Source organism: Zingiber officinale, unplaced genomic scaffold (genome assembly GCF_018446385.1).
Source record: "Zingiber officinale cultivar Zhangliang unplaced genomic scaffold, Zo_v1.1 ctg134, whole genome shotgun sequence".
NCBI lineage: Eukaryota > Viridiplantae > Streptophyta > Magnoliopsida > Zingiberales > Zingiberaceae > Zingiber > Zingiber officinale.
The window spans coordinates 82022-149320 of record NW_024589830.1 but is presented as its reverse complement, the minus strand read 5'-3'; the positions used below and the strand labels follow the sequence as shown (position 1 = coordinate 149320).

The 67299-nt window shown below is 39.2% G+C and overlaps 12 protein-coding genes, 1 non-coding gene and 1 pseudogene across 22 annotated transcripts; 8 read left to right on the top strand and 6 right to left on the bottom strand.

Moving 5' to 3' along the window:
• Window positions 1-1610: 1610 nt before the first annotated feature.
• Window positions 1611-2988, bottom strand: LOC122036181 (U-box domain-containing protein 8-like). Its single transcript, XM_042595432.1, has one exon. The coding sequence runs from the start codon at window positions 2903-2905 to the stop codon at window positions 1775-1777; it is 1131 nt and encodes a 376-aa protein (XP_042451366.1). The 5' UTR covers window positions 2906-2988; the 3' UTR covers window positions 1611-1774.
• LOC122036180 (pentatricopeptide repeat-containing protein At1g03540-like) lies at window positions 2987-5481 on the top strand. Its single transcript, XM_042595431.1, has 2 exons — window positions 2987-5252; window positions 5347-5481. Exon 1 carries the CDS (start codon window positions 3506-3508, stop codon window positions 5243-5245), a length of 1740 nt encoding a protein of 579 aa, XP_042451365.1. The 5' UTR covers window positions 2987-3505; the 3' UTR covers window positions 5246-5252; window positions 5347-5481.
• Window positions 5482-16183: 10702 nt separating this feature from the next.
• Window positions 16184-21649, top strand: LOC122036152 (R3H domain-containing protein 2-like). 2 transcript variants are annotated; one of them, XM_042595378.1, is made up of 5 exons: window positions 16184-16655; window positions 17049-17760; window positions 20096-20453; window positions 20831-21161; window positions 21278-21649. In XM_042595378.1, exons 1-4 carry the CDS (start codon window positions 16379-16381, stop codon window positions 20879-20881), a joined length of 1398 nt encoding a protein of 465 aa, XP_042451312.1. In that variant the 5' UTR covers window positions 16184-16378; the 3' UTR covers window positions 20882-21161; window positions 21278-21649. The 2 variants fall into 2 exon arrangements, with proteins under 2 accessions (XP_042451312.1, XP_042451313.1); XM_042595379.1 differs by having other exon boundaries at window positions 20831-21191.
• A 1391-nt stretch (window positions 21650-23040) lies between these two features.
• Window positions 23041-24289, top strand: LOC122036185 (NAC domain-containing protein 90-like). The gene is made up of 3 exons (XM_042595435.1): window positions 23041-23227; window positions 23502-23797; window positions 23907-24289. Exons 1-3 carry the CDS (start codon window positions 23071-23073, stop codon window positions 24198-24200), a joined length of 747 nt encoding a protein of 248 aa, XP_042451369.1. The 5' UTR covers window positions 23041-23070; the 3' UTR covers window positions 24201-24289.
• Window positions 24290-25421: 1132 nt separating this feature from the next.
• Window positions 25422-32508, top strand: LOC122036165 (mRNA-decapping enzyme-like protein). Of its 3 annotated transcripts, none has more exons than XM_042595409.1 (8): window positions 25422-25719; window positions 25829-25869; window positions 26250-26299; window positions 27030-27177; window positions 28427-28480; window positions 29674-29791; window positions 30011-30466; window positions 32062-32508. In XM_042595409.1, exons 1-8 carry the CDS (start codon window positions 25561-25563, stop codon window positions 32107-32109), a joined length of 1074 nt encoding a protein of 357 aa, XP_042451343.1. In that variant the 5' UTR covers window positions 25422-25560; the 3' UTR covers window positions 32110-32508. The 3 variants fall into 3 exon arrangements, with proteins under 3 accessions (XP_042451343.1, XP_042451341.1, XP_042451342.1); XM_042595407.1 differs by lacking the exon at window positions 32062-32508 and adding an exon at window positions 30885-31166 and having other exon boundaries at window positions 25423-25719; XM_042595408.1 differs by lacking the exon at window positions 32062-32508 and adding an exon at window positions 30885-31166 and having other exon boundaries at window positions 25424-25719; window positions 27033-27177.
• LOC122036169 (protein GL2-INTERACTING REPRESSOR 1-like) lies at window positions 31207-34404 on the top strand. Of its 2 annotated transcripts, none has more exons than XM_042595414.1 (2): window positions 31207-31289; window positions 33753-34404. In XM_042595414.1, the coding sequence occupies exon 2, from the start codon at window positions 33770-33772 to the stop codon at window positions 34097-34099; it is 330 nt and encodes a 109-aa protein (XP_042451348.1). In that variant the 5' UTR covers window positions 31207-31289; window positions 33753-33769; the 3' UTR covers window positions 34100-34404. The 2 variants fall into 2 exon arrangements, with proteins under 2 accessions (XP_042451348.1, XP_042451346.1); XM_042595412.1 differs by lacking the exon at window positions 31207-31289 and adding an exon at window positions 33312-33672.
• A 162-nt stretch (window positions 34405-34566) lies between these two features.
• LOC122036168 (myb-related protein 330-like) lies at window positions 34567-44342 on the top strand. The gene is made up of 4 exons (XM_042595411.1): window positions 34567-34895; window positions 43266-43517; window positions 43604-43733; window positions 43825-44342. The coding sequence occupies exons 2-4, from the start codon at window positions 43385-43387 to the stop codon at window positions 44138-44140; spliced, it is 579 nt and encodes a 192-aa protein (XP_042451345.1). The 5' UTR covers window positions 34567-34895; window positions 43266-43384; the 3' UTR covers window positions 44141-44342.
• A 1636-nt stretch (window positions 44343-45978) lies between these two features.
• On the top strand, window positions 45979-47415 carry LOC122036164. Its single transcript, XM_042595406.1, has 2 exons — window positions 45979-46497; window positions 46579-47415. The coding sequence occupies exons 1-2, from the start codon at window positions 45979-45981 to the stop codon at window positions 47191-47193; spliced, it is 1134 nt and encodes a 377-aa protein (XP_042451340.1). The 3' UTR covers window positions 47194-47415.
• A 2-nt stretch (window positions 47416-47417) lies between these two features.
• On the bottom strand, window positions 47418-48557 carry LOC122036167. Its single transcript, XM_042595410.1, has one exon. The coding sequence runs from the start codon at window positions 48499-48501 to the stop codon at window positions 47488-47490; it is 1014 nt and encodes a 337-aa protein (XP_042451344.1). The 5' UTR covers window positions 48502-48557; the 3' UTR covers window positions 47418-47487.
• Window positions 48558-49443: 886 nt separating this feature from the next.
• LOC122036217 lies at window positions 49444-51429 on the top strand (annotated as a pseudogene).
• Window positions 51031-58006, bottom strand: LOC122036163 (GDP-mannose transporter GONST1-like). Of its 2 annotated transcripts, XR_006127326.1 has the most exons (11): window positions 57824-58006; window positions 56489-56665; window positions 55495-55699; window positions 55233-55372; window positions 54595-54724; window positions 53345-53443; window positions 52631-52785; window positions 52334-52450; window positions 52111-52208; window positions 51742-52023; window positions 51031-51132 (listed from the first exon to the last, which is right to left on the bottom strand). XR_006127326.1 is itself a non-coding variant. In XM_042595405.1 (10 exons), exons 1-10 carry the CDS (start codon window positions 57832-57834, stop codon window positions 51980-51982), a joined length of 1176 nt encoding a protein of 391 aa, XP_042451339.1. In that variant the 5' UTR covers window positions 57835-58006; the 3' UTR covers window positions 51537-51979. The 2 variants fall into 2 exon arrangements, 1 of the variants encoding a protein (XP_042451339.1); XM_042595405.1 differs by lacking the exon at window positions 51031-51132 and having other exon boundaries at window positions 51537-52023.
• A 328-nt stretch (window positions 58007-58334) lies between these two features.
• Window positions 58335-60572, bottom strand: LOC122036161 (putative clathrin assembly protein At1g03050). The gene has a single exon (XM_042595398.1). It carries the CDS (start codon window positions 60310-60312, stop codon window positions 58501-58503), a length of 1812 nt encoding a protein of 603 aa, XP_042451332.1. The 5' UTR covers window positions 60313-60572; the 3' UTR covers window positions 58335-58500.
• A 139-nt stretch (window positions 60573-60711) lies between these two features.
• On the bottom strand, window positions 60712-65023 carry LOC122036162 (NAC domain-containing protein 82-like). Of its 5 annotated transcripts, XM_042595399.1 has the most exons (7): window positions 64951-65023; window positions 63757-64223; window positions 63322-63599; window positions 62025-62333; window positions 61552-61944; window positions 61336-61439; window positions 60712-61244 (listed from the first exon to the last, which is right to left on the bottom strand). In XM_042595399.1, exons 2-6 carry the CDS (start codon window positions 63911-63913, stop codon window positions 61347-61349), a joined length of 1230 nt encoding a protein of 409 aa, XP_042451333.1. In that variant the 5' UTR covers window positions 63914-64223; window positions 64951-65023; the 3' UTR covers window positions 60712-61244; window positions 61336-61346. The 5 variants fall into 5 exon arrangements, with proteins under 5 accessions (XP_042451333.1, XP_042451335.1, XP_042451336.1 ...); XM_042595401.1 differs by lacking the exon at window positions 64951-65023 and having other exon boundaries at window positions 60712-61240; XM_042595402.1 differs by lacking the exon at window positions 64951-65023 and having other exon boundaries at window positions 61336-61433.
• Window positions 65024-65691: 668 nt separating this feature from the next.
• Window positions 65692-65773, bottom strand: TRNAS-CGA. Its single transcript has one exon. It is a non-coding gene; the product is annotated as a tRNA-Ser (tRNA).
• Window positions 65774-67299: the final 1526 nt, after the last annotated feature.

The window sequence follows — 67299 nt, the reverse complement described above, 5'->3', positions numbered from 1 at the left end:
AAATTATTTAAAAAAATAAAAATAAATAAAATTTATATAAAATTGAAAAATAAAGTATTGATAAAAAATAATAAATTAAATTAATTAAAAAAATAAAAACTAAATAAAATTTATATAAAATTGAAAAATAAAGTATTGATAAAAAATAATAAATTAAATTAATTAAAAAAGTAAAATTAAATAAAATTAAAAATATAATTATATGAGAGTTATTTTTAAATAAAATTAATTAAAAAATTAAAACAAAATGAGAATTAAATGAAATTAAAAAAAAACAAAAAAACAAAAAGGGGAGATGGAGGGGGTACATGCGTCTTTTGGCAGGGAGAGAGGGGGAGGTGGAGGAGGTGTGGGTTGACCGGGGGAGGGGGGAAAAACAGCCCTCTTTTTTTTTACTCATAAGACTAATCCATTAATTCGGTAATCCAGTGGATTAATCAATATTTTATAAGTTCAATTTACTCAATTTTAATAATACTGTTCGGTCGGTTCCAATTGTAAAAAAACTAATTTAATCGATTTTGATTTGTTTTTTCAATTTGGTTTTGAATTAATTACTCATTTCTAAGGGGAATAAAAGTTTAGTTAAATTGAATTAAAACTATATGAACTGATATTTATCAGTTCTTCCCTGTTTTTTTTTTTTAAGTTCCATCTAGTTATATAATTTGCATTAGATTTTGGCACTTGATAATGATTTATCATCTTAATTTTAAATAGTTTTATGTTATTAAAAAACTAAGTCATGATCGAAATAAGTGGCTGATCTTTAAAATTATGCTTTTCTGTCTTTTTTTTTTCATAGCCCAAAAAATAAACATACCAGGCCAAATGGATTGGCTCTCGGATCAGACGTTGAGCTTAATTGGGCGCGGAGCTCTCTCGAATGGCTGCGGCCGCACGCTGTTTAAAATTTTACCTCCCTTTCCTTTCAAATAGTGAGGACTACTTTTATCTTTTTGCTGCCAACAAATGGCGACAATCATGACAGTCATGCTAGGACTGTAATCGAGTCGAGCTGAATTCGAGAAAATTATATAACTTGACTTGTGCTCGAACTCGATTGAATTTTTGAGTTTGAGCCCGAGTCAAACTCAAGTTTAACTTGAAAAAATAAATTAAAAGCTTGTTCGAGTAGGGATTCAAACTATATCTCAAATACATCAAATGACATGTTTTAATCATAAACTTCCCTTTAACTTAGTTTTCATTTTAAAAGTAATAATAATTTTAATTATTAAAATATTAAATTAACCTGTCTTGATAAGTCTCGACGAACCCTCGAGTCAGCGTTAAATGAGCTCGAGCTCGGCTCAAATGTTAAATGAGTTGGTTTGAATTCGAGTCGCTCAAGAGCGACTCAAAAAGGTTCGACTCATTTGCACCCTTAAATGATGTTACTCTAACTTTGGCCAATCTTTATTAAGCTATGCAGTTCTTTTGTCAAGTTACTATGGATCTGCGGCTTCTTTTGAAATCCTCTTGACTAAGTTTTTAGTAGGGTTGTTTTCACAATTGGGAATTGATTTTTTTTTTTTTTTAATTGAAGATACTTTGCAGATACTTTGAATTTAATATCAAAACAACAACAACAACAACACTTTAATAATTCAATTTATTCAGCTGAATTGAAATTAGTTCTATATAATTAGAAATTATAATAACATGGATGGCCCTAATTCTGCTTAATGATCTCTTTACCATTTGTGGTTCATTCCATAAATCTTCCAGATTTTAAAGACACGATGGGATCAAGCAAGCAGCTTTGCCTTCTTTACCGATCTCTTCTGTTGGGCGTCATGCAAGGAGAAGAGAGAACTTCCAGTCTCAGAAGCAACTCCGTCGCGTTTCTCCCGATCTTTGGATTCATGTCGCCGGCTAAAACAGAGCAGAGGCCCGAGACCCCTTCTCCGATGGCTTCCAAAGCCATTTCTTGGCAATCGGAGCAGACCAGGTTAAGGACCGACAGGCCGTGCTCCACGCCCCGGGGGCTCCCAGTTCTAACGACGTCGGTCAGTGCCCTAACGAATCCAACCGTCTTCCTCATCTCGTCCTTTCCCTCTCGGCACTTGGCGAGGAGTGCCAGGACCTGCACGGCTCTCTCCGACCCCTCGCCGGCAAAATGGAGCAGCGGCGCCACGGTTCCAGCGCGAACGGCACGGGGTCTGTTCCCGGCGAACTTGCACAGCTCGTAGAGCGCCGTGGCCGCCTCCCTCCGCTGCCGGCCGTCGTGGCCGCGGAGTAGCGTCGCTAGGCGGGGGATCGCGGCGGGGTGGGCGCCGATGGTGGCCTTGTTGACGTCGACGACGGCGAGGCTGGTGAGGAGCGTGGCGGCGAGTGCGGCGGCAGGGCCGCCGCGGAGGGCCGAGACGACGGGATCGAGGGCGCCCTCCGCGAGGAGGCCGAGCCGCGCGTCGTCCCCGTCGAGGGAGACGTGAATCAGGGCGCGGAGCGCGAGGTCCTGTAGATCGGGGCGGTCGGCGGCGGGCGCGTGGCGGAGGAGAACGGAGACGGCGCCGGAGTCGGCGACGAGGCGGCGAAACCCGGCGCCGCCTCCGTCTTGGGCGAGGCGGAGGACGGCGGCGAGGGTGGCGGCGTCGGAAGGGAAGGAGAGACGAGCTAGGAGGAGGGAGTCGAGGTGGTGGCCGGAGGTGGAGGCGGCCGGGAGGCCGCCGGAGAGGAAGGAGGAGATGAGGCTGCGGAGAGCGTGGTTGGAGATGAGCGATGGGGAAGCTGGGAGCGGAAGGTTGGTGACCGGACAGGTGCGGTTACCGGCGTCGAGCCACCGCTGGATGGAGGCGCGGTCGAAAGTGTGGCCAGAGGATAAAATGACCGGATCAGTCATCACCTCGAGCGAGATCGGGCACCGGAAGTCATCCGGTAACTTCACCTCCGTCTCTTTCATAAATTCCGCTGTTTCTCCACCGGAAACCCGAGTAACTCCAACTACACCGAGAAGAGACGGCAAAAAAACGGCACGATCAAAATAGGCACAAAATAAATAAATAAATTAAATGCTATAATAATTTGATAATGTGCTAAATTTACTAGTCAATTAAAAAATAAAAAATTGGCATAGTTTTATAAATCCGTAAATGCAGGGGTGAAAGGATAAATTGTATGATACGCTTTTTAAATGATACGCGCTTTGCCAACTGGCTTGATAGTGAGAGATGAATGGTCTTCGGATCCACTGTTCAGCGATGTGCACAGGTACTGTACTAAAATCCATTCGCAAGCTTCCACGTGGCTATGAGTAGGTCAGCAGATGAAATGATGTCGCAAAGTAAGCGCGTGGTACGCTGAACTGTGTCCGGTAAACGATTGATTATTTGATTCCCTCGTAAACAGGCAACGCAACGCAGCGGCAGAAAAAGTTAAAAACATTATTTAAAAATAGGTAGATTTTGATTATTATTTATATAAAATGGTATGGAAGTGGGTTTTTTGAGGATTTTGAATTTGTTAAAATACTTTTAGAAAATCACGAAATTTGTGCATGTAGATGAGGCAGTTCTTCAAGCCCCACCACAGCGCCGCCCGCCTCAAGGCCGCCGCAGACTCCGGCTCCCTCTCCCACGGCCTCCAGCTCCACGCCCATGTCATCAAGTACGGACTCGACTCCCACCGATTAGTGGGCGACAGCCTCCTCTCCCTCTACTTCAAGCTCTGCCCCGACGTTTCCGCCACCCGCCGCGTGTTCGACAGTTTGCCCGTGAAAGACGTTGTCTCCTGGACCTCGATGGTCTCCGGTTACTCCCGCGCCGGTCGTCCCCTAGATTCCCTTCGGATGTTCGTCAAAATGTCAACTTTCGGCGGCGTCGAGCCTAACGATTTCACCCTTTCCGCCGCAGTCAAGGCAAGTTCCGACCTTGAGGACGTCAGGCTCGGTAGGTGCCTCCACGCCATGGCCTTTCCCCGCGGGTTCGAGACGAACCATGTGATCGCGAGCGCTCTTGTTTACATGTATGGCAGGAGCTATGCAATCGAAGAAGCACGACGGGTGTTCGACGAATTGCTCGAGCCAGACTCCGTGTGTTGGACCTCGATCGTCTCGGTGTTGACATGGAATGATGAGTTCGCCGAAGCTTTGAGATTCTTCCGCTTAATGATGAGTAACTCACTCAGAGTTCTTCCAGATGAATTCACTTTCGGCACAATCATGAAGGCGTTGGGCAATTTAGGTCGACGGAAACAGGGCAAGGAAGTCCACGCCAAGATTTTGACAAACGGTCTCAGGGGCAACGTGGTGGTCGAGAGCAGCACACTCGACATGTATGCGAAATGCGGGCTAATGGGTGACGCACGCAAGGTGTTCGATCAAATGCCGAAGAGAAACGCAGTGTCCTGGTGCGCCTTGCTTGGAGGGTACTGCGAAGCCAAGAACTACGAAGCTGTTCTCAGTCTCTTCCGGGTGATGGATAAGGAAGACGACGAGCAGTACAGTTATGGCACAGTACTTCGTGCTTGTGCCGGCCTTGCAGCTGTGAGACACGGTAAGGAGGTTCACTGCAGGTATCTAAGGATCAGCCGTTGGAGATATGTCATTGTGGAATCTGCATTGATTGATCTTTATGCAAAATGCGGCCTTGTGGACTATGCCTACCGTCTTTTTGCTAAGATCTCAGCCAGAAACTTGATCACATGGAACACGATGATCTCTGGCTTTGCGCAAAATGGAAGAGGCAGTCATGCCATCGAGCTGTTCGAAGAAATGTTGAAGCAAGGGACGTGGCCAGATTATATCAGTTTTGTTGGGTTACTCTTTGCTTGCAGCCACTCAGGTTTGGTGGATGAAGGCAGGAGGCACTTCAGATCAATGAGCCAAGACTACAACATTGTGCCAGGGACTGAGCATTACACTTGCATGGTTGATCTCTTGAGCCGAGTTGGGCTACTCGAAGAAGCCGAAGAGTTGATAAATGACTCGAAGTGCAGAGGTGAGTCGTCCTTACGGGCGACGCTTCTAGGTGCCTGTGCTACCCACGCGAGAGTTGACGTGGCAGAGCGCGTGGCAAGGAGGATGATGAAATTGGAGCCGGAGCAGCATCTGAGCTATGTTCTTCTTGCCAATGTGTACAAGACGGTTGGTCGATGGAATGAGGCTTTGCAGATAAGGAAGATGATGAGAAAAAGGGGTGTGAGAAAAGCTCCTGGTAGAAGCTGGATTGAGGCCAACCCTATAACTTGCAGGGATACTGAAGAATCTGAAGACCAAATTCCACATGCTGTAAATATTTCATAGCGACATGGTTTGTTTCTGACAAATTCTTCAGTCAGAGCTCAAAATTGCATAGATTTGTTTAGTTCAAAAGTGGTGATTTATTTATTGGTCAATTTCTGCAGAGTTTTGTTGATTCTTGTGGAGTTATGTTGGGAAAAGTGTGATTTCGCACTGAAGGAGTTCAATTTTATTTTTCAGATTGTTTGATATGTAAATGGTGCGGCAGAATATATATATGGAACACTGTTTCTTCAAAATGCCTTGATCAAACTGCCTTGCCTTTGGTGATGTTGCATGTTAAAATTAATCATCTAAAAAGACATGCAAATTCTCTTATTGGATGGTCCAAATAAAACATAATGCAATTCCATTCTCCAATTATAGTACACTAGAGATAATTGTATTCCTGAATGGCAAAGGGACAAACTACCTGCCATTGTTGTTTCATTTCCAATCCAAAAATAAAGAAGACCACACATGTAGTTGATGGTAACTCACTATTCCTTTTCAAGATGATAAGAAATAATACTAGTAACAATACATATTAGATGCTATCAGCTACTTTAGGTGAAAGCTTGATTACTGGAGTATTAGTGGAAAACCTGGATAAAGCATCCTGCAAGAACTTTCCATCCAAGCTCCCACGGTCAACAAGATCATTGAAGATGGGAGCTAACTCACATGATCACTGAAGTAAGAGCAAAAAAATAGCTTCATTTATTAAAGATATAATTGCCAATTTTTAATTTTAAACCATAACCAAAAAAAGCAGAAGAAAAAAAATATCAATTCTCCTTTTAGCTTTTAAATAAAAGTTATAGAAGTTAAAAGTAGAATTTAACATTTACAAATATTCAAAAATGTTTCAATATAACTAGAATCTAAGAAATGAGAAAGCTCTACTAAATGCTACCTAAAACTGTTGTGAATCACTTTTCGCACATATAATGTATAACAACGATATAAATGTTAAATGGTATCAAATCTTTGATTGGCAGTAGAAAGTGTAGGAGCATCATCCCGGAGAATAAGGAGAAAGGAGAAGGAATGATGACAGCGGTTTAAAATTCATTTACATGATATCCCAATATAATATAGACAATAATACTAAATAACTAGAATGAAATTTTTTATATTTATTTTTTGATTGACATGTATTAATTAATATTGCATGTAATAATGAAATATTTTATATTCAGATTTTGACTGACCAGATTCTGACCATTGAAATTTACCAATATAATATTCACGTTTTCAAAACCGATTGGAATTCTATCATGTGAAAGGCAACAAAATGGAATTTTGTAGTAGTTTGTTGGATTTCGATTTAAACGGTTCGATTACTTCGGTTATTAATTGAATGATCACTCCTATTCTCAATGACATCGATAACATATCAGCTCGGAGAGATCAGTGAGGTCGCTTGTTGGTTTGCTCAGCCATACCTCAATTGCAAGTCAGAATATTGCATTGTGGAATTTGAATCTCGTATGAATTAACTGGGCAACAAATCTGTTGAGATTCAATTAAAGTTCCACATTATAAACATATAGAAAAGATCATGAGTTTAAAAAGATGTAAGATATCTCTATTGGTATAAGACATTTTCAAGAACAAAACAATGAGGGCTTAGGCCCAAAGTGAGTAGGTCAAGGTGACCGGATGCTTACGGGAAGGCCTGGAGCAGGTCAAGAGTGACCTGATACGGATATTCTTGAGGAGGCCCGGAGCAAGTCAAGAGTGACCAAATGCTTGCGGGTAGGCTTGGAGCAGGTCAAGAGTGACCGGATATGGATGCTTGTAAGGAGGTCCGGACCATGAAAGTAATTCTGGTTCTTCGTTTAAGGGGAGGATTGTTAGGATTCAATCAAAGTCCTATATTGAAAACATATGGAAAATATCATAGATTTTAAAAGGATGTAAGATATCTCTATTAACACGAGATCTTTTGAGTAGAGCTAAAATGGATAATATCATAAATTATGAAAATATATGAATATCCTTTTAGACGCAACAAAATATAAGTGAACAAAGAGATTATCCAAAAAAAAAATAGCCTCTGATATGATATGTTAACAAACATTAATGTTTTTGAATCACCGCTAAGACACGTCTACCTTTCAGACAAAATTAATCATAAGATTGAATTTCAATTTATCTCATGGAATGAAAAGAGTTGATGTGTATGCAAATGAAATGCACTAGTCTGCCTATAGAAGATATGTTAACTTGGAGTTCATGAAAGATACATGATATTCTTCCTTTGCAATTGAAAAGATCACATTGCTAAGGTTGATAAACTTTTGTTGATGATCTATATTCGAAGTGGCAAAAAGTTTCTTGATGAACAAACTATTTAGAGTGAAGCTGGAATTCATATTTTGAAAGATTGAGTGTAAGTACCCCAAGGTTAGTTTTGATGTGATCAACCGAATCAAGTTAGGACCTGTATTATGTTGATACCTTATGTCTAAGTGTACAGGAACTTAGAAAGATAAGAAGTCGAGCGAAAGATGCGGCGAGTGAGATGCGTGACATGAGAAATAGGTCGATGAACTTGGTGCATCCGAGGGACGAAAAGCTATGAAAGAGTATACCGATGGACGAAAAGGACGAAATCTTGATAGAAGCGCCATAATGGAGGCTGGAGGTGCCCTCGCGCCTCTCTTGGAGATACCCTCGCGCCTCTCTTGGAGATACCCTCGCGTCTCTCTCGGAGGCACCCTGGAGCTTCCATAGAGGCGCTTTCAATGAATAGTAATTGTTAGGCTATCGTTGAGAAGATAATAATCTGTATCCTCTTGAAGGCGTCCTAAATCCCTTTGGGGCACCTCCAATCGACGTGAACCAATGATAACTTTTTTCCAAGAGATTATAAAAAATCTCCTGGAGCTAGGAATTAAAATACAACAATTGTATTAACTTCTTAAGTAATTTCTGAGCTTTCAAAATATGTAAGAGACTACTCTGCATTTAACGACTTAATATTTTTTAGTGAGTTTTTCAACTATCTTGGATTAATAATCACCTAGATTATAACTAAGTACATTCTGAGTTTTTTTTATTTTTTTGTTATTATTTTCATGTTGGTTATTTGTTTTTATTAATATTATATCCTTGCTAAGCTGAAAAAGCAAGAGATTGGTTCTAGTTTTTTTTTTTAGGGTTATTTACCTCTTATAGCGGGACTACTTAGACCTACATTGAGAAAATATAAAATTCCACCAGAGTTTTCTTTAGGCGTTCCCTAGTAGAGTTGCTTTTGGCAAGACACTCACTTCCATCGAGATCAATTAAGTTCAGTATCTACTTCAATATGTTATTCTGTTCTCTAAAGTAAATGTTATATTAACATATCCATTCATGAGAATTATGTACTAGTTTGGAAGCATAAATGAGGAGTTCTCACCTTGTTAATGCCTACAATCTTTAAAGGGAAGAAAAAGTGACTTCTCGAAGATTGTTCATTTATTAGGATTTATCAACTGACCTGGTGCAAAATAAAAAAGAAGAGTTTAGCAAAGTTAAGTTTAAAATACACTTAGATATGATAATATCAATCAAATGATAAGTTAATTCGGTAATAAACCGAATTAACCAATTTTAAATTGGTTTAATTGTTAAATTTTGATGACAAAGTTTGGTTGATTCGGTTTGTCAAAAAAGAACAATTTACTCAGTTTCAATTTATTCGGTTCGATTGATTCAGTTTTGAACCGATTACTCACCCTAATCAAAACTACTTATTTGTCATTTCATTTCATGCATAGACATGAAAAATCAAAAACAAAGTTAATGGCTTAAAGCTCAAAAGAAGACAAGATTAGATCTAAGTTATACCTCAATAGAAAATACATTGTCTCGGAAGAAAATACTAGTTGGAAATTATTTAGACTCATGCAAGAAAAAAAGATGAAATAAATAGTAAATCTAACAATTTAAAACTTTCAAGTTACAAATTTTCAACACATTCTCAGTTGGATTCCTAAATTTATAAATCTCAATTTACATACCCTCTCCTAAGTGTTTCTTGTTATTTAGATCAATACAAATAACACCTACATTGTAGAAATTTCAAGAGCCAATTCACTAGTATAAATTTCACAATGGTAGCGACAACATATTAGCTCAGAGAGATCAATGAGATCGCTTGCTGGTTTGCTTGGCCATACCTCTATTGCGAGTGTCTGGCTTTGGCGTCGTGGAGTTTTAATATCGCATGAATTAACTCGGGCATCAAATCTAAGTTAACAAAAAGATTCTCTATTAAAAGTAGCCTCTAGTGATATGTTGGCAAATATTAATGTCTTTGAATCCCCACCGAGACAAGTATACAATTATGACAAAATTAATCATATGATTCAATTTCCAATTTATCTCATTAAATGAAGAGAGTTGATGTGCCTATGCAAATGGATTGCACTAGTCTACTTGTAAAATATATGTTAACTTGGAGTTCCTAAAAGGAACATGATCTTTTTTCATTGCAATTGAAAAGATCATATCGCTTAAGGTTGATAATTAAACTTTTGTTGATAACCTACATTTAAAGTGGCAAAAAGTTTTTCGGTAAACAGACTGCTTAGAGTGAAGATGGAATTCATATTTTGAAGTATTGAGAAAATGTAAAAATTCCACCTGAGTTTCCATTATACGATGCTTAGTAGAGCCACTTTTGGCAAGACTACTCTCACATCCAGTGAGATCAATTAAGTTTTGTATCCCTTCAATATGTATTCTAATGTGGCGATGAGAAGGAGCCCACCTGGCATGGGTCAACTGCCATGGTGGAGGTCAAAGTCAAGGTGGTCAACGCTAGGACATGTCGCCCTAGCGGAAAGTGGCTACATTGGATGACTGGATGCATTAGTGCCTGGTTGGTAGGAGACTCGTCTGAGTGGACCACCCGTCCGCCCCGGAGTATGGCGGTGACATCTCCAGGCACTGGGCGTTCCCGGAAGCAGTGAGGCACCAAAGGATATGGAAGAGCTTGTCCGATCATGTCACAGGACAAGTCACAGCTCAGAATCATTACACAGAAGAGTAGCCAAAGCTGATCGAGCGAAGGAGTCTCGGCTGAGCGGTTGTCGTTGACACTAGGCACGGTCGACAAGCGGATTGTACAGTAGAAGCTTCTACTGCTTAAGCATGCCCTATTAAGGTATGTTATCAGTGTTGGATTTTTCGGGCCGCAAAAACCGCTTTTTACATTGCGGAAATCCCGAATCCCATGCCACTGGATTCGTGCGAAGTTATAAAACAAAAAATTTTCTACGTGTACGAGTTTCTCTAACCTAGATCTACACTAGATCTACAAAGAAAAAGAGTTTACCCTTGATGCGATCCCTTCGCAAATCCCGCTCGTCCAAGGTTCGTCGGATCTCAAGGTTGTCAAGTGTACAACCCTATATGTGTATCCACACAAACAAATCGACAGAGAGAACCTCTAAAGATGTGCTAGCAACCTTAGAGGATCAGCAATGGTGCAGGAGAGGGAGAGAAGAAAGGTAGAGAGGAAGAAGAAGGAGATTACCAAAACCAAATGAAACTCACCATTGAGTTGAATGTGGCCGACCACTTCAAGAAGGCTTTTAAACCTCTATGGGATATCAAGAGTCACAACTCTTGATCTCCCTCATGAGGTGGCACACACATGTGCTAGCCTTGATGATGTGGCACATCATCATTAGTCCACTTAATGTCAACTCACAAATGAGGTGGCAATGGTCAAGTCAAACTTGACCTTTCATCTTCCTCTCAAGTCAAGTCAAACTTGGCCACTTCTCTCCCATGGTTGATCAATTCTAACCATTGGTTCAAGTCAATTTTAATTTAATGAATCTCTATTCATTGAATTAAATTGGCTTAATGAGTCTAAGTCCAAATTAGACTCATTTAACACATGAACCAAATTGAGTCCAACTCAATTAGTTGACTTTGGATTACTCTTAATCCAATTTGATTCATCACATGAACCTAATCCTCTTGGTTCATCATATGAACCTAATCTCCATCTAATTGCCCTTTGTGTGTGATCCTATAAGTTCTTGTAACGTTGACAATGCTCCTAAACCCATTTAGAAGCATAAGTAATGAGCGGTATCTAACAACAGATCATTACTACCCAAGTTACAAGAATGTTGAGATCCAACATCACCTTGTGACTACTAATTGTGACCCCTCACAATATATGACAAGTGTCCTTCTATCCTTGACATCTAGATTGATCAATATGAGACATAGACCGTGTCATCCTCTAATCAATCTAAATCTTGAATCCCAAGTAGACTCACTCAATCAAATAAGCTCAACATCTCATATTAACTCATTTGGGCATGGTCATGCACTTAGTGGCCTCACTCTATCAAGAATAATGATGTCACTTCCGTCATATAGGAGGGATAGATCCCATCTACATCACTCACATCCCTCCGCATAATTTGTTACATACCCAGTAATCACCTTTTTAGTCCACCCAGTTACGGGTGACGTTTGACGAAGCCAAAGTATGTAACTCCTTATGTAGGGAACCATGGTGACTTCAGGTCCAAGGACTAATAGTCATACTAATAGTCACATGAGAAAGTATATGACACTCATATAACGATTCATGATACTTTCTCATGGCGGGTCATTCAGTATACATTATCCAATGCATACCCATGTGTCAACTTGATATCTCCATATCCATGACTTGTGAGATCAAGTCATCGAGTTAACCTACATGCTAGTCTCGTCGCATTAACATTGTCCTTGAATGTTAATACTTGACTAGGAATGATTAAGAGTAGTGTTCCATATATCATCTCAATATCGATTCAACCAATCGATTGATATAGGTAAGAACCTTCTACTCAAGGACGCTATTATACTTAGTTATTTGACACCAATACAAGTAAGCATAATAACCATAAACAAATGCCTTTATATACATAAGCATATGATACAATGAGTTCATACAATAATCATTAAATGATTGACTCTAGGGCTCTAACTAACAATCAGACACACTTTACTGACAGGTCTTTTCATCAGACACAGTATAGAACATGACCACGAGCATGTTGGAGAACATGCCCAATTAGAGAACGTGCCCACGAACATATCGAAGAATGTGTCCATGCCTCGAGGAGCATGTATGTCGTCCACCAAGGCTCTATATAAAAGGGGATCCATCACCGGAGGAGATACGTGTGATCTATTGTTGGCATATAATTCTACTATTGCTTCGCTTCTTCTCTACATTCCTGCGGCTGCCTTGAGCGTCGGAGGGTTAACGTCGGGAACCCCTTCCCTGGCAAGGCACTGACGTCATTTGTTTTGCAGAGCGAAGCGGAATCCACATCCGGTTAGTGAAGCAGCCACTCTCAGCTTTCCACTCGTCCACTTTTGGACAAGATCATATTTTGTTTTATGAAATAAATGTCATATTAACATATTTATCTAATAGAACTATGGACTAGTTTGGAAGCATACATGAGGAGTTCTCATCTTGTTAACTCCTACAAATTTTAAAAGTGAAGACATAGTGACTTCTTGAAAAATATTGCTCATTTATTTGAGTTTTACCAAGTGCAAAATAAAAGAGAAGGGTTTATTAACTGATGATAATGCCATTAGTCGACTGATGATATCATCAATTGATTGATCAGTTAATTCGGTAACCAATTGAATTAACAAATTTATCAGTTAATTCGATAATCAACTAAATTAATTGATTTTATATCGATTCAGTTTGTTTGCTTTTAATGACAAAGTTTGGTCGGTTCAATTTTAAACCGATTACTCACCCCTAATGAAAACTATTTTCTATTTTCCATTTCATTTATTTCATTCATGGACAAAAAAAAAAAATTCAAAAACCAAAGTTAATGGATTGAAGCTCAATAATATATGACAAATCTAAGTTATACCTCAATAGGAAATATATTGTCCCGGAAGAAAATACTAGCCGAACATGATTTAGACTCATGGAAGAAAAAATAAAGATGGAAGAATCAACAAATCTAACAATCGGAGAACTTCCAAGTTACATATTCAGATCCAACACATCCTCGATTGGATTCCTAAATTTATAAATCTCAATTTACATATCATATCCTAAGTGTTTCCTGTGGTTTCAGATGAGACCTGCACTCCATAAATTTCAAGAACCAATTCACTAGTACAAATTTCACAAATCACAATGGTAGCAATAATGTACCAACTTAGAGAGATCAGTGAGATCACTTGCTGGTTTGCTTAGTCATACCTCAATCATGAGTCAAAATATCGTGTGTGGATTTGATATCGTTGAATTCCAATCTCGCATGAATTAACTTGAACAATGAATCTAAGTGAACAAAGGGATTCTCCAACAAAAGTAGCCTATGGTGATAACAAACATTAATGCCTTTGAATCTTAACAGAGACAAGTCCACCATTAATTTCTAATTTATCTCATTAAATGAAGAGAGTTGATGTGTCTATGCAAATGGATTGCACTAGTCTAACTGTAGAAGATATGTTAACTTGGAGTTAAGAAAAAAAAAATACATAATCTTCTTTCTTTGCAATTGTAAAGATCAAATCGCTAAAGGCTGATAAACTTTTATTGATGACCGTGACAAAAAGTTTCTCAATAAACAAAATGTTTAGAGTGAAATTAGAATTCATATTACGAAGGGTTGAGAAAATGTAAATATTCTACCTGAGTTTCTTTAGGTAATCCGCAGTAGAGCCACTTTTAGCAAGACACTCACTTCCAGTGAGATAAATTAAGTTCAATACCCCTTCGATATGCTTTTCTCTAAAGTAAATGTTACATTAATATATGTTAGAACTCTTGGTTGTGTTTTGACTTGTTATCAAATAAGTTTAAGTTAGGTCATTAGGCCTGTAAACAAGTCGAGCCGAGCTTTGGGGTGTTCAAGCTTGTTTGATAAGATAATCGAGCTGAGCCGAGCTTAAAATGAACCAAGCTTTTGAAATGAGTGTTCAAGCTTGGCTTGGTTTATTTTTTATGAGCTTGAGCTTGTTTGAAGCTTGGCTTGAGCTTGATTTGTTTAGATGTTATCAAGCTCTCAATTCAAGCTTGGCTTGAGCTGGGTTCGAGCTTGGCTTGAGCTTGGTTTGAGCTTGGTTCGTTTAGATGTTATCAAGCTCTCAATTCAAGCTTGTTTGAAACTTTTAATTGTTTGATTGGTTATTAATATTGATAATTTAAATTTATTTATTTATTTATTTTATTTTATTATTTATTTATCATATTGAAAAGAGTTTTATTAATAAATATGGTTCGTGAACATTGTTCACGAACATTGTTCACAAACATTAACGAACTGAACACATATGTGTTCAAGCTTGTTTGTTTAGCTTAACGAGCTGTTCAAGCTTGTTTGTTTAATTAATCTTATGTATATTGAACGAACATAAACAATCTCTTATCAAGCCGAACACCAAGCTTGTTCACGAATGCTTGGTTCATTAACAGCCCTATATGTCATATTGTGTTTTATCTGTATGTCTAAGTGTATAGAAACTTAATAAAACATATAGGTATCTGATGGCTAAAGAGCATTGGAAATGTTAAACCCTGGCAGAAGACGTACGCGAACGAGAAAGATGACACGAGAAGAGAGCCAACAAACTCTGTGCATCTAAGATACGACGAGCCACGAAAAAGTACTTTGGCAGAATGAGAAGGATGCACAGGAGTGAGCCGGAAGGGTTTGGTGTATCTGAGAGATGCGGAGCTGGAAGGAAAACTGCGCAAGGTGACAAAGTGAAATGATCAAGTCTAAGGTTGCTAATCGGAGAATCTTCGAGCGATCTGAGAGCGAGGAGCCATCTAGAATTGTTAGAGGGCGGTTGCCAGCTGGATCATGTTTCAACAAATATAGACAACTAGGAGTATACGATCGATCGAAGAGGGTCACATAAGCAAACAGTCAGATTGAGATGAAGACTATAAATAGAACTGAAACTCATATAATAAAGATAACACACATTCAAATATATTGTCTTTCAATTTTGTTATTCCCATTGTGCTCAATTGGTGTAAGAGGTTTCTGCATCTTCGAGTCATTTCCAACGAGGATATCTTAGTGGAAATTTTTCATAGTTTTGAACTAACAACCCAAGGGTTGTAACCAAGTAAATTTGACCTCTTGCATTATATTTGTGTTATTCTCTAATTAATGCATGTGTCCTAAATGGGAGGATATTTAATTCTCATAAGAATAAACCCATGAGAATCGACTTATGTCTAATGAAACAAGTCTATCACTTGAATACTAACTTGACTATAACATGGGGGCTTATAGATGTTGAACGAGTTTGTGTACCAAAATATTTGATATGACACCACACAATAATAGATATGTCTTAATTCATTACAGCAAAAGGTGATATCGTTAAACTCAAGTGACATAGTACATGGAGAATTTTATGGGAATTAATTCCAAAACCTATTGAAACAAATACTCAAGTAACAACTGCATCAATCCGGACGACATGCCTTAATTCATTAGAGTAAAAGAGGAATATATCATTCACCCTAAGTGGTCAGTATTATTGGTCCTATGATAAAATATAAATAAATAAATTATAAAGAATATTTTACCTACCTACCTTAATTCATGAAGAAGGATGAATAGAGTAAATAATGAATTTTTAAAATCTTCCTCGAATAAAAAGAATGTGGATCACCCGACAAATATATTGCTTAAATTGTTTTGTTAATATATAAAAAAATTGCTAAAAGATAAGATTAATAATATAAATAATTCAAGAAAATATAAGATTAATGATTTTAGAATTAATTTATTTATATATATATTTAAGTCTTATGTTATTTATAATTATGGGGTTTAAATGTGAAATCAAAGAAATTATGTATTGACGCGAAAGAGCGCTCGGAATTATTTTTAATTCTTTGACCACCGAATTGTACCGATGCTATAAAAGTCGCCGGTCATGATTTTTTCCTCTCCCTTTGGATTCCTTCCCTAATTCCCTTTCTTCCTCGTCGGCGTTCCCTTTACCTATTCCAAACCCTAGCGTTCCATCCTCGGCCTCCTTCCTCTCCGTCCATGGACTTTGCCGCGATTTGTATTAGGGTTTGTCTTCATCTTTGCATGCGCTAGCGAGCGGCTCTGCCCTCTTTGCCTTGCCATGGAGGGCTCGGTGGACGACCCCAGCGCCCCGGACTCGTGGGAGATGGCGGATCTTGACGCCAGCATGAGCCGGCTCCTTCTCTCCACCAAGAAGAGCTCAGCCTCGTCGAGTCCGCCACCTGACTCCGTGGAGGAAGAGGAAGTGGCGGTTGCAGCCCCGCCACTTGCCTCGTTCGATTCTTCCGATCAAGTTGGAGGTGTCCCGGTGGACTCGGCGAGCCAGGTGGATCAGTTCCTTCGAGAGGCTTTGGAGAAGCCCCGGGAGCGACTGGCGAGTAAGCTTTATCTTCTTCGAAGCTGGCGAGTGTCAATGACTCTTGAATTGAGATTTCGAGCAGATATCTTTAAGCTATAATTTTTTCCTTACAATTTGATCAGTTTTTGTTGTCAACTTTTTAAAAGATTGTTTCATGTTTCTTGTTTGACTAGTTCTGCTGTTGGGTGGTTGTGAATTACTTGGAAAGTTTAGACTTGGTATTTGGACTTGGAATTGTAGGGTAGCGGTCTCTCAATCAACCATTAGATAGGACTGAGTAATTAATTTGTTATGTTTCTGTTGTTTTCATGGAATGTAAGTGTTTCAGTTGGTTACTTTTTTATATTTAGTTTATTTCCTTTTTTTGTTGCATTCTATCATGCATCTAATTTTGAATCAAATATCTTGTCAGTTTTGAGGATGGAACAAGATGTTGAGAAGTTCATTCGTGATCCTACTCAACATCAACTGGAATTTCAGGAACTCCCAAATTCTTACCTTAGATTAGCTGCACACCGTGTTGCTCAACATTATTACCTTCAATCTATTGCCATACCTGACAATAGCATGCCAGATGGATCTGGTTCTGGAATTTTGCTTTGTAAATCTTCTATGAACTGTAGGCTACCTCCAGTTCGTCTTGCTGATATTCCTGTCAATCTACCACAAGAAGATAATGGTGGCCTGCTTAAAGTCGCAATCAAGCAAAGGCCTAAGCAGCATTCACAAAATATAAGAAATGCAAATTCCCAGTCATCTAGAACTAATTACCAAAAAAGTGTTGAAGAAAGAAAAGAAGAGTATAACCGAGCACGTGCCCGCATATTCAATAGCAATGAGAGCATGAGTACAGTTTCTGGTCAAGAAGACAAAATAAAGTTACCCGATATTATTAAAGACACATTTCTATCTGCAAGGCCAGACAAAAAATCTGTGATTGAAGGATCTGGAAATTATCATGGAAGGACTTCCAGTGATTCTGCTTCAAGTAGCAGCAGAGTAAGCAGAATTAAGATAGAGAGAGATCCAGTTGCTAGTAGACCAAAGGTGAACAATAAAGTTGCTATATTCCGCGACCGTGATGTGGATAGTAAGGATCCTGACTATGATAGAAGCTATGACAGGTACAATTATTTTGTTTTTTGGTAAACAATCTGCTGATTAACATACATTTATGCTTTACACATCCATGTTACAGACATGGATTGGAACCTACTGTGCCTCTTCTTTGTACGCAGGCTCAGATCAAATTAATATTAGACGAGATGAGGCTAGTGTAGATTTAGGCACTTTAAGCTGTTAGTGTCAATTATACCCTCGGTTAAGTAAATTTTACCATCATTAATATTCTTTTTTGGAAATTATTCATGTATTTTCATTGCCATTGTAAAGCCATCACCTGTTGCTTTTGTGCAAGAAAAAACATTCCATTTTTGATATTTTGTTTTAAAATTTGACTGCATTTTAGTGTCAATTATACCCTCGGTTAAGTAAATTTTACCATCATTAATATTCTTTTTTGGAAATTATTCATGTATTTTCATTGCCATTGTAAAGCCATCACCTGTTGCTTTTGTGCAAGAAAAAACATTCCATTTTTGATATTTTGTTTTAAAATTTGACTGCATTTTCATGGCATATCTTTGGCATCATGCCTACCCTTCATTTGTGTCTTTTCTATACATTTTAGGTGGTACTTTTTTTCTATTGAAATATATATTTTCCAGTAAACAGTGTTTTTTATAACAACTTAATTCATCAAAATAGGAAAGAAAAAAGCTGCAAGAATTATTTTATATTTGCATTAAAAGAAAATTAATCAATTTTGCCACTTAATTTTGAATCTCTATGATTTCTTATCAAAATCATATGTATCTTGGCGTTGCCACTCAACTCCATGAGTGTGATTAGAACTTTACCTGTAAGCTTAATCATGATTTAGAGCTTCACTTCTTGAAGCTCATTGGTAGAATGCATTTCTATTTTTACCTGGAGGGAAGGGAGTGTGAAGATATTGTAGTCTAAAGTTAAGAAAAAGAAAAAAACGAAAAGATATGCCTTTTGTTATCTAATTTCCACCATAGGTTTTCAACTCTGATCTCAATCTGCTGATTTTTACCTGGAGGGAAGGGAGTGTGAAGATATTGTAGTCTAAAGTTAAGAAAAAGAAAAAAACGAAAAGATATGCCTTTTGTTATCTAATTTCCACCATAGGTTTTCAACTCTGATCTCAATCTGCTGATTTGGTTTGAAATTAATCAAGGCAAATACTCTCTCTCTCTCTCTGTTTGAGAAATTGGATACAAGTGGTCGGTGCAAAATCAACTGAATATGGCCAAAACTGAACAAGATAAACCTCACAAGAGACAAAGTAAAGGTGGATCCATGGGAGATTAGAGGATTCTGATTGTTTTGTCAAAAATATGTAGAAGGTATCTGAAAAAGGATAAAAGAGAGAAGATCTAGTAGCTGGCATGAAAGACAGTTGCTTGCTGTGGAGAGCATCCTACTTGTTAATAGTTGCTTGCCAAGAAGAGCACCATAACAGCAGACTTTAAATTAAAGATAATCCAGAGAAAGGTGTTAGTGTACATGTGTTAGTATATACAACAGATCAGAAAGGAAGTGCAACAGTGAGAAGAATTAGAACTGAATGACGAATAGTTGGTCTTCTTTTAACCTTATTTATCAATATTATTTACTAATTAATGTCATCAAATATAATGTACATGTATGTAAGCTACATTTTTATTTTTTGTAATGCATAAACTGTAAAGCTATTAAAATAGATGAAATATTAATATATCAAACACAATTGTTCCTGAACGAATTTATTATTAATTGCAGCATAGGATATTTTTAATCATGTGATGTTATTTGAGATGATTGATAATCTGAAATTATTATTACTATAACCTCATATCAATATCTGATATTATTTAATTGATAACTAATTAGTGAACATGTTATATACTGCATTAAAAAAATGATTTTTGCAAAGTTTATAGATATATCTACTTAATACTGATTATCTAACATAATCATTTAAGATTCACTGTTAATTTTCAATCATAGTTTTGAAAATTGGTCTTGTTATGGATATTTAAGTTTTTCAAAATTATTTATCTTTGGTTCAAAATGATAATTACATTATATGTTATTAACTAGTAGGCACTTGTATACTATTATCTGGCGTATAAAAAAAAATTATTGTGCTTTGATCTTCTTATTTCCCATTTCTTTCTACTTTCTATGTGGTGATCCTACCAATGTAGGTTTAAGCTGATACCAGAGATTTTTGGCCTAGCTGATCCTGATTTAGACCTTATTTCTCTGTGGATCAGCCTGATTTCTGCTGAAAGAAAATTGAGGAATTCAGTTGAATTGAATTTCTTCATCTTTACTTTGTTCCAAATTACAATAGAAGTTACATAGAACTTCTTATATGCCATTTTTCAGGTGCATGCAAAGGTTTGATCCTGGTTTTGGATTCAATGGACCTTATGCTATTCAGCCACTGTATTCCCCCACTGTTACCTACAATACAGAATTCCCACAGCTTGGATCTGGTCACCTAGTGCAAACTCCTCTGGACCACCAACGTGGGCCCATCCCTTCACATCTACTTGGACCACGATTATCACCTCCAGTCCCTAAGTTTGGTCCTCCTGAAAGCATGATGCCGCCATACAGTTCCAACCCTGCCCGAGCTCACTCTACTGCACCCCTCTACATAAACTCGTCTCAATATTCTGTGCCTACACATCCTGGAATGTCTTTCCCTCATCGTAATGGACCCATTCAAACTTTCACACAGGTACTCTTTGACTTGCCCTTTTCTTCTTTCATCTTTGCTTATTTAGCTTACAAGAGATCTTTCATGGTAATCTAAGGCTACAAAAAACATATCTTGATCAGTATACTTTTTAATTGATTGCTGAATTTGTTAATTTAATGGCCAAAATTTGATGGTGCAATGGTAGTTTTTTACAATGGGTTAATCATTCATCATACTTTTAAGATCTTTGAGGTTCAAAATGTTTCTGAAGTTTACCTTACATGTCATTTACATGAAACCAGTTGCTGATTTGCTGTATTTGTGTGGAGCTGAGTCTTAGCATTTTGTGGAATCCATTTTTAAAATTCCATTTATTTCTGAATTTCTATAAAGTATTGCTGGGTTTTTTCTTGTAGGCTCATCTGCAGCAACCTGACTCAAGGTTTGGATTGGCCCGGCCCCGTTAAGGGGCTAGGGCATGCCTGTGCCTGCCAGCACAATTTCTGAGCTTCATAACAAATGACACAAGCTGGCAGGAGTATCACAGGCAAATGGAACCAAGGAGGTGGCCAAGTCACAATTAATGGAACCCAATGACTCTGGATCGTAGCTTCCTTGGATTTTCTATGGTCCCTGCACATCTGATGCAGTTGTTACTAGCATTTTGTTTCCGGTGCTCTGGATCGTCATGCAGGCTGGCTACTGAAAAGATCTGTTTTGCTGTTACCGCAACATGAGAAGAAGCTTGTAAGTTGCAGCCAGAATGCAGTTTACTTGGTTAGGACTAGACGTTTCACTAGAACAGTTCATTCTCCCTTCTCCTCAAAGCTGATTAACTTGTTCATATTTTTCACTCCCTGCAGGAACACAGATGTCCTGATGCCACTTTATCCTATAACGATAGGGACAAGCCTTGGTGGAAGGAGCACCTTTATATAGTTCCTCAAGTCTATGCAACTGAAAACCTTTCATCAAGATATCTGCTTTCTTGTTAAGCTCATATGAACTTACCTGGACTTACTGGTCTGCGATGAAATGAAGTGAATAAGCACATCATGCTGATGTTTTTACACTCAATGGAATAGAACCTAGTTGCCTGAAGAACATTTTAGTTAATGCTAGTTGTCTTTGTAGTTTGATGGTGAACGTGTTGTTCATTTCCTATTCGTCTAAATGTGACAGAATTGTCGGAAGGGGGTGTCCTTTTTCATCTATTGCAAGTATGATTAAATTCAGGGAAATGAAATATAATAATGTTGCAGGAGTAATATAATAATTCAGGGAAAAGAAATATTGATCATGTGAAACTTCAGAACAACACTCGTTTTGCATCAATTGTTTTCTTGTCATTCGACAGAGCTGGCCAGGTACGGGGAAGTGATCCAAACCCAAATCACACTGTTAAAAGAGAAGCAATGGACATTCAGGAACTTGCAGATCAGTTGGGAGTTTCAATGTGGGGGGCTATCCAACTTAGCATTAAGTGCTCATGTGCCATTTTTGTTAAAATGATAAATAGTCTCGGGATGATGGTATAGTTGCAGGTATTTAGATTATCATTTAGACACTTGTAGTTAGATTTCTAATTATGATAAATTTATAATTTTTTTTTAAATGGGGCGTGTAATTAAAAGATGCTAGATTTCTTGGTCATCCGTCGCGAGTACTTCTCGATTTATCTTAATGCCGATGGAAAAATTCAGTGGAGCCGGGTCATATTTTTTCCTTGAAATGATAAACAAATAATTCTTTAAATTAAATTTAAATTTTTTAATATTTGTAATATCAAATAAGTTTGTATTGAGATTTAATTCACTATCAATTAAAAAATAAACTCAAACCAAACTTAAATAAAACTTCCAAATAATTTAGTTTATTTTAAACTCAATTTTAATATGACCTAATTATCTTACTAAATAATTAAATTTGAATAACACAAAGGCAGACCAAGTTCGACGATGGAGTTTAGATCCCACTTATAACCTACTGAATTCCACCTAAAAGATAAATAAACATGTCGTTTGTTTTGACGTCGAGACGAGAATTTGGAGGACGAAGGACGTACGTGTGGAAGCGATCAACAAACACTTCATCTTGACGCAGTCCATCTCTCTTATTTTCCAAGAGCGTGCGAGGTATAGGATAAACCACTATACTGATTGATCGATTTACATAAATTTCACCTGTTAAACAAGTAGGGTGTACTTAAATCAACCAATAAATTGTTATCATCCTGATCCGTAAGGATCCTGCCTGGAAATCATCATGAACGTCATTAGCACACCTTGACCACCACTCCCACTATCTCCTTCAATCTCTTTTTTTTTTTTCCAAATTACACAGCGGACAAATTGAGACGCATGACTAGCAGTTGCACACTACATTTCGATTAAATCTGATTGGATTATATTTAAAAAATAATAATATTTAATCGGGTCCACCGCGTAAAAGTTAAAACAAGATTCGCAACGTCGTCATGTTGACCCAGTCCAGGGCATCGTATGTGCAGAACCACACTACAAGCTCCACGTATGCACAGTGGCCATGACTTAACCGTTGACGTTCTTTTTCCACGTCCAAATCTCTCCTATATATATATATACCCACCTGCCCACGTAACGACCACCTCTGAACCGCCGACCGACTGGCTGCCAGGATGAGCTCCATCCTTCCCCTCGGCTACCGCTTCTACCCCACCGAGGAAGAGCTGATCGGCTTCTTCCTCCAAAACAAGCTCGAGAATCGCCGGCGAGACATGGAGCTGGTCGTCCCCGTCGTCGACGTCTACTGCTTCGATCCTTGGCAGCTCCCTGGTAATAATGCTATTATATTGGATGATGGCTTCTAGCTAACTAGCTTGTTAGGGTTGATATATAAAAAAAGTAATCCGGTGTATGAAATTTACGCTATGCAAGTTTTTGAGAATGATCCATAGTACGCCGTCTTACTTTATTTCTTACAAAAGATTATTTACAAGATTTAAATTCATGATTTTTTTATTACAAAATAACAATTTTACCGTTGAACTAAGACTACCCTTCCTAAGACGATTGATATATACACATATTTAATTATTCTATTTTACAGCGATGGCGGGAGAGGCGTGCAGAGGGGACGGGGTGCAGTGGATCTTCTTCTGCCCGCGCCATCAGCGGGAGGCGCAGGGCGGGCGGCCCACTCGCACCACGCCGTCGGGGTACTGGAAGGCCACCGGCTCGCCGAACCTCGTGTTCTCGTCGGCCAACCGGGCGCTGGGCGTGAAGAGGACCATGGTGTTCTACCGGGGCAGGGCGCCCACCGGCGCCAAGACCGAGTGGAAGATGAACGAGTACCGAGCCCTCGAGCAGCCTTCCGCCGACAACGCCGGCGCCGTTCCGCCGAGGGTAATCATAAATTAATTATGATCCTCCATCAGATCTATCTGCGATCAATTTGACGACGACGTGCGCTCGATCCAGCTAATCGATCGATTTCCTTCTCTGTTTCATGTAGCTTCGCAGCGAGTTCAGTGTGTGCCGGGTGTACACCCAATCGGGCAGCATAAGGGCGTTTGATCGCCGTCCGGCGGCGGCGGCGCAGGGAGACGAGGAGGAGGTGGCGGCGGCGGTCACCGCCCCTACGGCGTCTACTGCACCCGTCTCTCACGACAGTTCTATATCATCGGACGGCATCGCCGGCGAAGGCTCGCAGCAATGTTTAGGCGTGGGACAGCGTGGCGGCGCCGGCGAGAACGACGTCGACGCCAATTATTCTTTCATGGCACGTTTCTGGAGTGGGTCCGAATAAATCTAACAAGAATTCTATTTGATTGCTTTTCCTACTTACTTATTGAGGAATTGATCAATAAAATCAATAAATCTTCGAATTTGACAAAATTGAATTGCGGAAATAAAAAATATTTTTAAAGCGCGTAGACTGTCAGACTGAGTGCGCGTGGGTGTGTGGAAAAACGGCTATAAATGGACCAGCATTAAGTTGCGTTGACCTGTGTTTGTTCTTAGATTGACTAACGGTGGAAAGATTCTGCGCGGGTTGTTGTCATTACAGCTCAAGTCCAGCTGCCATTCGTGTTTAAGTTACTTAGTTTAACGATAATCAATTAATTAGTTAAATAATATCAAGTGTCCGAAAGTGAGGTCCAGTACTAATTAAGCTGGAGCACGATGGAGTCAAGTTAACGACGCGGTTTAATCTTGACTACCACTCAAGTCAACGGATCTAGGAGATCTTATCAAGTGTACAGTGTACTTGAGCACGGCCAGTCAAGTACCCTTCTCGCCAGACAAAATTGCGATAGGAGTTAAACGAGAAAGATAATATGAAACACCCTTCTCGTCTACTTCAATTTTAAATTAAAATAAAATAATAATTATATTTTTTATATAATTAAATAAAAAAATAAAACCTTAATTATTTCATCAAAAAATATATCATAACACTAAAAAAATAAGGCATCATAATCTCTTAAAAATTAACCCTTCTCTAGTTTTTATTTTATGAAAATAATATTATTTATGCTATTATTCCTATTCTGCAGTAGCCTGGTTGAAATAAATAAGAGAGTTAGATATCTTGTATGATAATACAGGATTTTTAAAATTTAAAAAGCAATTCTATAAAATTATAATTAAATCTACAATGTTGGAATAATAAAGTATTTTTTTTAAAATGTTGGATTATGAGGGAGTATATAAAAAGAAGATGTTAATATTATACTTAGTGAGAAAAAATCATAAGGGACATATTTAAGATGATTTATATTAAAAAAAATTAATAAAGTGATGTAAAATTATACTTATTAAATAAGAAAGTGGAAAATAAAAAAAACTTAATTAATAATAATAAAATAAAATTTATTTAAATATAAATAGTGATATAGACAAAATAGAATTGAAATAAATTATAAAATATAATATTTTTAAAAACAATTGAGGTACATTTTAAAATTAATTAAACCTTAGAGATCACTACATAATTTTTTTTAATAAATTAACTTTTATTGTCATTTTTACCCTTATCCGGCAAATTCGCACGCCCTCGATTGATCTCTGTCTCCGTCGTGCAATTCCTGTTTCGTCTTGTTCACGTTTGCTCGAATTGCTTCTAGGGTTCTTCTGGATTTAGGGTTTGGTCGAGTGCTAGGAGGATGACGCAGAACGGGAAATTGATGCCGAATCTTGACCAAAACAGCACCAAGGTCCACAACCTCACAGTACTCCAGCGGATCGACTCTTTCGTGGAGGAGATCCTCATGACCGCTGCCCATGTCACCGTCTACGAGTTCAACATCGAGCTTAACCAGTGGGTACGACTGCGCTGAAAAATTTCCTTCTTTTTTGTTCGATTATTTTGGATGCCCATTGGTTGGTTTAATTTTATTTGATCTAGGTTTCTTTTGCTTTGTTTCCCTTCAGAACCGTAAAGACGTCGAAGGATCCCTATTCGTTGTCAAGAGGTAACTCGGAATCTCGCTTCCCGTGTATTCCATGTTTAAAAAAAAAAAACAAATTTTGTTCGAATTTCATTCCGTGATCACCTTTACCCTTTTTTTTTTTTTTTTTCCGTTTTCCATTCTGACACTTCCGCTGATACGATTGAGACTTACGGTTTAATGATACCTAGATTTCCTTGTTCGTGTTGCTGTCTCTTTTAGAGAATTTGTGTGGATCAGTAGGATCTAAGTTGCCCCCTTCAACTGCTGAACTTTGAGTAGAACCTTAATTTTTTTAGACTTAATGATTGCTGTAACCGATATTTCGTTGGCATAAATTTTGTTGATTCTGCTATTGACAATTATTAAGTACAACCCAATTGATTGTACATGTTTACGTGCAGGAATGCACAACCCAGGTTTCAGTTCATCGTGATGAATAGGCGTAATACAGGTGAATAATCAGTCCATGTTATTAGTGTAACATTCTTGAAGTTAATTAATGAAGTTTTAGTATTGTCTGGCATTTTTTTATTATCAATTATTTAGTGTTTCGAATGGCTATAGTCATGTAAACTATTAGTAGTTAAAAGCTACTTCCCTTAGGCATAATTGGAAACTTTAGTTGTAGGATTTCATGGGCGTTTTACTTGGGTCAATATTTTTCTAGGTTGTGTATGGTAGTCCAGTAATTCTACTATAGTTGACCTATATGAAAAGGCATGTTAAGCAAACTGACCAAGGTTTTAAAGGTCTTATGATAGAGTGGCTTAGAGAAGAGTGATGTGCCTACCTTATTTCTTCATATCTTTGATAACTTGTCCTTGGAGGAGGCCAGGAAGGATGAGGATACAAATAATATAGGGATGAGAAGATTGGGTGTATTTGTCTTGCGATAGAAGATGTTCCTTTAGCAGTTAACAAATTTCAAATACATCTTTTTTCAGCTTTATGCTCCTTATGTTGGTGCAATTGTGCCCTAGATGAGTTTGACCAAGTGGCGTTGGGGAAAATTAAGTTAGGTTAATGCGGGGAAAATTGATCCGATACTTGGCAATTGGAGATATAGAATCCATTCATGTTACATGTTATTTAATATATATATTTTTTGGATGTTGTCAATTTATCCTTCCATGATAATGCCAATATTTATGATGTGTTCTTATGTTGCTTCTTTTGATTAGCAGCTAATCTAGTTGAGAATCTTTTGGGAGATTTTGAGTACGAAGTTCAGGTTCCATATCTTTTATACCGAAATGCAGCTCAAGAAGTCAATGGCATATGGTTTTATAATTCACCTGATTGTGAAGCAGTGGCAAATCTTTTTGCCAGGTACTAATTTAAATTTTGTTTTTCGAGGTGCTGCTAAAGTGATTTCTGATGTGACATTTTACTTTTGATAATTTCTTCGAGAATATTTTTGCTTATACCATTATATTTTAATTGACTTAAAGCAGGTTATTGCAAAATAATAATAATAATAATAATAATTTGAGACATGGTCTCTTTTTATGGCCTTTTACGATAAGTCAGTCTCATTGAGACTCTAGCAAATTAAACCAAGTGTGCTCGATATTGTAAAAGTAAAATATATACAATAAAATTGAATACCAGACACCTGAACTAAATTTAGTTTACTTTGATTTAATTTGGTCTTTTTGTTTGAGCCTTTTTCCCCAAGAAGGATTCAACCTCGTCAAATTAGTGTATGTTTGATTTGGCCTTTTGACAATAAACATAATTAAGGAAGGGTCAACCAAGGAAATCCTTAGAGAAGTCATTTTGACACTTGCTGTTGAATTGCAGAGATTTATTTCAGATGCCCATTTTTGAAGTTTGTTTTCTGTATTCTAGGTGTTATCTATTATTTTGAGTCCCTTGCTAATGGTGAAAATAAGGCTGTAACTTAACACGAGGTGGAAACATTATTTGCATATCAACTATGCCTTGGATGCGTGATATTTTTTAGGATTGCATTGTTCATTATAAATGAATCAAATTTTTTGCAAACAAGCTTCATATCGATAAGAGCACATTTATATACATTGAATAATAAAAATAAACAAGCTTAAACATACTTCTTCTTTTTGAATCAAAGCTTAAGCATACTTACACACTCGAACAAGGTAATCATCTAATGGATCTTAATTATATTTCTACCCTTCTATTTCTTATGACGCATTTCAAGCTATTCCTGCTCTGTTGGCTATTGGCATATGTCAATATACGTTGTTCCATTTTTGTTTCCAACACTTCCTATTTATTATTTCATAGATAAACATTTTATTATTTTATACATAAATAGGAAGATGAACATGATCATTTTTTATAATGTATAAACAGTTGCCACTCCTAGTCCATTAACTATCAGTTTTGCTTTTGTACACCAATAATTACTATTGCATATGCTATTCAGTTCTATTCTTTGTCGATGTCCTTATGTGTGTATGTTTTGTAATGTGTATTTATACACCTTGAGAGTCTCTTCACCAAATTGAGAAGCTTATTGTGCATTAAATGTATGCTGCATTTTGAATTGCATTTATTATGATACATTATGCTGATACATTTCTAAATTCAGGATACTAAATGCTTATTCTAAAGTACCTTCAAAGCCTAAGGTAACTTCTAAAAGGTATTTCTCATAACCTTTTGGTGATGCAGCACCCTTTTATAATTTTGTCATCTTCTTATTGGAGTGATACTATTATTTTTCGGCAATGCAACCATCCCATGTTGACAATAGATAGGCTCTTTTCCTGTTTTGGAAAATCTCAGCGATTGACCATGAATTGACTTAATACTTAATGCTTAGTTGCAGTGATCCAGTAGTGTAAATCAACTTATGTTTCATGAGTAGGTTTTAGATTTCCTAAAGGGCACGCCCTACTTCCAAATTTATTAAAAGCACACTTGCTTTCATTGGTTTTCCAACAAAAATTTCTTCCAACCTGCTTCATCAGATTTATTGTAGTCCAAACCACCAATTGATTATTCAGTTGTCTAAAAGTGATGTCATTCGACTAGAAGGTCGACTAGTCAAACTTTTACCAAGAGTGTTTGGTGGTCCAAGAGGTCTCAGATTCATGTTAAATTGATATTGTTGCACTCCTAGAGGGTTGAATTCATGCCAGCTATGACCAATTGACTGGAATCACATTGGCCCAACTAGAGTGACTTCCAATTGACTAATCACTCAATTGACATCATTTTCAGTTGATTGGCAACACTTTCAGTCGATTTACATTTGTAGTCGATAGACATCACTTTTGGTCGACCAACATCACTTTCACAATTTGGGTGGTAATGGATTCGATGAAGCAGGGTGGACGAAGGGCATTTGAGGGGACTCACTCGAGCAGGTGCGCCCTTTTGGTTATTACCAAAGGGCAGTGTGCCCTTTGAATATTCTGCAACTTTGGGTGTCCCTTTTGTAAAATGATGGATTTTTTTTCTTAATTCATGTCTCTTCTCCTTTCACATGCTTGCATCATGGTGATAATCTTCTCTCCTTTCCAATTGCTTGCATATATGGTAATTGATGAGCCCCACGGGGTTATCCGGAGTGGTTAGTGCGTAGAAGATTGCCCAATGAGATCGTGGGTTCGAATCGCGGGATAGTCAGGGCGTAAATCCCTGGTCCCCGTGTCCCTCTTCCCACTGCGCACTAGCTTTTCCGGTTACCGTGATTAACCTCTCTCGTGATGGCCTTGGGCAAGGTACGGCGGGGACGCTGGGGGCGAGCGTTATCGCCTTTTGCCCAATATATGGTAATTGATGAGATTATCGTCTTGGCAGTTTCCATGAGCATTTTTCTTCTTATAGCAGTGACTTTGAGGAGCTTGAAGCTATACCTACATCAGTCATGGAAGGTTCTCTTGAGCCGACATCAGTTGCTATGTCAACTCCTGAAGTTCCTGAGGACGCATTTGTGAACTTCTTCAGTGTATGTTTCTGCTAAATAGTTCCTTCCATCATATTTCCTATAGATTAAAACTTTTTTTAAAAATTACTACTTTTATGCTATTAACACTTATTCCTACTTGGGCTATTAACATTTAGCTACTTCTCTAAATTTAACGATTTATGTGCATCACGCTTCAGAAAATTTTGTTTAATAACCAACCATTCTTGACATAGGACTTATTTATTTATAAATTTTTAGAATGCCGTGAACATTGGAATTGCAACAAATGCAGCAATCCATGGCCAGCCAACTCTTGCTTCTGCACCAGTTCCTGTAACTACTCAGGCATCAAGCTTCAATCCATCTATTTTGCCAACTGTTCAGTCAATTTCTATTCCTTCAACGTCATCCACTCCTCTAATGTCAACTTTGGATAATCTTGAATCTGGAAATGGAAGCAGCAGCCATGCGACAAATCTGGTTAAGCCTTCATACTTTTCACCTCCTGCTGCACTGCTAATGCCTCTAGTGCCATCTTCTGTTCCAGTTGCTGTTCCTTCCCTCCGTCCTCCAGTAACAATGCAGCAACCATATGGAACTCCCCTTCTTCAACCCTTTCCACCACCGTCTCCATCTGCATCTCTTGCTCCTCAAAATTTCGAACCAGTTATCACAAGAGACAAAGTCCGTGATGCACTATTGAGGATTGTTCAGGTAAATTTCTTCCCATTTTATTTGTCAGTACATACTTGCATTTTATTCTTTGGTCCCTCTTGTTTGAGAAAATGTTTTCCCCTTTTGGATAGCAGATGTCATTTGCCCTATTCAAGCTATATCTTTTGACTTGCCCAATATTTGGAAATGCAGAAATAAAACATTTCTCCATAAGCCAAAATCGTAGACACTAAAAATCATGAGAGAGAAACTGACTTGAGTTGAGTTTCTTTCTTTATTTTAAGTTGGGCTTTGGGTTTGGCAAAATCTTCCACTTTTTAGCCACACAATAAAAAGTTTCATGGAGCCTTGTTCTTATTTCATTTCCATTGATTATAATCTACCTATCTATTTGGAGTCAGTTCTTATTGATTATGGATTAGAGTTAATAGTAATTAAAATCTTTTCTTTTTGCCAGAATGATGATTTCGTTGACATTGTATATCAGGAGATCCTAAATGCTCATTATTCGTGACAAATAAGGCTGGAAAATCATATTGAGCTCCATCCATATCGTTGCTAATTGTGCAGCTTTTCTTGAACTACTGTAAAATAAAAAGTGCCAATCAAAGAGAAGTAGCTTTTGTCTATATATCATCAGTCGGGTTGTATGCGAATGGGAATTTGTTTTTTTTTTTACTTTTGTTATACTATCATTGATATTTTGGAGGAATTAATTAAACGTGTTCTTTGGTTGAAATTATTGGCATTTGGTGCTGATCGATTTGCTAATTTTCAGTTGTAGGCAATAAATGTTTGAAAGAAGAACAATGCTAATCTTGTCTACTCATTTCAGCTATCTGATCTTTCACCATAGCACTCTGTAAGAAACCACAATTCTCTCACTTTGGATTACATTGCCATTGATTGAATTGGATTTGATTTTATTTTATTTTATTTTTATGAACTGTCCTCCTCAAGATTCCCTTTGACTTCCAATTAAAACCCATGGTTAATGCTCACCAGTGCCACACTCTCTTCTCCCTTTCAGCAGACACAAGCTTGAATGCACTTAAACCAAGCTGCTGCAACCCCACCCTCACTCACTTAATTCAGCTGTGAACAAACAAACCTTCACCCTCTCATCCATGTCAATTCCACAAACTCATCCCTAACACTCGCTCCAGATGCCGCTGATGCTTCCTCCTCCCAAGAGTTACAAAGTCGCCGGCCGGCCGGCCGGAGAATTTGCCTAATCTGCGGAGGCAGGCAAGCGGCATCGGCTGCCATTACTAAGCCGGCCATGGTAGTTGATTATTTCTGTCTGGCCTCTGCAGTGGGGGAGAAAGAAAAGAGAGGAAGAACATTTAAGCATGAGCGATCACAGCTCACAGCCTCAAATCATGCAGCTATTTAATGGCATGTTAAATACTTGTTGCTGATATCCCCTTAAATGGCTTATCAATGCACACTCGTTCAGATAACAAACACCCTTCAGCCTCTTTTCTTTCCCCTAAATCGACTAACTGATTGCCTAAATACCATGAATGAATGTGTTATAGGTAGATAAGATAGATCTTCAAATTGCAGTGTGTCATTCTTTAGTAATTAGTTCCAGCAGATATCACCTATTTTGTTTGGCTTTCAACCTTCAGGAGAGCTCAACTTCCTTCTTCATGGTGAAAGCTAGCTGGAGAGAGTAATGACGAAGCCCATAAGCCTTCCAGCTTTGAATCAATCAATGCCTTCATAATTTCTGATGTCCACTTGCATGAACGACACACCAAACTGCTTATAAATACTCACTTAACTCACTAATACAGTAATGAGATGTGATCGAGTCAGAATCATTGTTATCGACTTTCAATGCTCTATATTTATTAATCTTTCTTTTCCAGCTGTTTCTTAGCAGCATAGTTAAATAGTTTAACTTGGATTTCTGTATTTGTAGGAACTTGCAAGCTGTAGAGTAATACACTAGTTTGAATGTATGTATACTGTTTTTTTTATAAGCTAGATGTTCGTAATTCTGCTCAGACTTTGTTTAGCAACATTGTGGGAGCATCCTACTTATACATATACAGTAACTAATTGTTTATCAAGATTTCGATAAGATAGGACATTAAATGGCATTACTGTCGAGCTTGACCAGAGGCCATTGACCTGCCAATAGTCAAATTAAAGTCAACTCCTAGAGCTTACCCTAAAGCCTATAAATAGCCATGCACGAGGAAATCTTCTCATCCTCATGTAGCTGACTTACCACTCGATCGTCTCGAGAAAGTTTGTTTATATTCTCTGTCTCTCTCTCTAACTAAACAAATTAGAGAGAGACTAAAAATAGTTTTTTACCTTGCTTAATGATTAATTCACCTACTGTTCTTAAAATAATAATTATTTTTATAAAAAATAGGTTTTTTTTTTAAGAATTGGGTGTATTACATAAATGTCATTAATAGAGATTGGATGTATGAACCAGACTGGCTGTAACTTTCATTAATTGGAAATAAATACCATTTATTCAAAAAGCAGCAGCCATTTAATAGCTCAGTTACTAATATACACACATAAACAGTGCCCATTTATTCCCATTTACTCCCTCAACTACGAAATATTCCATTTACTTGATTTCCCTACGAACTGCACAGGCCATGCATACAATTAAACCTCCCTCCCTTCGAAAAAAAAAAGCTGAAGCATCAGATTCGAATTCTGAAAGAAACCATGTCATTGATACAAAACAAAAGGCACTTCTGCAAACTTTAAATGCCCATTTATTATTCAACCTTAATTGCTTTTACTGGAATGTGTAATTTTCTCTAAATTTTAACAATCAGAACAAAACTATAATTTTTTCACTTCACCCCGTAAAGTTTATCCGCCTTTCAAAAATCCCCCGGTCTTCAGAGTTTTCTCTACCTTTTTACCCTCCCATTTCCCCATCTGCTCTGTTTACTGCGAAGGCCACTCCTCCTCTTCTCCTTTCTCCCTTCTCCTTCTTCCTTCTCTATCAGAGCAGATGAACATTAAGTTCATATGAAATAATAATAATAATAATAATAATAAACAAGAGAGAGTGAGTGAGAAGGAAGGCAATTAACAGCGGCAATAAAGAAGTATCTGCTGTTGTATTAATGGAAACCCATCGCCCCTTCCATTAATTCTCTTCTTCTTTATATAATGAAGCAACAAGCCGCTTCTTCTGTTGTGTTATGTTGTGCTGTGTTTGTGTTGAGGTGAAGAAGAAGCAAGTGTGTTAGTTCAAGGTTTAATTTTCTATTGTTCTTTATTTCATTAATTCTTGGCTAAACCATATTGTTAATCGAGTGTTTGGGTGGCCATGTAGGCCTCGATCGGAGAACGATGAGCCGGAACAACCGCGGCAAGAACCCGAGGCTGGAGGTGAAGGTGAACGTGGCAGGGACGCCGAGCAGAGCCCGAGGCGGGCCGTCGACTCGGACGGAGGACGAGGAGGAGGCGTCGGTGTCGCCGACGAGCTCGTGCGTGTCGTCGGAGGAAGGCGAGAGCAAGTCGCCGGAGGGGGCAGCGCCGTCGCCGCCGATGATGCTCGCCGGCTGCCCGCACTGCCTCATGTACGTCATGCTCTCCGAGAAGGACCCGAAGTGCCCCAAGTGCAAGAGCACGGTGCTGGTCGACTTCCACCGCGCCGGCAAGTCGTCGCGGCGGAGCTAGTGCGCATGCGCCGGCGGACGGCGAGCCAGCGGGAATTCCATGGAAGGCTCCGATCTGTATGAAAGATGAATCATGATGATGATGATGAACTCCGAGATCAAGATTCATCCTTCATAGAAATCTTTATAGCAGAGCCTTCTATGGAATTCTCCTTCTTATTATAGTTTCTAATGCTATATTTAATCTTCTTTGGAGAAATTAATCACTATGTAATGTAGTTTAATTAAGTTCCCCTGTTAATTAGGATCTTCATCTTTGTAATTTGCATCTCCTGCATTGCTGAGTAATTTCTCTCTGTTTCTGAATTATTTGGTTTAAAATTAATTTTTGCAATTAAATAGAGTTAATTAAATTTTAAATTTAGAACCGGCCTTAATGGGCCGGCCTGCGTCATTCTCGGCCCATTACCCCAACCGAGAGAATGACAACTAACGACCGAGCCTTCCAGAAGATTCCACTACGCTTCTCGAATCTCGATCTCTCTCACTCACGACGCACTGAACCATTGAATCCTCGGGAGGATGTTCTTCTTCTTCTTCGTCGGGGGCGTCGAACAGCAGGCGGGGCGGGGCGTCCGCTGCGGCTCCGCCGCCGATCTCGTCGAGACTGAGAGTGTCCTCAAGCTCTTCTTCGTTGGCCCAGGAAGGGCGACTGCTCCTTCCTTTCGCCCAACTCTCTTCCCCTCGACAACGACGACCGAGGCGCTGGCGGGCGCGGGCTCTTCGAGTCGAACCGGTGCGGATCCTGCAATTGTGAAGTCGGCGAAAGATTTGATTTGGGGATGACGCAACTCCAGGTTTACGCTTCTTTACCTTTTCTTGTTCAAGTTAATTTTTCGTTAATTCGCTCCTGTATGTAAACTGAAGTCCATAAATCGGATCTACTGTGTAAATCGACGATTAGATGGCAATAACAATTACAGTTTAGCATTATCATTGTTAGTGAGTATGATGATATCATATCAAGCTGCTTGCATGACCGGGATTTGGAGTATTGGGCAGTTGAAATTAGTTTTTGTAATCAAGTGATTAAATTGGAACATGAAACAGACTATTTCATGTATAGGCTCTTCAAAACTAATTACATGAGCCAATAAGAAATTAAGGTCTAAAATTATTCTACCGATGGTGTAAAGATTGATCGGAGGGCATGAGCTTGTGTGCAAGTGTGGTTCATGGATGTGAATGTATGAATACTAACTTAAGCATACATGAAAATCAAATTGAACAAAGGACATGTAAAAAATATTCTCACCCATATTATTCATGAACAACGGATACACTTTTATACAATGAGAATTAATAAAAAAAAAGGAAAAGAATAATTTTATAGAAAGAAAAAATTATTCTACTAAAAAAAATTATTTTCAATCAAATCAATCTAATTGATTATATCAAGCTTGCCTTCAAGAAACTTATTAGCTTGTTCAGATAATCCTTTTGTAAGAAGATTAGCTAGTTAGTGAGATATAGGAATATACTCAATACTGATAATGCCTTCATCCACCTTTTCTTCGATGAAATGACAATCAACCTCTACATGTTTAGTCTGATTGTATCAAGCTTGCCTTCAAGAAACTTATTAGCTTGTTCGTATAATCCTTTTGTAAGAAGATTAGCTAATTAGTGAGATATAGGAATATACTCAATACTGATAATGCCTTCATCCACCTTTTCTTCGATGAAATGACAATCAACCTCTACATGTTTAGTCTGATTGTGATGAACTGGGTTGCGAGCTATACTAATGGCTTACTTATTATCACAATGGAGTAGCATAGTATCTTCAAACTGAATTTTTAAGTCTTTCATCACTCTTTTGATCCATATGAGATCACAAATTTCAGCCATAGCTTTGTATTCCGCTTCGACACTACTTCTTGCAACCATAGATTGTTTTTTTTGCTACGCCATGATACTAAATTCCCCCCATACTATCGTGTAATACTCAGACGTTGGTTTTTTGTCATCAATTGAGTTTTCCCAATCTACATTAGTGTATGCGCACACTCTTCTATCCTCAGTTTTGCAAAGAACATGCCTTTCCCAGGAGTTTGTTTCAGATATCTTAAGATTTTGTATACTGCATTCAGTTGACCTTGACATTGTGAGTGCATATATTGACTTACTTAACTAACTGCAAAGGCAATATCTGGACATGTATATGAGAGATAAATGAGTTTTCCAATAAGTCGCTGATAATTATCTTTGTCAACGGAGTTTCCTTCAAATATTTTTCTCTTATTCTTGAGTTCAATTGGCGTGTTACTTGGCTTACATCCCAACATACCAGTTTCCTTGATTTCTTCTAATTTTTTAATGTCTATCATCAACATACACTATAAGAATGGTGATTTTTCCTCAATCAGAGTGTTTCACAAGTAGTGTATGATCTGTTTATCCCTAAATATATCTAAAGTTCTTGATTATATTGGAGAATCGATCGAATTAGGCACAAGGTGACTATTTTAAACCATAGAGAGATTTGTTGAGCTTGCATACATTTTTATTACCCAAATTTCTTCAAATCCTAGAGGTTGATTCATATAAACCTCTTATTCAAGCTCTCCATTATTGAGGAAAGTATTTTTTATATCAAGTTGAAGTAATGATCAATCTAGATTAGCCGTCAATGATAAAAGAATTCTGACAGTATTAAGTTTGGCGACAGGAGCAAAAGTCTTAGTGTAATCAATCTCATAGGTTTGAGTAAAGCCTCTAGTCATCAGCCTTGTACTTGTTCGTGAAAATCCATTGGCAATCAAGACACTTTTCCCTTGTGGTAATTCCACCAAATCCCATATATTATACTGTTCGGGAGCATGCATTTCTTCAAGAACAACAATCTTCCATTCAGGAATAGGTAATGCCTCCATGGCCGACCTAGGTATTAATTCACTAGACAATTTTGAAGAGAAAGCACGAAATGTGAAGGATAAATTAGAATAGGAGATAAAGGTGGAAATGGGATATTTGGTACGAATCGGACATCCTTCTGAATGCAATTGATATATCAAGATCGAAAAATGTAACTAACTCGTTAGAGGATTCTCCATCGATTCATCTTCTTGGCTGTGGCTAGAATTCACAATTTCTTCATTAGCTCGAGAACTTTTTCTCCTTGAATAAACAAGGATATGGATTTTAACTCGATACTCCCCTTGTTTTAATAATTTGAGGACCGACTTGGGTAGGATCAAACATGGAGGGAGGTGTGGTGTCCAAAGGTATCTTCATCATCATTTGAGGATGTTCTATGGTTGTCACAGTTGTCACCAAGGCCCTGTGTTGTGACACGGCCAGGCCATGTCGAGCTCTGGAAATCACCACGGTCGTGTGGTGTAACACACAAGTAACATCACAAGTAACATATGTCTTCTCTATGCGTGGGCAATAACATCGATAACCTTTTTAGTAAGAGAATACCCAACAAAGACAGTTTTAAGGGCTCGAGGTTCAAAGTTTGTTGTGCTTATGGGCATGGATATGCGCAAAGGCTATACATCCAAATGCCTTCAAAAGTAGATTATTGGAGCTGAAAATTTATAGATATGTTTGGATGAGAAGAGAGAAAGGTGTGACAAAGTTTACGGCGTGACTAGGGAGACGAATGATAAGATACGCAACAGTGAGGATTACATCGCCCCATAAATATTTTGGAACATACATGGTGAACATAAGGACATGGGCAACATCCGGCAAATGACGTTTTAACTTTCAGAAACTCCATGTTTTTTGTGGAGTATTGACACAAGAGCTTTGATGAGCAATTTCTGTTAGGATCTTGAGCATAAAACAAGACAAGCGCATCAGAATTTTATCAAGATTCTTTCCAGAAGATCCATGCGAAGGAAATTGTATACTAGTTGAATTGAGAGTTCTACCTTTGTTGCGTAAACACGAACTCCCAACAACAACTTTTCTTTGGATGCAGATCTCAGCTCGATCAAGTGTTCGCGCATCTATGGTATCCATACGAATACGTTCTCCCGTTTGTCTCACGAGCTCACGACTTGGAGAAGAAACAACCTTGGTTGTGTTACCAACCCCTCAAGAAAGTTTCGGCCAAGAAGAAGAAGAGGAGGAGGAAGAAGAAGATAATAAGTCTCATGTATAAAATACAACGCCAAAAATCTTTTTATATTCATCCAATGAATACCAAGGGTTTTTGCTCTTTGATCTTCCTCTTATTAATGCATGATTAATCCAAATTAATCATTATTCTCTTTTGATCTTCCTTCTTCAATGAGTGGATTTAATTGAGTCTAACTCAATGAACCTAACTCAGATTAGACTCAATCCAACCTAATGAGTCTAACTCAATGAATAATCCAATAATCTTAAGGCCCATAATAATTTAGTCAAACTAAATTAAACCTATCTATAAATCAACATGTTCTTTATGTGTGACCCAACATGCTCTCGTAACGTTGACAATGTATTTAAAACTATTTTAGATACATAAACAATGAGTAACATCTAGCAATGCATCATTGTTATCCAAGTGATGAAAATGTCGAGATCCGACCTAACATTTTTGTGTCTATTATCTTGTATGACTTGGCTCTTAATATCTAGATTGATCAATAAGGCATATACTGTGTTATTCTCTTATCAATCTTTATGTTTCTTGATTCCTAAGTAGACACACTCAATCAAATAAGCTTAATATCTCATATTGACTAATTTGAGCATGGTCATGCATTCTTGTGTCCTACTTAATCAAGAGACTCATAGATGTCACTTCCGTCATATGGATGAAAGAGATAAATCTCATATACATCACTCACATCTCTTCGCATAACTTATTGCACATCCAGTGATCGACTTTATAATCTACCTTATTACAGGTGACGTTTACCAATACCTAAGTAGATAACTCCTTATGTAGGGAATCGTAGTGACTTTAGGTTTAAGAACTATTCATACCAATAGTCACTATGAGAATGCTTATGACTCATATAACGATCTATGAAATATCTCATGGCGGGTCAATTCAGTACATATTCTCTAATATATACCATATGTTAACTTGATATCTCATATCTATGACTTGTGAGATTAAGTCATCAATTGATCTACATGCTAGTCTCAACGCAATAATATTGTCCTTGCATATTAATGCTTGACTAGGAATAGTTAAGAGTAGTGTCTATATATATATCTACAAACTCTCACTATCAATTCAACCAATTGTTATGTTGTAGACTAGAACCTATTAGCCTAAGATATTATTATACTTATTCATATTGCAAAGATATGAAGTAAATATAATAACCATTGCTTTTTATTAATGAAATATGATACAATATGTCCTAAATCAATCAACTCTTGAATGACTCTTAAGGCTTATACTAACAATTTTATTTTCCTCTAAATAGTCACATAAAATGACATTGAAATATTCTTTACCATCTCACCTAAAATGGCATTGAAATATTCTTTACCATTATTGATTCGAATAATTTGGATATTTGTTTAGAATTGGGTCCGGATCATTTTGTGGAAGGCTTTGAGGATATTATTGGTTTCAGATTTGTCTTTAAGAAGGTAAACCCGAGTAGCCCGTGTATGATCATCAATAAATGAGATAAATCATCTTTTCCCACGAGGTGTGAATTCGTGAGAGACCTCAAATATCATTATGAATTAGTGAAAAAGGAGTAGTTGATTTATATCGTTTGGGAGAGAAATGAGTGCGGGTATGCTTGGCTAGTTGACACACTTCACAATTGAAAGATTAAAGATCTTTATTAGTAAACAATGATGAAAACAAATGCTTCAAACAACCAAAACTAGGATGACTAAGACAATACTGCCAAGACATTAGAGCACCTGCAATGCTATTAACGTGGGAAGCGTTAATGCATTGTTTTTTATTTTTTTAATGAATCTGTAGTATTAACTTGTTCAAAGTTTTGAATGTGTTAATGCTATAGTGTTCGAAAAAGTCGCCACGTCATGCATTAGCGCTCGTTGTGGATGCCCTTATTCCCTATCACTAGAACAAAAAGAAACATGAGACACCAAAGACTGACTCTTTTTCTCCTCGAAGTAATAAAGACTTTCATGAATTCTGGCATTGCTAATTGTCTTCCCCGATAGTAGTTCCTAAAAATGACATGAGAAAGGTAAGAATTTAACAAAATACTGATTATCTAGGGTGACTTTGCTTATCGAAATCAAATTGCATTTTAGAGCAGGTACATGAAAAATAGATTTTAGAATGATGTGGTGAGATAATCGAATATCGCCTATGCCAGCAACTATAGTTAATGATCCATCAACAATCCTAACAGTAGTTTGGCGAGAATAGGGATAATAGGAGGAAAAAATACTTGAGTCATTTGTCATATAGTTAGAAGCCCAGGATCAATTATCCAAGGGGTTGTTGAATGTTTAAGAAATGATGAATTGAGTTTACCAGTTTAAGTCATGAAGTAGGAGCCAACATTAGAGGTGGAAGATGCATTGAGGGCCTTTGGTCGAAGAATTTGCAATATTGTGTTGGGACCTTGATGCCCAGCTAGAGGGGGGTGAATAGCCGATCACCCAAATCGTCGCTTCCTACACTCGTTAGTATGCAGCGGAAATACAAAACAAAATACTAACAAATATAAATCTAAACCCTAAACAATACAAAGAAGAAAACCAAGCAAACCTTAACACGTTTGGTTAGGTGGTTCGGAGATAACTTGTTCTTACTTCACGGCGTATCCATAAGGTGAACGAAACCTCAATCCGTCGGTGGATCACCTCGAAAAACCTCCGGCTAGCTCGCGTAGCACCTTGTGAGTGGAGAAACCTCACCACAACCCGCACAAGACCACATTAGATCACTTGAGCACTTGGAAACTCTAATTAGGGTTAACCATCACTAATTTCGTCACCTTGCTCAAGCATCCTGAGCTCCATTAAATAGAGCTTGTATGGAAACATCCAAGCAATGTTTTCACCACCAGTCGATTGTCATACTTACAATTGCCTTTGTGTATTTCGACCGTTACAAGCCAACGGCTTGATACCAGTCGACTGCTACAATAATGCTACAGTAACTGTCTTCTAACATTCTCCATCAGCCTTGTGTCCCTCGGATGTCTCCCTATCCTTCACACCTTGTCTTCTGGAGCTTCCATCGGCCTTGTCATTGTTGTTGGGTCTTTCTTTGCCAAGAGATCGCATCTCCGGGACTTCATTCATTGCCAAGTCACACTTGGACTTACACCGCCAAGACTTATCCTTGGACTTGCACTTCCAAGACTCACCCTTGGACTTTCCTCCTTTGCCAAGATCACACTTGGACTCTCATTGTTATACCTATATCCTGCACACTCACAATACATATTAAATAAAACAATAAACTTAACTTAAATCTTTGCCCAAACATCAAAACCTAGAGCACCTAGATTGCTCCAACATATTGTTCAACTATTCTTTGGTGTAGGGAGCAAGAACATCGGAGACAAAAGGTTTTTCTTGGCTCGATTGAGTTTGAAATCCACGATCTTCATTCTTTTCCGTGGTTGCTAATTTGATGGTTTCCCATATATTTCCTAGCATTTATCCTTAGAGTATCCTTAGCATTTATCCTGACAGTGGCCTGGCCAGTTGCAACGTTCACACCAAAGGCGTTTATTTTGATGCTGATTTGGTGCCGAAACTTTTGTGGAAACCAAAGTTGAAGTGTCTGCGGTAATGGATTGTGGTGCAATAACCTCATCGGTAAAGCATGAGCTTACGATGGACTTCTTCTCACATGACTTCCGTGAATGCTTCTTTAGGTGATGGAAATCGTTCACGAGCAACAATGCGTCTGCGTACCTCATCCAAATTACGATTAAGACCGGCAAAAAAATCAAATATACGCTCCTTTTCGATATTGCGGCAAATTTTGACACTACTGCACGTTGAATATTCTTCAAAGAATAGATCAAGTTCTTGTTGAAAATCTTGAAGATTAGGGAAGTACTATGTCATAGAATTTGAATGATGTTTCAAATCTTTCAACTTCGATCATAGCTCAAAAATCTGAGAAGTATTGCCTAGATCGGAATACATCTTCTAAGCCGCAACCCACACCTCTTTGGTCATCTTGAGACAAAGATAATAAATTATTCTCAATCAAATCAATTAGTTATATGCTTTTTCACCTGTGATTTAATTGACTCCAAAAAAGGAAAGATTATTATTTTCTACCGCATATTATTGCAAAGCAAGCAGAAGCAGCACTTCTTATTGCACTTTCACCGATTAATGTACCATTTTTTTATTTTTATTATTATTATTTTTTAATCAAAAAAGGTATCAGCTTCTGGAGCAGGGATCATGGAGCACTTTGAAGTTTTGATGAGAAGGCAATCATTCCTCTCTTTCCACCCTTGAAGATGTTCTTTTACTATCTCCTGTTCTACATTAGGAAGCAAGCTTATTTATGATCATAATGTTGACTGGCCTACCAATCTATCAGCATACTCTCAATTTCATTAAATGCATTTAACCAGTGCCAGATTTTGCTCATAGTAGTTTACCTACTCTTTACTCTCATCCAAGTGGTTTTCACTCACACTGGCAAATTTCTCAAATTCCATACTTCCTGATTAATGCATGACCAACTCCTATTGCTGCACTCTAAGCATAGCTAGTTTTTCATCCAAGTCCATTCAAGTGCCATACCTTTCAGAAGTCGACCTGACCTTCTGACTTCATCTCTGACTCTGACTTCGACTCACATTCAGCACCCTTCAAAGTCAGACCTCATTAATAACCATGGCGGCTAAGTAGTTAGTGGTTGAGTTTTAGGAGCTAACCTTTCTCCTACTGGATATTCACTGAATCAGAATTTCCCTGGTCAATAGGGCACTAGCGTTACTTGTATGCATCAGACAGGATCATGTTATTACTTGAAACAAAGTAGAAACATTCAATGAAGTTGGTGGGTTGGTCGCCTAGTGGCAAATAACTCTCCTTTTTATGTCCCTGATCTCAATCAGTTAGTTCTTTTGGAAACTGTCTTGCAAATGAATTGGTAAACTCCTTAGTTTGTGATTTCTTCACTCAATTTAAATTTATACACTAGATTATTTGAATGACGTGATCTTTAATTCTAAGTTGATCCGGCCTGCCCAGTCTAACTTTAAAATACTGTTCCCCAATAAGCACTGCAACAGATTGATCAAGTAGTTGACCAGTCAATAGGAATCAACAGAGGCAACAAAAGGAACAGAGATTGCTAGCATCCTCTCTTCGATATAAAGGAAGCAGGAACTCCTCTTTGTGCACATCAACCATGGGCAGGTCTCCTTGCTGCGAGAAGGCACACACCAACCGAGGAGCATGGACGAAGGAGGAGGACCAGCTATTGATTTCCTACATCAGAGCTTATGGCGAAGGCTGCTGGAGATCTCTTCCTAAAGCAGCAGGTCCAGGAATTTCCGGCTATTAATTCTCTTCCTAGTTCTGGTGTTGTATGATAATTGATTCCTTCAGGTTAGTGATTAAATTGCAGGGCTTCAGAGGTGTGGCAAGAGTTGCCGGCTCCGGTGGATCAACTACCTTCGGCCAGACCTCAAGCGTGGCAACTTCACTGAGGAAGAGGATGAGCTCATCATCAAGCTCCACAGCATCATCGGCAACAAGTATGCACAATATTTGGTTCTACAATTTCGAAACCTCAATCTTTCAGAGTCACTCAGTTTAAGATCACAGTTAGTTGGTTTGCGTTCACAGATGGTCAGTCATCGCTGGGCAATTCTCTGGGAGGACCGACAACGAGATCAAGAACTACTGGAACACACGCATAAAGCGCAAGCTCATCGCCCGAGGGCTCAACCCCAAGACTCACCTGCCGCTTGACGGCAGCTCAGATCACTCTGCACTCTCTTGTGACCGGCAAATCATGCCACTGGCAATTGCACCACAGTCTGACAATCGACTACAAATAATTTGCTTCTGTTACCATCTTGGTTTCCGTGGGAGCGAGGCTTGTAGCTGCGGCACAAGTTATGACCAATATCTGCCATTGGAAGAAAGGCAGCAAGCTTAGCTACATGACCTGTTAATTTTTTTTTGTTTGATTAAAAACTGTATGATTGGCTAAGAGGTGATAAGGATTAGTTATCTTATCAAGCTAGAAAAATCTGATTCTTTAGTTAAATCAATCGTAATTTGTAATTGTACCAATCATGCTGCATTGAAATGTTTTGGCAAGTTTGGTAGCTGTTGGTGTTTATAGCAGTGTTTGTTTATAACCAGAAACTCATTGGCTGCATCAGACATGTTCTTAGTAGTTAATTGTTACACCTTATTCAATTCTCACGCACTATTAACTTTAAGTCGTTATCAATGATCCCCTGACGTATAAGGATCAAATTTATTGTTTTTGGAAGTTTTGGCTGACTGTAAGCTGGAAATTACAAGGCATCCATTGACCTTTTGATTTTTGCAAGAAAATGATGTTCCATACATTTTGTGGTAAAAGATGAATATGTCTGTTCTTAGCGTCTCTGTCAATTCATCCAGGAACATCTCTGTCAATTCATCCCAGGATCAACATAAAGAAGATAAATCATAAACGATTATTTATTTTAGAATAATAATTAATATATAAGAGAAATATTTATCTCGATTTTATCGAGATTTAAATTTAGACTTCATAATGATAATATCTCATGTGTTAATCATTAGATCGTCTCGAAGAGACGTGATGTTCCATAAATCTAAATCATATGTGCCTTGTCACATTTTTTTTGAATCATTTTAATCAACTCTTTTGCACAGTCAACTCACCCTGCTTTAGACTTTTCATTGTTTCTTTTTTTCTAATGTTGCATTAACTTTCAATTACGGAGATGCAATAATTTCTAATATATTGAAATAACTATTTAAAGAAGAGAACGTCTACTGTTGCTGTCCAAAATTATAGTTAAGATAATAGAAAGCATGAGTTGAAAAGCTTTAGATTCGGAAGCTTAAATTTCATAAACTTTAAAATTTGTAAGATCTTAAACAATTGATGATACAGAGAGATAAGATTTATATATATATAATCCATCCTAAACAAAAGCAGGAAATTCACTTAAAATTCCTTGATTTGGATTCAATGTCTATCCTCACAACTTCAAAAGGCAGCATGAAACTTGAGATCTCAGCTCCGTTGACCACTCTCTGTGACAATGACATGCTCCAATTGATAGATAAAAATAATAATAATAATAATAATCAAAATTGACTGTCTGTGTGCTGCTGGAATCAGCAAAATGTTAATCACAAATAGTAACAGGGACTTAAATATTTAATATTGTAGCTTGCAAATCAACACTTTTATGCCTTTTTGAATACCTTAGTTTTTTCTCCTCCCACCTACCAGCTCTGTCCTCTGCATCTGTGCAGTAGAATGAAAAGACAAAGGAACTAATAAAATCTTATTATCTCTGTGTTAGAAATAAAAAAAAAGATTAGTTTTGTTCCGAGGAGATCTACTCTATCATTCAAACAGCGACTGATCGTTGCAATAAACCCCTACTGATCTGTACCATCTCTTTAATCCCAACGCAGAGGATCATCAACAAGAATGATGAAACCATAACACGCTTCCACAGCTTTGCAGGAACCCTGTTTAACGATCATCTCTCTCCCCTGCGATTCCTTTCTTTTGATACAACTGGCGAAGAAACACTAGCCATCATCATTGTTGAGCTGCAGCGAGCACACACTGAGGATTCAGGCAGCTGAGTTCTCCTGCACTGCAGTAATTCGTATGGACAGCTAATGTTCATAATCATGGCCGTCAATCGATGGTTTGAAGACAACTCTTGTCTCTTCTAAGGACATGGAGGATGTTAGCAATAAAATGATTTCTCTCCGTAGCTCCGTCCCTTTTGCATGGCTTTGATCAGGTGCTTGGAGCCCCTCTCCCTCACTTTGCAGCCTTCTTTTGCTGAAATTTATTGCAGGGAAGAAAAGATCAGAGCGAGTGTCTTCTCCGTCAGAGCCACGATCCGACGATTTAAAGGACGGGGAGGGGAGGGGAGAGGAGAGGAGCGGCAAACCATGGAGCCTTCCTCCGATTTCTTCGCCTTCCTGGTCCGCGGCGTCGACGAGCTCCTTGGCGACGCGAGCTTTTCGTCGAGCGATTTCATGTCGCTGCAGTTCCTGCAGCGCGCGGCGGCGCTCCTCCGGGCGCTCCACTCCCGGCTGACCGGCCTGGTGAGGAAGCTCCACCTCCCCGTCGGGGAGAGGTGGCTAGACGAGTATATGGACGAAAGCTCCCGCCTTTGGGACGTCTGCCGCGTCATCAAGCTCGGTGTGGCGGGGATGGAGAACTACTGCTCCGCCGGTGCTGACATGGTCGCGGCGGTCGAAAGGTGGCGGCGCGGCCCCACTGCTCAACTCGCTCGGCAGGTCGGAGTCTAGTCGACATGCTCTGTTTTATGCCGGTTTAAAAATCTAATTTTTACGCCCCTTTCGATTCGGTTGGTTAAGGCGATGCGCGCGGTTTCGATTTGCCGGCGAGAGGCGACGGGATTGGAGGAGGAGAACAGAGCGCTAATGGAGACGCGGATTGAACTATCATCGTTAAAATTGGAGGAAGCGTCGTGGGCGGAATCGAGATACGATGCGTTCAACGGCTTCAGAAGCATGCTTTGCGCGCTGAGGAACGCCGGCTCCCTCCTCCTCCTGATCCTGCTATGGGGCTCGGTGCACTACGGGCCCGATTTGGCGGCGGCGTTGGCGGCTGCCGGCGAGGCCTACTCTCCGTTCTTCGCGTCGGAAACGTCGCTCTGCGTTGCGCGGCTGCGGCAGAGGATGGTAGCGGAAGCGGGACGAGCAGCGCCGGGGATCCGGATGCGGGAATTCAGGCGGGTGAGGGCGAGGACTGAGGAGCTGAGGGAAGAGCTGGAGAGTGCCGGGGCGTGGAGGTGTGACGCGGAGGCAGCCGCCGGCGGCGGGAGAGTGAAGGAGATGGCGGAGGAGCTCAAGGGGTGGTTGGGAATGCTGAGGAGCGGAAGTGAGAGCCTTGTCGGGGAATTGGATGACTTGCTGGATGAGATCGTGGAGGCAAGGAAGAAGCTGTCCTACCTTTGCAGTAGGAGATGAAAAAAATTCCAAGAAAGAAAAAGAAGCCGCCATTGGAGAAGTTCCTGTTTCATCTAGAAATTGTGCAAATTCAATGCCGTAACAAGAGATCGTTTGACATTGAAAAGTCTTTGTTTGTCGCCAGAAAAGGTTGACTTTGTTTGATGTGTTTAATGTTCACTGTACTCCGAAAGATTTGGTAGGCGATCGCGGTGATCGCAGCATTCATTCTCTCAATTCAATCGAATCAGAAAGTTGAAATTTTTATGTGAATTCCAAAATCATAGCAACATACATCGTGTCGATCTATATGAATCAAACATTCACCTGCTCCATCTGCAGATCCTGAGATTTCAATGGCTCGTACTCGCCCAAGTAGGCCTCCAGATGACCGGCCAAGCTCGACTTGTCGATGCTCTCGTGGTGGTACGACTTGCAGACGAAGTAGACGACGGTCTGCACCGTCAGCGCGAAGAGGATCACCAGCCCCAGGAGGAGGAGGAGCAGCAGCGCGAGCAGCCAGGTGAAACCTGCGGTGTGGGCGCGACGGTTCTCCAGGAGGCGGCGGAAGCACCACTCCACCAACCAGAAGCAGAGGTTGAGCTTCGCGAATATGATGCAGGAGATTAAGAGCTTGCCTTGGATCAGCAGCCGGCTCCGCCGCATCGCCTCCAGCCCGCGGGAGTCCTCGAGGACCGAGATCACGCTGGCGAGGTGCCAGACGACGCTGATGTAGACGAGGGTGACGACGTAGAGCGGGATCAGGAAGAAGATGACGAGGGCGGGGCCGGCGGCGGAGTCGTCGCCGGTGGCGAGCATGATAGAGAAGAAGAAGAAGACGGCGACGGAGTGCTGGGCGAAGAGGATGAGGAAAGCCCAGAGGAAGGTAGAGATGAGGCGGCGCCAGACGCGGGGCACGACGGTGAGGACCTGGCGGAAGGAGGCGAGGTCCCGGTGGCGGGCTGTGTAGATGGAGGCGACGGAGTAGACAACGGCGGCGGTGGACAGTAGCGCGAACACGAGGAGGGCGAGGAGGTAGAATCCCTTGAAGAGGAGGAAGGCCGACCAGTCAGAGGCGAGGCGGTGGAGGGCGGAGGACTCGGAGGCGGAGCCCGGGGGGGTGTCGTCGAGGACGTACTCATCGCGGCGGATGGAGTGGAAGAGGCGGTGGGAGATGGCGATATGCGCGAAGAAGAGGAAGGAGAGAGGGAGAACAAGGGCGCCGGCGATCTGGGCGAAGAGGCGGCGACCGCCGGCGAGGATCTTGGCGGCCTCCTGATAGATGCCGACGATGCCCAAGAACTGAAGCTCCTCCGGCTCTCGATCCATGGCTTCTGCTGCTGAATCGATCGGATTGCGAAGTAGATCAGATTTGGGGATTTTGAATGAATACAAATAGAAAATTCTTTACAGACGAAGACGAAGACTTTTGACTTTTGACTTTCATTGGAAGCAAAGTAGGGCTTGGCTTTCCAAATATTTACATTCGTACCCAAATATTTTTTTTTTAAAAAAATAATGTTATGATGATTAATTATTTTTTTTAATAAATTTATAGTCGACTGTCAACTGATTAAATAGTATACCCATATTTATCCAACACTCGTAAATTACCATCTTGCTAAGTCACTCAACCTAATGAACTCACTCAAAACTTATATAGTCATCAATTTAAAATAATAGATTCACACAACTTGACTATTTTAATTAGAGTATTCAAAATTTTTTAATGACTCAATCCATTCGTCCCAATCAAATAAACCAATTTGACTAATATGTTGTCATCTCAATTTATTGGAGCACTTAGCTCAGCTCGTTCATTTAATAGATCAAACTTTTTTTAGAACAATTTGTTTTATTTTTTTATGAATTCAATGAACCATTTTTTATTAAAAGCAAAGGGACTTAAATATTTATTTATTTATTAATCTTTGATCTCACAGAGAAGAAATCAAAGATAGAATTCCACGTGACATCTATGAATTATTATGTGGATTCTTCTTATTAGGCTTAATTTTCTACCAAAATATGATGTATTGCTTAATTGATTATTAAAGGTATTCTTTTATGAGCATTAAAAAATAAAATCGTCACCCATTGTGGGCTCCACTAATTGTTAGGTAAACATCCTTTTAGATTGAAGTCGAAGATTTTTTTTATTTTTATTTTTTTCCCGTTTTGGGTGACATTTCAACCCCTTGAAAAGAAAAAACTTACCGACATATTATATTATATTATATTATATTATATTAAGGGTTTTTTAAATATTAGCAAAACTTCTACGGCGTTCTAGAAAGTTATTAAATGTGAGGGCATTTTTAGAATTTTATACTGAGGAAATCCTCCGGTGGCGAGTCGCCGTCAGCGAACTCCATGGATCTCGACGTCGATTGTAACCCATTGCATTGTTCATTCCAAAACTATCCTTCCCTTCGTGTTTTGATCTCTGTCAATCCTCCAATTGATTTTTAATTCCATCGGCTCGGCGCGAGTCTCCGATCGCCATGGGCAATGGACGCCACCAAGCTGCCGCAACAATGGCTGCCTCCTCTGTTCTCGCCCGCGATCGCTTCTTGCCCGTCCTTTCTTTCCTCGCCATAACCTCCCTCATCGCCCTTGCTTCGCAATGGCTGCCTCCTCCGCGTGACGCCAGCGGCCCACCGAGGAGCTGCGCGACCTTCTACCGGTAGCCGGGGAGGCAGCGGAAGGCGATGACATCTGTCTCGGAATTCGGAGGCGTCGGGGACGAGGCCACGTCGAACACCGCTGCGTTCAGGCAGGCGGTCGTGGACCTCGCCGGAGAGGAAGGCGGCGCGCAGCTGAATGTGCCAGCCGGCCAGTGGCTCACCGGCAGCTTCAACCTCACCAGCCGTTTCACGATGGCAAAAGGTAAATCATGAATGACTACTAGCCTTTAAAATAATGACTGACGCATGAAGAAGATATTTACTTACTATGTCAAAATTCGAAACTCAGACCTTATAATGACAACACCTCATGCACTAATTATTAGATCGTCCCAGGGGACACTCACCAGCCGCTTCACTCTTCACTTGGAGGCGGTGCCGTAATTCTGGGCTCACAGGTTCTAATCGCCACGTCCAAAATTCAAAATGTTCTTATATATATAGATATAATTATCAAACTAATTAATTGTAGATTAATTGTTTATCAGGCAAATGGAATGGAATGGAATGTTGTTTGCAGGGCAAAATGGAAGCATAGATGGGCAAGGAAGAATGTGGTGGAATAAAACTCTTAATCACACAAGAGGTGAGGTCACCTAGTAGAGCTGGTGAATTCACATAGCATTCTCATCTCCAATCTCACCTTCCTCAATTCTCCTTTCTGGACAATTCATCCAGTTTACTGCAGGTTGTTCATGTCCTTTTTTCTTTTTTTTTTTCTCTAGTAAACTTGCTCTCATTTTACTGATAAACTTGTTCTTCATCAATCTTCAGCGATGTCGTGGTTAAGAACATTACGATACTGGCGCCTACTAATGCTCCAAACACTGATGGCGATTCAAGCTCGCATGTTTGCTTGAAGACTGCTACATTGAGAGTGGGGATGCCTTAGTGGCTGTGAAGAGCAGATGGGATCAATATGGGATGGCCGTGGCACGACCAAGATCAAATATCATTATCCGCCGAGTGTCTGGCACGACCCCTACTTGCTCGGGGGTTGGTATCGGAAGTGAAATGTCAGGCGGGATAGCTAACATCATAGTGGAGGACCTTCGTGTCTGGGATTCTTCAGCTGCACTAAGAATCAAATCAGATCGAGGAAGGGGAGGCTACATAACCAATATCACAGTTAGCAATGTGGTTATGGAGCTGGTGAAGGTGCCGATAAGGTTCAGCAGGGGCTCAGACGATCATCCAGACCAGGGACATGACCTTTACATCAACAATGTTGTTGGGGTAGAGATTGGGAAGGGACCAGTTCTTGAAGGCATCCCTGGGACAATGTATGAGAGGGTAAGTTTCATAAATGTCAGCTTGAGTGGGTTCAAGTCTAAGTCGAAATGGCTCTGTGAATTTGTCATGGGAGAAGCTCATGATGTCTCACTGACACCATGCCGGCAGCTGAAGAGCAATGCAACTTCATCTTGGTGCAAGAAACCTTCTTAGCCTAAGCAATAGCTCCATCATTAAATTGAGAGCTAAGCTTAGGCAAGGATTCTTTCACATTAAGAAGAAACTTAAACAATCATTAGGTGATTGATGATACATGAGAGATTTGGTAAATTACAGAATGTTTTTCACCCATTGATTCTGTTTGCCAGGAGAGATCATAGGCGACATGTAAAGATTAAATCACAGAAGATAGACAATACTTGTTGGTTTTGACGAGGTTAAAGCTCACACTAAATCTCCAACTCTACTGATGAATGCAAATATAATTCAGGACATTTTTTTGAAGAATAAGTGATGAGGACAACCATTTCAAAGCCCAATGATTGAAACAGACTTCTCAATGAACTCAATTTCAAACCAGTTTAAACTTGAAATAGAACTAATAAATGGGGAAGAAAATGGCTATCAGAAACATTTGGTGATAGAGTACCTGTATCTACGCAAATAATTTATGCTGAATCTGAGAAACTTAGATCTTCTTTTCTGTTGATGATATGATTTTCTTTGCTGGGTTCCATGGATTATCTGGTATTAACAGCCGACACCGACATGTGAAATGTCCACATTGTCTGTGCATATCCTGATTGCTCAAACTTTGGAATCAAACATCCACGCCAGTTTCTGAGCAGCTCCACAGAAGGCTCTTTCAGTAAATATGATTGAGAATGCTACCGTAATTTTGCTTTAGCAAAACATACTCCTGCTAAGAGTCCTGCATATTTGGTTTTCATACATCTATCAGGAAGCTGAAAAAGGAACAAGACAGTTATCTAACCAATATATAAGTACGAATACCAACCGAAAAGGATACTCAAGAGGTTCTGCATGCTTGTTCGAACCTTGAAAAGAAATAATCCAGCAATTGAAAGAGGAATCTTATTCAGAGATCCTACAAGGCTGGAGAAGGAAAAGAAAATTTGATATGATTGGTTCAAGTGTATCGGATGTGTTTAGGGCACACAAAATAGGAAGGGATCAACTAAACAGTTCGAATCTTGCATCTGGTTTTAGTAGGGATGTACCTGTAAGTGGTTGCACTTGTCTGGTGAAGAAACCACAAAGAAGTGAAGCTGATGGCAAGACCCAGAATACCACTTAAAGTTATTACTAACCAAAACATAGGCATCCTCAAAAGCGGCCTGTCAAATCGCTTGATAGATACATAATTCCAATAAGACGACAAAGATGGAATTGGATTTATGAACAATTCCGATAGAACAGAAAACAGTCTACCTATTTATGACTCCAAGGACTTAAAATGATATTGCACTTCTTGAAAAACAAAAAAAAAAGGAAAATAAGTATAATTCAACACTTACGTTTCATAGAGATACTGCACTTCTTGAAAAGCAAACATCAGTACTATCCCCAGTGGTAAAGATAGAGTGTTGTTGAGAAGAACCATTGAAAATTCATTCAAGTTTCCAGACTTGGTGACTTGTTTAGCACTATCCATAACCCATCGCAGCGTTAACTGAGAACAAGTTCATGATAGAAATGAATACTAGAAGATATACAAGTTTATAACCATTTGACTAATATGCTAAGCGCAAGCATGTTATCCTAGAACAGTATATTTATAACAGGTATATAAATCAACAATCACAGAGAATGAAGTAATGAGAATAACTGTCTTGTAGTGGATAAAATTCTGGTGATTTTGTGGAAACTAAAGGTTAATGGCTAATAAATGGATCAAGGTTCAACTGTTTGTAATTCTGTTGGTTTGTCAATAGACAAGTGACTAATTATGATGTGATTTTAACAATTCTCAGAGTATGTTAAAACAAAGAGTCATTGGTGCCCAGATTTAAGCTGACTAATAGATAGTCAGTTTGCTTTTAATTTAAACATCAGATTTTCTGATATTTAAAACTTTAATTTCTTGAACAAATTACTTAAATAACTGAGCAACAACAAGCATCTTCGTCCGTGTATGCATGAAATTAGTAGTTGGCTTCAGACTTTTGATTTCATAGACGTCTTCACAAAATAACTTAGGCTTTCAAAGAAAAATATGTGAATCTTCTTACTGAGTATGCTGCTGTTAGAAAGCAATTTGCAATTTGCCATGAATAGCCCACTGCATGAAAAGAAAGATCCGTCATGCCTCCTGAAATTGCCGAAATGATCTGCAGCAGAAAGACAAAGTTGAATCAGAAATCAAATGTGCTATAGTAGACTTTCCTACAGTTTCATGGAGAATCAAATTTGAGCAATTTTCTTTTTCAGGATGCCCATACTGTATGTGGATAATTGCCAATTGAATCACAGGAGCAGTTTTCTATTTCTTTCTATATCTCCCATTTATTGGCATATACACAACGATCCAGAAAAAACAACACTAAAAACTATTCTACTTAAATGTTGACAGATATTTTACAAAATATAAACAACATGCCCTGCTGGTCCACAAGACAAAAATGGTCAATTATGAAGAGGAACATTGTTTTATCATGACTACTGCCATGCCATTATTCATTTCTATATTTAGTTCCCAATAAAGACAAAGTTATTATTCACATTTCAGTTTTATCATTAATTCGTAGTAAGTAGAAGCTGTCCAGTTTTATCAATCTTGCTTGGATGGAATTTATTAAGTGGCTATGTGATAAAGGACTTGCTATGTTTGCCGCACAGAGAATTGCAGAACATATATTTCAAAATTTCCAATTCATAAGAATGGGTTAATTATGTATTATGAACTATTCAAAATCAGTTTGCAGGAAGGAACCGAAACTTTCTTCTTTGGTGGAGAATGGGGGATTCAGCACTCTTTATAATGTTGTGATAGATACAGTGCGGGTGTATTTGGACTCAGAGAAGTAATTTCAGAAAAAGTTTTGATTTACTCCTCTAGGTCTCAATCTGTTTGGATTGGCAGGATGGAGTTTGTTTAAAAGTTCTTCAGCTTTGACCTCTCATTCAAGATTTTTTCACCACATTGCCAAGTTTGCTTTGTTGTGCCAGATTCAAAGCTTTGATTGTTCATACATGCCACTATGCTCTACCAAGCAGAAGCACCATAGATGGTTTAAGTAGAGTAAATTCCAATTTTGTTTAACTGAGTTTCAATCTGCTCGGCGTGGGTGGACCATGTAGATAGGTTTGGAAGAAGCTATATCAGGTAGCAACCTTATGTTGCTTCCTAGGTCTGATGCAGGGCCTATTTATTGCACTTAATGATTAGCTTCTAGATGCAACCAACCAAAATTGATCATGACTTACATATTCCTCTCTAAAAAAGCATTATTATAGGAAGCTATATTGAAGAGCAAAATACCATTAGGCAGAGGGCAGTCCACACTTTTTTATCATGATGCCTCATGAAAATGTATGTTTCTCCAAGGGCAGTAATGACATTGGTGACATTCTTGAGAATCGTTACCATAGCAACATTCATGTATCTTAAACTGCATTTAGAATATCACATATTAGACAAAATATAAAAGAATTCCATGTTAATGCAACAAGGAAAAGATAACCAATCAAATCAAACTGCCTACCCCATGCTTGCAGTGAATGATGCCAGAAACTAATCATACCGATGAATTGAGATATGGACTATTAGCCTACACTACTACCCTAGATATATGCTTTGTAGGGATGAAGAAGATGAGATAAATATATTTAATGTTTTCTTATATGTAGAATAAACTCCATTGCTACAGGAGACAGTCAAACTATGCGGCTATGCCTACAAACCAAAAGAAAACATAAGAGGAGCAAAATTCAGTACGCCAGTAGAAGTTTCCTATTGAAACTTTAAAATTTAGTCATCTCATCCCCTATAGACTTAATATTTTAAAGTTTATCTGAGCATAAACAATCTAACGGAATGATAGCAGATACAATCTGTATTTGTAATTGCCTCAAGAAGAAAAAACTGAACAATCTCTGCTCTTGAGACTTGTAACATACCTGAACATGCTTGTGATAAGCATCCCAATAAATATTACATTCACTGGCAACCAGACTTTAACCAATTTCCATGTGAGTGGTTCTGTTGATATTATGTTGAACAAACTCAAAGAGGAGACTATAGTTACAGACACAAGATTCTGCAACCAAAGGCAATATGGAGTAACAGTTTAATAATATGTAACACTTCATGTGATATTAATGAAGCAACTGATAAATTTCATGATAAAAAATATGGATAAATGAGATTGAGCTACAAAACCTGGTATAACATTAAGGAGATTCCAGCATTAAAATCATAGCCGGACAGTACAAGCTTGTTAACTAAAATCATGCTAATTGATGTTATGCAGTATGCTAGACCAGACACAAGAGCCTGGTTCTGTATCTTTGCACTATCCTGCTCTTTTTCAGCTTTACCATCTTCCAAATCCATGCTAGGCTCGTAAAAATACTTTGCTCCTGATCTACACAGTAAAGCAGAAGTTCACAATTGAAATGCCAGAAACTCGAATAAATGTAGTCAGAAAAAGGGTGGTGAAACATTAAATAACTGGTGTAAAACAGTGATAAAAGAACAAAGAAGAAAGTATTGCAGGATAAATATTGTTTTTGGTGACAGTGGTGCACTTGGATTCTTCAACTCCTTAAAGGCTAGGAAATTATCCCTACATCTAAAAGAAATTTCAGAAAAATGGTTTTGTAATTTTTGAGCAAGCAAGGACATAGACAATGAGATTATTTGCCTGCTAAGTATTCCATCTATGAATCTTCACTTTTATGCCCTCAAGAATGTTCATGATGCTAACCTTTGGTGCAATGCATTACTTGATTCACAAAGGAGTGCAAGTACTATGTCATCCAGAAGATAGATAGTAAGGAAAGTAACAAATTTGCTGCTAACTTAAAGTCTATTATCAACAAGTTAGATGCTTCACATTGGTGAATAAGTGATTTTAAATGGATGTACAAACCATAATTAGTGTAACTACTTTTTTGCTTTTAATTAATCGTGGAAAACTTTACCTTCCTTTCTCCACAAATATGATGCTGAACCTAACATTAGGAATGATCTCTCTTATCAAATTTGATGAAAATCAATTAATCATTATAAACATAATTGTTACCAAAATGAAATCCAGGAAAGAAAAATAAAATTCTTAGATGTTTACACTAACAGGCTGATAGACAAGGAGAAAAATAAGTTACCAAACAAAAGGTGAGTAAAAATAGGGGCAAAAAGCTATCATGCTTGCCTGTTGACAGTATCTCTTTGTCCAGAACCTATGGGGACTGTGATAGTGTCTGACATTCTATGCTGATCATTGCTCCTCAAAGTATTTCCTTCATCATTTGGGATTAGGCTACTTACAGCCTCTGAATGAGTTCTTCCGATGAGTTCACCAGGAGATTTTAAAGGATGAACTCTGAAACTAATAATGGATAAGAATTTTATCAACCAAACAAAGAACAATTTTTTGCCAAGCCAAAATTGCAAAAAAAAATATAAATAAAATAAATTAGAGATATTTTATGAAAGATAAATTCACATGGGAAACACAATGAAAACATTATCTTGCTAAAATTAAGATTACAAAAAAAGTGACTACACAAAACGCATGTCAATTACATTGAAATTTATTACAACTAAATAAACAGAGAAAATGCATATTTAGACTGAAGTCTCAACCAGCATGGCAAAGCATCACATTTCTCTTGAACATGAAAGCCAAACCAATTTTGGCTTATCTAAGTAATCTCCTTACCTTTTCACAAATTATGAATAATAAGGCAGGATTTGATCCTAGAACCTTGTGCAATAATAAGGAAGGTCATTGCTAAATCACAAATTAAGAATAGTAAGGCAGGATTTGATCTTGGAACCTTGCGCGATAATAAGGAAGGTCATTACTAATTGAGCCACTTAAGAACTTTCATCTTAGTTCTCTCTTCCATGCATATGAAACATAATTCTTTGATCATAGAAGTACAAGTATATAGATGTTAGCTGCTTGTTTGTACATTATAAGCATAGGAACCTCATTTAGTCATCTCAAAAGACCCACGTACAGATATGACTTGAGACTCGTGTATAACCATTGGAAGAAAGAACAAGAAAGCATGCACCCAGACTTTAAGAATTTCATGTGAGTAGAACTGATCATTTCATTAAGGAGGGGAGAATATCAAAACTCATCTTTTAAACTTAGAACAAGCTAGCTGACAGCTAAATAAAATTCTGTCGTTTATCGTTAATTAGGTAGAAGCCAATAGAGGTATCAATCAAATAAAAACAAAAATATCTCACAAAGATTCATCCTTCAAACTTCAAAGCACGATAAATTAAATCAGCAATAGCCAAATTTAATGACCATTTATAGCAAGAAGACGAAACCCAACTCATCAGATACCCTTCGCGACAACATTCTGGACTCCAACTCAACTAAGAAAAACGAACTTCCTAGTAAAAGCTACTTCTCATCGTCTTCCATAACTCAAAAGCAACGGACGAGGCTTCAAACATTTACAAATATGCTCCAGAATCCGAACAAGAGAGGGGAAAAAAAAACGGGATTTTAACAGAAACTCACCTCGACCCCATGAACACGAAGAACCGATCGAAAATCAGCTATCCGAAATGAAACCGGCCGATTGCGCAAAGATGGGAAAGGGTCAAACAGCAGGCGGAGAGACAAATCAGCGAGAAGAGCGAGCCCCTCGGAAGATTCGCAGGGTTTGGAGCTCCGATGCGATCTTTGCCGTGAGACCGTACAATATTTAAAGCTGTCCATTTCGGAAAATAAATATTCAATGATAAAAAAAAGTCCGCAAAAGACAAATCTCTTTCTCCATTCTCTAATGCTTAATCGGTCAAACACGGTCCGCTTCTTCGCGACCGCGTCGTTAGAACTAGATAACATGCGCAGTACAAAGTTGACTACACGCAAATGGATCGTCTTAGACAATTATGATAAAGTAATAATAGCTATTTTAAGAAATAAATGATAGATATAAGGATTTATATTAGCAATTAGTGCAGATAAATATGTCTTTTTTACTAAAATATCAAGGAATAATGATAATAATGTAAATACATGCCTATATCCACACATTCTAAACTGTGCGTCCCAAAAGAATGATTAAATGAAAATTTGATTAACATTGAAAAAATTAAAAGATGCATTTTGATTTTGTATCGTCCAGCAAAATTAGAAATTTAATTTAAGAGAAGAGATGGAGCAATCGATGGAGAAGGAACCGGACATATTCAATGCATGCGAGCATAGGCGGCGTGACCGAACTGCTGCTGCTGCTGCTGCAACTTGTCGAGCGCCGCCTGCCCTTGCCTGCCCTCCTTCGCGTACTGCTCCCACATCCACTGTTCATCCGTCATCAGATGTTGTTTCCTTTCCATGTCCGACATCTGCACGTACGACGGCGGCGGCACGACCGTCGACGCCGCGAACGGGTCGCTGTCAGAGGCCGCCGCGCCGGTTGCGCCCGGAGGCGCTGGCAATGCCAGCATCGGCTGCGGCGGAGGGATCACCACGCTGCTCGAGCTCCCGGTTTGACCCTGCCTCTCCGTCGCCGCCGTGGCCTGTGCCTGTGCGTACAACCCGTCCAGCAGTAGCATGTCGAAGCCGCCGCCGAGCACAGCCCTCTTGTCCGACAGGTTGGTCGCCGCCGCCACCAGCGCCGTCTCCCAATCTGAGGAATCCTCGGCCTCGAACGCCTCCCATTTGGGCGCTGCAGAGTCCGCCAATGGGCCGTCGAACAAAGCGAGAGCAAGCTGGTCGCCGTGCTCCTCCCCTGTCATCGCGTCTCCCTTCAAGTTTAAAAAGTCCACGTCTTCCTCCTCTGCTTCCTTCGTCGTCTTCTCTGGCGACGAAGAGTTATCCTCGATCACTGCCACGGCACGCTCTTGCTGCGCCTCTTCAACCTCTTCGGGCCCGGGCGCCGGCAACGCCTTCAGTGCATTCTTCTCGTACTCCGGCTCGGGCTCTTCCTCTGGTGATTTGGTGGCGGCCACGGTGATCGCAGCCGCCGCCTCCTGGCGCTGGCGGTTAGCGATGGCGAGGACGGACTTGTCGCGGATGAACTCTTCCATAACCTCGAGCTTCTTAGACGTGATCCGCTCGATCTCGGGATATTCAGATGACCGACAGACGCCGGCGGCCCGAGCCCAGCCGTAGAACAGGTCCAGCTCGTCGAACTGCTTGGAGAGGCGGTGGAAGATCTCGTGCACGCTGACGCACTCGGGGACCTCAAGATCCATAAACCGATCGACGAAGATGTTCATCAACTCGACGAGATCGTAATATATCTTGAAGCTCTCCTTCACCAGCGGATAAAGCGCCACGGCGACGATGCGGTTGTGCTTGGCGGCGCCGGTGGGGCGGCATGCGAGGAAGCGCTCTAGCATCCGCTGCAGGTGCCGCGTGCGAGCGAAGATTCGATCGGCGGGCATGTCTCTGACCGGAGTGGCGACTCTGGAGGCGGAGGCAGTGGCCGCGGCAGTGACGGCTCCAGTTGCGACGGTGGCCGAGGGGTCGGCGTCGTCGTCCTGGTCGTGGTCGAGGTTGGTAGAGCTGGGGCGTCGCTTGCGGCGGCCGTGCATGCGGTAGTCAAGGCGCTCGTCGAGGTAGAGGGCGTAGGTGCGGACGAATGCGGAGAAGTCGAAGGCGTCGGAGCGGGAGGTGTCGCGGAAATCGGAGAGGTTGAGCATGCGGGTGCCGCGGCGGGTGGTGAGGAAGATCTCCTTCTCGTAGGCGGAGTCGCCCTCCAAGAGGAGGCGGTGGATGAGGAAGAGGGTCTTGAGGGCCACCGTCCAGCTGCGGGTCTTGCCGAGGCGGCGGGAGAGGGTGGCGACGCAGGCACCGACGTGGGCGCGGGAGTAGCACGTGAGGCTGAAGATCTCTCGGATGTGCTTCTCGTCGGCGGGGAACTCGTCGTGGCGAGTGGCCTTGACGATGGCCACGTCCAAGTCCGACAGAGAGGTGCTGTTGCTGACCTTGGCGAGGCCGATGCTCGTCTTGTCCTTGACGGCGCCGATCGCCTTCCGGAGCTTGCTCGGGGACATGGTCGGAGCAGTAATTAATTCTGGAGTTGGAAGAAGGGAGGAGAGGCGTGTGGTGTTATCTTCTTCGTCGGCAGGGTGGCTGTTGATTGCGGTGGCAGTGGATAGGGATTTGAACGAGAGCTGTGCGCCATTAGAAGCCGCGGCGAAGTAGGAGCGAGTGAGGCTTAAAAAAGACAAACAAATGGCCGGTGGTCGTCGCGCTTTGACGATTTCCTCCTCCCCTGGTCATCGTGTTGGGCGAACACCGTCGGGTTCAGGGCCGTCGCCAAACCACGCTAGCCCAAGTTAGTCATGCTACCAAAAACTGAGGGGTCAATAGATTCTACCTGCTTCAGCCTGAATACTCAATAAATTAACAAAAGCATTGACACAATCAGAAGCAGTCATGCTACCAAAAACTGAGCTGATCAAGAGATAAATATATTATTTCAGAATTCTATTACAGATCAATACACAAGTTGACATTTCATCTATTGGTTCTCTTGCCAGGCGAGTGCAGAAACTAAAGGCATATAGTAATAGTAGTAGAGAACCACAGGACTGATCAATTATGAAAGGTGTAGTGTGCATGCTGGGCCAACAGACTTAGCAACAGATAAGATCGTTTATGTTGGTTGTGATCCTGCGCGTAGGTGGTACAATATATAGATGAATCAATGGGGCAGCGGAAGCTTTGATCTGGATATCATGTTTTCTGGTAAGGAGCACAGCCAATACAACGGTTGCAATATCAAGTTGCTTTACACAGTGGCATCTTTCAAGGATTCTTACCGGCTACGACCAGCATGAAAACTTGAATGCATTTCAATGAGCCAAATTTTGCCGTGTAGAGTGTGGATTTAGGTTGAGAATCAAGACGGCCAACTCAATTTCAGCAGAGGTATCTGAGCAGTTTATTCTTCAAGAGTTCTGGAAAATCTTAATCAGTCTGTCTGCAGAGAAGCTAGCGCATTTGAGTTGTCATTCTTAAAACTTTCAAGTGAGTCGGCCATTATATGAAGATTTCTGAAGTCAAATGCCTACCTAACATGGTATCAAAGAAAAGGGTTGGTGAAACTGGCTAGAAGAGATTCAGATTCAAGAGCATCTGGGTGATAGGCAAATATTCCAACATCTTCTGTCTGTTGCTAATCCAAATACATAAAATAATCAGATTCACAATCAAACAGAAATTTTGGTTCAAAGAAACACATAAGAAATAAACCAAACTGAAAATAGAAGGAAATCAGCCACATGCACCTGTACATTAATTGTAGGTTGTCCATTGGTAATTTCAGCTCCTGCATAAGAAGCATAATGCATTGAAGTACTGCCATCATTAGAAAAGTAAGGGACTGAATCAGGCATGGGAACCAGATTATTATGCGTGCAAGTTAATGCGTCATTCAGCATGGTAGATTGACATGGAGTGTTATCCTCGGTTAACCAAAAATCAGTGAGCTCCAGATACTGGTCATTTTCAAATTCTAATAGCATAGAAGATAAAGCAGTTCCGTCGAGATTGTCTCCAGACGCCTTGTTGTTAGAATTCGGCTCGTGAGAATATATATTTTCTAATTCAGTAGAGATTTCCTCAGGGCCTATGGAAGAGGTTTCATCAACAGTTCCATTGGGAACAGCTGAATCAGGGACCTGCTAGGCAATTAATAAATATCAACACAAACATTAATTAAACTTGTATTTAACATACACATAGGAATGATGGCAGATACCTCATGATGAGCATTCTCTCTAGGTGGAGAGCTATTAAGAAACTCTAAAAATTCATCCAGCAGTATTCCATCAAATTCAAGAAGATCATGGTCAGAAGATGTCTCAATGACCGCAGAGGTCATAGCTTGCTCAGTGACAGGATTGAACAAAGTAGTTTGACAAGCTAAGGATTCTGGACCAAGAGGAAAAGAATCTTCAGTAGTTGTGTCGTCATCATAATCCTCTTCGTTAAAAGGTGCACCATATTGCTCCCCAATTTTAGGACCTGAACCACTTTTCTGGAAGATTTTGCAGAGAACATATGCATCCTGTAATGTAAAAAGAGAGAGATTTATTACAAATAGGGAATACCAATAATCAGATAACACAGAAAACAATATTCCAGAGCAATCCCATATCATTATATCAGAATGAGAAAAAGCAATACGAGAATATGTTTCTCACAATTTATATAGCTTCGCACCTATTAATAGCAAAGCATTGTGCTCATAATGACTACTACTACATCCTTCTGAAGTATTTCTAGGATCCACAATGGTATGCGGCTGCATTTTTCCAACTATAAAAATGGATTACCATGAGAATCCTTATCCTATAGCACAAGCAAGCTCTGACAATGGCTAACAAAGTCTAAATATGATCCTACGTACATATCATGATGCTTTGTGAACACCTAGTAACTCTGATTTCTGAAAGAACTGTTATATGTGATACCAATTTTAGTTTCCAAGTTCTGGAAAACGATAGAAAACCTAGGCTAAGCTTCTAGATCTTTTGGAAAATGAAAATCACAAGCACAGAACAAACATGCAACCTGTATTATGATTTATGAAGGTCAATCTCTTTAGCTATGCAGGTGGATGTAGGATGGTAGACAAATGCCTCGACTATGACCAGTACTCAAATAGCACCCAAGTGGGCAGCGTGTCTCAGCCATGGACGGCCATTCGGCACTTATCTACTGCACACTCCAACAACCAGGACGCATGAACCTTCACAAATGGCTAGTTCTAGTCCCAATAACTCCTCTAGGATTTTCGACCAGTTACCCATTTGAATTTTAAACTTTAGCATTAGTTGTTTAGGCTTAGTTCCAGTCTCATCTAATGGTGAAACAATCGCATGGTAGGCTACAATGCTTACTGTGGCAATTGACACAAGCTTACCATAGACAATACACTAAGCAAACAATATTAACAGCAAAACAGCAGAGCATTTACAATATATATGATGCTATCAATTGAGAACATATCAGAAATGCATTAAAGATTTAATAGTAGTGAAATCAAGTGCAACCTGAAAGAATCCAGCATCAACCAGTTCCTTGCTTTCAAGTCTGTACTCATACATCATCCAGTCAGTTCTGCTGCCTTTTGGAAGCTTTCCTACATGAAAAACTAAAGATTTCCTCATCCCAATGGTAGAAGAGTTGTGAACAACAACTTTATCATTTCCAGTAGCTTTCCAGTAACCATTTCCAGTTGTGCGATTTGCTCTAGAGCCATTAGGATATTTTCTATCTCTAGCACAGAAGAAGTACCACTCAAGGTCTTTGCTATGCAATTGAGATTTGCCTGCACAATAAAAAAATTGCATAGCCCGGTTATATGTCTTGGACCAACAAAAATGGATTTTTAGTAGACCATAACAATCCCAGGTCATAACTCCATGAAGTTTCCAGCATTAAAAAAAAATGAAGAAATTGCAAAGGCAAAGAAGACGTTAGGTCACCTGGGAGATCCCAAGGGGCAAATTTGTACAATTCAATTTCAGTAATAGCTTCAAAACGGAAAGGCTTTCCCATTATTTTTCTCTTCAAGTAGAACCAAACAAGTTCGACATCAGTTGGATGGAAGCGGAAACCTGGGGGGAGGTTATTCTTGGCCATGATGATGAAATTCTTCACAATAGTACTAAAATGAGATTTGAAAAGTGTTTTGGTCTAACAGTTCTTATAAGACTCAACTTAATAGTAATGACAATCGTCACAATCTTGGAGCTGGATGTTTCACAAGGCCCTTGTATATCTAGTAAATCCAGTTCCAAGATAAAACCTCTGTATTTATCAAGTCCAGTGGCAAAATATTATTCGATGAGAACACCACAGCCGCTTACGGCATATAAACCAAAAGTCAGGCCAAAGAAACCAAGGGTATTCCTTTCTAATGTCAAAATACATTTGATATAAAAGCACAATCCTGCAAGAACAGTTTTCACGTTAGGCAAAGTTCAATCATTAGATAAGAAGGAAAAGACCGAACTGAATGCATAAAACAGAAGCAGCATGTAGCAGGAAATAGAATCAGAACTCTACAGCACAGAGAAAATTAAAAATTGAAGTTGAACTTCTTCTATGGAAGACCGCAGACTCCTAAGAAATCTAAAATGAATCATAAATATCCAGCTCGTGCTTAGAGAAATCTACTTTACCAGATTTGGAAAACATATATCTTGAATCTACTTTACAGGATTCGGAAAACATATATCCTGAATCCAACCTCTACATATCGTCAAATCTAAATTATAATATGGGATATTTAGTCAACCCTCGGGTCACAGACATCTATGAAGAAGCATATCAAAATACTAATTCCTAAAAGAGATCTGGGGAAATTGATATAAGCAACTAACTTCAAAAGAGGGAAATTTTACCAGCGTTGACTCGCGACTAAAGTCAACCGACTAAATTACTCAACAGTATGAAGATCAATCAGCAGATCTAAGAACACGCAAACTCTTTAAAGGGGAAAACTATCTAGATCAAAACAAAAGCTACGATCCGTTTTGAAATATCTCATAATAGCTAGCCAAAAGCTAAGAGTACCCTAATTTTAAACTAGAATAGATGGAGAATTGAGAACTAAGATCGATAGGAGAAAAACAAATCAAGTTCGCATGATTAGGCATTCCGGAAGGCAAACTTACGCCTGCGGAACCCTATCGAAGTTGAGTGCATGCGCCGCCCTTGACGGCTTTGACCCAACGGGTGAAGAGGGGAGAGGAGAGCAGGAGGGAGTTTTTTATAGGAGAGAAGAGACTGAGTTTTTGCACATTTGCCCAAGAACTTTACAAATATAATATAAATGTCCTTTGAATAAATAGGCCCTTCTCGAGTTTATCAAATACCCATATCAGCACCTGCAAATGAACAATACTCGAGTAGGCCCTTCTAAACTTCTAAATTATGTCAAAATTGGTATCGACAGTTAAAATCTGAGTATTTTTTCATTAATCATTGCCGTTAAAATGTATATTTTCGTTGAAAATAAAAAAAAAACAATCACTTAATGAGGTCAAGAATAATAAAATCAGAAGTTTAAAGGACGTAGATGTCATTTTCTTTCTTATCTCGGAAGTTCCCTTTGCACTTCTCATTTAGGTTCCACGTGGGAGGATGTGATTGGAGCACTAAATCAGTCGAGTCAAACAGCTAGTTCCAATTTTGACTTTTTGGCTTGGTGATTAGACTAATGGATTAATGAATGGATAATGTATTAACCTTGCAACGCCACGCGAAGTATATAGTTTGATACGAGTATTATGCAAATGCAATTAAACTATCATTCAGGTAGTACTATTAATCTATCATAATTCATAAAGTTAAATTGTTAATTGCAGGTTAAACAAATTAGGAGGGTCGTCGTAAATAAAACGAAAAAAAAGATGCGTCGACAGCAGGATTCGAACCTGCGCAGGCAAAGCCCAACAGATTTCGAGTCTGTCTCCTTAACCACTCGGACATATCGACGGTTTTATTTTGGTAGCAAACTATTATATATTTATTAATAATAATAGCTACCATTTGTTCCTCTGGAATTTATTTGTATGTTCGGTACCTAACCGCATACGAAATATTCTCACCTGACCTGCTTTCAAAATTACTAAATGGCGTTTCTTCTCCTGATGATCTAATGACTAACATATAAAATATTATCATTATGATCTTAAGTTCGAATCTTAACATAGTCAAGATAAATATCTTCTTCATATGTCAGTCATTATTTCAAAAACAAGTAACTATCCGTGATATATCTCCTCCGTATTGACCCTAGGACGAATTGACGGAAGCGTTGGGAGCGAACGTAATCATCTTTTGTTACTAAAATTACTAAATCACATATTAAATATTCATTTTACCTCTTCGCATTTCTCTGAATTTATTGCTTCGATTTTTTATTTTTAAGTTAAATACGTAGATTTTTTTTAAATAGATTATGTCAAAGCGATGGTTAGACGAATACATAAAATTTAGTTTAATGTCATTCCAAGTTCACTAAATCTATTAGTCAGTGTCGGCCAAAATCGATTGATAGATCTAGAAAATTTAGAATGATATTAATCAAGTGATATGTGTCATCTAACTCTCTTAATTATATATATACCCTCAAATATCAATTTGGTATAATATAAGAGTAATTTTTTAAACACAAATCAAAAATTTATTCATGTAACAAAAAACTAGTTTTAATTGATTGCTAATTTATTACCTAAATAAATTTAATTGATTAAAATATTTTTCAAATGATAAAAAAATTAATTTTTATTAAAAAAATCATTACTCTGACTATATTTCTATTAAATTGATATTTGAGTGCATGTACATAATATAAGTACCTTGTGTTGGTTTTGATATAATCAACCAAGTCAAGTAAGGCTCTACGTATTTGATATCCTGCGTCTGTTGGGACTTAGGAACGCAAGAAGTCGAGCTAAAGACGTGACGGACAAGAAGAATAGCATGAGAATCGAGTCAACCGGTTTGGTGCATCTGATGGACGAGAAGTTGCGAAATAGTACACCGGTGAAATGAGAAAAACACGCGCAGTGCTTCTGATGGACGAGAAGCCAAAGTGGAAGATTGCTCGAGGAGAATGCCGGAAGTGGGTTCGGGTGAGCTTAACTCCTGAAAGATAGAAAATCACCCAAATGATCGGAGCGGAAGACCAGACAATGACAACACAAAGTTGACCTTATTCGGGTGCCTAGAGCTAGTTCGAGCACCCGGACCCCTTTGGTGCCGAACAAGCGCCTCAACAAAGCTCGTTGCTAAGGATCATCGCTAGATCCACGTCAGCAGCACGTCGGGCTCCCAGAGTTAGTCCAGGGCCCCGAACTGTGAAAAAACTTTATCTTCACACTATTACATAGTCGTTGCGAGCAAATAAGGCGTACAGCTGGGGGCGCTCGGAGTGAGTCCAGGCGCTTAGAGTTGTCACATCAGCAAGCAACTATTTTTGACCAGTGGACTATAAATAGAGCCTTGATTTTTTTAAA

What these genes read in the sequence shown, in the direction of transcription:
- LOC122036161 (XM_042595398.1), bottom strand. Translation starts at nt 60,312, where the DNA reads ATGTCCCCGAGCAAGCTCCGGAAGGCGATCGGCGCCGTCAAGGACAAG.
- LOC122036181 (XM_042595432.1), bottom strand. Translation starts at nt 2,905, where the DNA reads ATGAAAGAGACGGAGGTGAAGTTACCGGATGACTTCCGGTGCCCGATC.
- LOC122036152 (XM_042595378.1), top strand. Translation starts at nt 16,379, where the DNA reads ATGGAGGGCTCGGTGGACGACCCCAGCGCCCCGGACTCGTGGGAGATG. An exon ending in TATGATAGAAGCTATGACAG is followed by an intron (nt 17,761 to 20,095) that starts GTACAATTATTT and finishes GCCATTTTTCAG; the next exon opens with GTGCATGCAAAGGTTTGATC. An exon ending in CCATTCAAACTTTCACACAG is followed by an intron (nt 20,454 to 20,830) that starts GTACTCTTTGAC and finishes TTTTTCTTGTAG; the next exon opens with GCTCATCTGCAGCAACCTGA.
- LOC122036164 (XM_042595406.1), top strand. Translation starts at nt 45,979, where the DNA reads ATGGCTTTGATCAGGTGCTTGGAGCCCCTCTCCCTCACTTTGCAGCCT. An exon ending in CTGCTCAACTCGCTCGGCAG is followed by an intron (nt 46,498 to 46,578) that starts GTCGGAGTCTAG and finishes CGGTTGGTTAAG; the next exon opens with GCGATGCGCGCGGTTTCGAT.
- LOC122036180 (XM_042595431.1), top strand. Translation starts at nt 3,506, where the DNA reads ATGAGGCAGTTCTTCAAGCCCCACCACAGCGCCGCCCGCCTCAAGGCC.
- LOC122036165 (XM_042595407.1), top strand. Translation starts at nt 25,561, where the DNA reads ATGACGCAGAACGGGAAATTGATGCCGAATCTTGACCAAAACAGCACC. An exon ending in GATGAATAGGCGTAATACAG is followed by an intron (nt 26,300 to 27,029) that starts GTGAATAATCAG and finishes TCTTTTGATTAG; the next exon opens with CAGCTAATCTAGTTGAGAAT. An exon ending in CACTATTGAGGATTGTTCAG is followed by an intron (nt 30,467 to 30,884) that starts GTAAATTTCTTC and finishes TCTTTTTGCCAG; the next exon opens with AATGATGATTTCGTTGACAT.
- LOC122036162 (XM_042595399.1), bottom strand. Translation starts at nt 63,913, where the DNA reads ATGGCCAAGAATAACCTCCCCCCAGGTTTCCGCTTCCATCCAACTGAT. An exon ending in TTGATGCTGGATTCTTTCAG is followed by an intron (nt 62,334 to 63,321) that starts GTTGCACTTGAT and finishes TTTACATTACAG; the next exon opens with GATGCATATGTTCTCTGCAA. An exon ending in AACCTACAATTAATGTACAG is followed by an intron (nt 61,440 to 61,551) that starts GTGCATGTGGCT and finishes TATTTGGATTAG; the next exon opens with CAACAGACAGAAGATGTTGG.
- LOC122036168 (XM_042595411.1), top strand. Translation starts at nt 43,385, where the DNA reads ATGGGCAGGTCTCCTTGCTGCGAGAAGGCACACACCAACCGAGGAGCA. An exon ending in ATCTCTTCCTAAAGCAGCAG is followed by an intron (nt 43,518 to 43,603) that starts GTCCAGGAATTT and finishes ATTAAATTGCAG; the next exon opens with GGCTTCAGAGGTGTGGCAAG. An exon ending in CACAGCATCATCGGCAACAA is followed by an intron (nt 43,734 to 43,824) that starts GTATGCACAATA and finishes TTGCGTTCACAG; the next exon opens with ATGGTCAGTCATCGCTGGGC.
- LOC122036169 (XM_042595414.1), top strand. Translation starts at nt 33,770, where the DNA reads ATGAGCCGGAACAACCGCGGCAAGAACCCGAGGCTGGAGGTGAAGGTG.
- LOC122036185 (XM_042595435.1), top strand. Translation starts at nt 23,071, where the DNA reads ATGAGCTCCATCCTTCCCCTCGGCTACCGCTTCTACCCCACCGAGGAA. An exon ending in CGATCCTTGGCAGCTCCCTG is followed by an intron (nt 23,228 to 23,501) that starts GTAATAATGCTA and finishes TCTATTTTACAG; the next exon opens with CGATGGCGGGAGAGGCGTGC. An exon ending in CCGGCGCCGTTCCGCCGAGG is followed by an intron (nt 23,798 to 23,906) that starts GTAATCATAAAT and finishes TGTTTCATGTAG; the next exon opens with CTTCGCAGCGAGTTCAGTGT.
- LOC122036163 (XM_042595405.1), bottom strand. An exon ending in CAAAGAGATACTGTCAACAG is followed by an intron (nt 55,700 to 56,488) that starts GCAAGCATGATA and finishes TTTACTGTGTAG; the next exon opens with ATCAGGAGCAAAGTATTTTT. An exon ending in ACAAGTGCAACCACTTACAG is followed by an intron (nt 52,209 to 52,333) that starts GTACATCCCTAC and finishes TTCCTTCTCCAG; the next exon opens with CCTTGTAGGATCTCTGAATA.
- LOC122036167 (XM_042595410.1), bottom strand. Translation starts at nt 48,501, where the DNA reads ATGGATCGAGAGCCGGAGGAGCTTCAGTTCTTGGGCATCGTCGGCATC.